The sequence below is a fragment of the Sciurus vulgaris genome, assembly GCF_902686455.1.
Source record: "Sciurus vulgaris genome assembly, chromosome: X".
Taxonomy (NCBI): Eukaryota; Metazoa; Chordata; class Mammalia; order Rodentia; family Sciuridae; genus Sciurus; species Sciurus vulgaris.
In genome coordinates, this window is record NC_136471.1 from 83,286,543 (window position 1) to 83,358,631 (window position 72,089).

General features: G+C 36.6%; 1 protein-coding gene across 6 annotated transcripts; it reads left to right on the plus strand.

Moving 5' to 3' along the window:
- The first annotated feature begins 2,291 nt into the window (after positions 1–2,291).
- On the plus strand, positions 2,292–33,924 carry EDA2R (ectodysplasin A2 receptor). Of its 6 annotated transcripts, none has more exons than XM_079123716.1 (7): positions 2,292–2,388; positions 16,932–17,028; positions 26,522–26,700; positions 27,211–27,296; positions 28,003–28,167; positions 30,950–31,342; positions 33,467–33,924. In XM_079123716.1, exons 2-6 carry the CDS (start codon positions 16,942–16,944, stop codon positions 31,330–31,332), a joined length of 900 nt encoding a protein of 299 aa, XP_078979842.1. In that variant the 5' UTR covers positions 2,292–2,388; positions 16,932–16,941; the 3' UTR covers positions 31,333–31,342; positions 33,467–33,924. The 6 variants fall into 6 exon arrangements, with proteins under 6 accessions (XP_078979842.1, XP_078979843.1, XP_078979841.1 ...); XM_079123717.1 differs by having other exon boundaries at positions 2,295–2,397; XM_079123715.1 differs by having other exon boundaries at positions 2,343–2,455.
- The last annotated feature ends 38,165 nt before the right edge of the window (positions 33,925–72,089 follow it).

The following is a 72,089-nucleotide window of genomic DNA, read 5'->3' on the forward strand; positions in this document are numbered from 1 at the left end:
CTCACTTTGAAGTGTGGTCTGTGTCCTAGCACCATCTGAATCACCTAGGGACTCTGTTAGAAAGCCAAAATGTTGGCCCCACAGCAGAGCTACTAAATCAGAATTTGTGTTAATAAAATTCCTAGGTGATTCTGTGTGCACATTAACATTTGAAAAGCACTGCTCTATTGTTTCAAGGTCATCTAGTCCAAGAACCTCTTCAGGTTACAAAGGCAGAGAAAGAAAGAGACACTTATATGATTTTTACACATGCCAAGACTCCTAAATCCCAAGCCACGTTTCTTTCTGCTACAGTATAGTCTCAAGACTGTAACCCAGATCTGGGTAGCACAAGTTGGAGAAAAATCAAAGGGCCCCTCTTTTGGGAGTGTCCCATCCCCTGGGAGAAAAAGCAGAGGTTTCCTCCTCTGGCCCTTCCTTTGCCTCCTCTGGGAAGTAATACACAGCACAGCTATTTTCATTTTCATCTCACAGATCTAAAGGCCCTAAAATGCTTATGTATATGTGTATATGTGTGTGCTATTTATTTATACCTAATAAACATGTGCATGTTATATTTAATGTCCCACTAATTGTTCTTATTTCCTTATATATATTAACCCTATTTTTTATATAAATTCATGCAATCCTCAAAATAATCCCAAGGAAGAGCTTATTATTGTCTCCATTTTATAAATGAATATGCTATGATACAGAGTTACTTAACTTGCCCAAGGTCACACAGCTATTAAGGACCAAACCGGAAATTACAACTCAGGCAATTCTCTTTCTAAGCCTGAGCCCACAACAGCAGTCTAAGTGATGACCACATCCTGGTATCAATATATTTTTTATTTTTGATATAGGGGTTGAACTTAGAGTACTTAACCACTGAGTATCATCCCCAGCCCTTTTTAATTTTTATTTTGAAATAGGGTCTCAATAAGTGGCTTACAGCCTTGCTAAGTTGCTGAGGCTGACCTGGAACTTGTGATCCCCCTGCCTCAGTCTCTTGAGTCGCTGGAATCATAGGCATGTGCCGCAATGCCTAGCTAGTCTCAATTCTTATTGGAAGACAGATAAGGATTTAATTTAGTACCCTTTCAAAGTCCCTTCTTTGCTTGTTCAACCCTTTTCCACCAAGGCTTTTCAACCCCTGTACAGAAAACTCCCTCTAAACTCCTGGTATATAACCTCTGCTCAAGTCAGGTGGAGCCCCTTGGAGTCTGATCATGGCACATTGTTTGGTACCCTACCCCATATCTTGGTTCAAGCTTTCCTTTTTCTCTTTCCATAATGCTGTTTGCCACTCCACCTCTTGTGACCACTCAATCCACTGAAGAGTATTTATCTTTCCTAGTCATATACTCTTTCTCATTTTTACTCCTTCCTGCATCCCAGTGCCCTTTTAGCCTGTATCCCATAGTTTAGTCCTCTTCTGGTTTTGTTTGAAGACTTTGTTTTTCTTGAGCAATTTTTGGTTCACACAAAATTGAGAGGAAGGTACAGAAATTTTTCACCTATCCATTATCCCCACACATGCATAGTTTCATGCATTTTATACAGCATGTTGTTCTCTATGTCTAGTCTGTCCTATCTCCCTAAGAGGGGTTCTTCAAGTTTTCAAGGTCAAGGACATCATTCCAGGACTTCCCCACTGCTGCCAGTGAGATCATAAACTCATAAACTCCTGAAGTGTCATTACTGGAAGGGCCCTTAGAGACTACCTAGTCCACCCTCTTTCCTGTACAGAGACCTAGGGCTCCACAGAAGGTGAAAGGTGTACATAAAGTCAAAACCAAGTCCAGAAGTCAGTGTTTCTTAACTTTTAGTGTTCCCCCCCCCCTCAAGTTTCATGTTTCCTCTCCTCATCCTGTCAAAATTCTTCTGAAGACATTTTTTTTTTAAAGGCAGGGCCAGAACTGGAAAGTAGCTTTTCCATATGTTTAAAAATCCTTACTTTTTGCAATGCTGATTTTGCCTGTTGAACTCCAGCCCTGTTAATTCATGCATAGAACTTTGAATTGCTGAGCTCCATTTAGCTGCTTCCAACCACTTGACCCTCCCTCGGTTCCCACAGACTGGGCTGGACCAAACTCCCTGGCCCTCTGCCCTCTCGCCCCCGCTTCAGTCTCAGGAGCTTTGCAACTTCAGCCTTACCAGTGGCTCTGTCACTGTTCACACCCCTCCCCTCCCCCGACTCACAGTGTCCTATTCAGGGGCGGGATTTCTTTGCATAGCCACGCCTAGATACATTAGGTAATCCAATAGCTGTCCCGGAAGCCTATTAGGGGTGGGAGAAATAGGCTTAGCTTGAAAGGAAAAGAGGGTGGATTTGATCTGTTGTTGCTACACGTGGATATGAAATGAGTGGAGCGGAGCTTTGACTGCAACCGGATTTCATCTACTGTGAGTGCGGTATGCTTGCTGGGGACTGAGGGGCTGGAGCTGATTGGGATGTTCCCTCCGTGCTGAGGTGCATTTTCTGTTTGTCTGGGAATGCCATTGTTGTTTTGGTAAGATCCATCCTTCCATCCGTTACTGGGTAAGTGTGGGAGCACACCCGGCGTGGCAAGCAGGCTGGAACCTATGGCACCCAGGTAGGACCAGGTCAGGATTTCCCTTCTTGGGTGCTGCAAAGGCAGAACGGCTGGAAAGGCATCCCTGGCTCTTTATCAGTTAATCCGGTGTATTCAGAGAACACTATCTGAAGTGTCTGGAACCTAGGCTGATATTCTTACAGCCTTGGCGAAACAATACCCCCATGTGTAGGCTTTTACTGGACCCGGATGGTCACTGGGAACATGCCCGGACTTGTCCAACCACCTTGAGCATCTGGGGTTGGGAGATAAGGAAGAGGAGGAGGCTGGGATTTAGCAGAGGGGAGGAGGCAGTGGATCAGATATGTGCAGCATCCCTGAGGGAAGCTAAACTGCTGGCCCACCCACGTGATCTCTGGGCAAGTCAGGGCTTGTGTACAGAGCTTGCTGGCTCTGTATGGGGGCTTTCAGTCCACCCCCTCACCCGCTGGGCTGGGTTTCACTTGATCCCTCAGTCCTGGAAGCTGAGCCTAGGGCAGTGATATTTTGATCCTGCCTCACCCCAAACACTGGCCAAAGCCCAGGCAGCTGTGAAAACTGGGGGGACAAGAAGAGACCCGCCAGAGACCAGGCTGGGAAAACAGAATGAAGGGTCTGATTTGGACAGGTGTTGGTAGCACTGGCCAATGTCACACTGGGTATTTGGGGTAGGGAAGCGTGGAACATCTCCCCTAGATAATTCTCCTGACCTTTCCTTCGCTCCAATATTCTTTTAATTCAACTTAATGAATTTACTGAGCACCTATTCTGTGTCATCAAGTGTGAGACAGTGAGAAGCCCAAGAGCTAGGCTGTGGCCACTGGGACCTGTAGGCTCATCTTGAGTATAAGGACACAAGTAAATATAACACAAGATACATCTTTAAGAAGCAAAGTGCACTGAGGTTGTCAAGAAAGGATCATATCAACTTGAGTCAGAGAAAATCTGAGAATCTTTTTGATTGTTTTTTGAAATAGTAACACCTTTCTGCACTCCAGAGCCAAACTGTTTGGGTTCAGATTCCATCCCCCCATTTATTAACTGGTGTGCCCTTGAACAAATAGAATTACTTCCCCCTCTCTGAGCTTCAGTAAACTCCAGGCTAAAGTGGAGATAATAATAGCACCTACCTCATTGGGTTGTTGTGAGGATTAAATGAGAGAATCCATGTAAAATACTTGCACATGCTTAGCACAGTGGCTGGCCCAAAATAAGCACTCAATAAATGTTAACTATTATTTTTTAAGCTAGACCATAGAGTACAGATAGAATTTCAACAGGTGGAGATAGAAGAGAAGGCAGCTTAAGCAAAGAAAACAACAGGAACAACTGCTTGAAGACAGGGAAGCTCAGAACCTCGAAGTGTGAAAAGAACACCAGCTGAGATGGATTTTAGAGTACAATTAGGAGAAAAGTGGAAGTCAAAGTTGCCATGTTAGATTGGTGGTAAACCACAAAAGACTTTGGATACTTCAGTTTCAATTTGGTTGGGCAGGCAGTGGATAGCTATTAAGAGTTTCTGAGCTAAAGAGAAAAGATCTGTACTATAAGAAGAATAATTTTATGAATGTAAGTCAGCCATATTGGAATGGGAGAATGAAAGAGGTGGTAAACTATATACAGAGAGGGGACAAGGCCTTGGAGCTGAAGTGATGCCTGTCAGACTGTAAAGGAGGCAGTGCATTTAAAGGCATCACATAAGTTGAATCTTCAGAAATTTGAAGTTGATAAATTATATGGGCTTAAAAAAGGAGTGTGAGATTCAGAATCTCTTGGATTCTGCTCTCTTCACTGTTCTTTGAAAGAGGCCATTCCATTCAAGGAAAATCTTGACTATTAAAAGTTCTCTCTTTTGGTAAACTGGACTTGGTTTACCTATGACTTGCCTCTAGATGTCCTAGTTATTCTCCCTGGGACCACCCAGAGAAGTCTTCTCTTTTTTCTTCCATGATATTTCTTCAAAGATCTGAAGACCAGAGGCCAGATTACCTACATCTTCTGTCTCTAGGTCAAACAACTCAGTTGCTTCCATTTCCCACGTGACATGGCATCAAATCAAATATGTGTCTTAGGTTTTGAACTATTTAAATTGGGGTGGTAACACCTTCATAACAATGGGGAACACTGCAAAAGGAACATGATAGGTGAATGTGAGAAAAAATTTTGTAATGTATTGTTTATTAAACCATAATCCTAATGACACCTCACCAGAACTAGGGAAGGTAAATGTGTGAGATATAATTTAGTTAGTATGTGTCTGAGCTAAAACTGGAGTCACTTTTTTTAACTTCATTTTTTTTTTCATTTTCCATAGCTATTTGGGTTTAAGGTGACACACAATTAGATCAGCTCTGGCACTAGAGAAGGAGGCAAGAGGAGGGTAGATCTTCCAATCACCTTATGCCAGACATTCCCTTGAAAGTTCTTATTAAGAGGAGACAGTTCCTAGACCTATGGGAAAGGCCTAGAACCTGGGACTGGCCATACAACTCTCCTTCCATGTTTTTTTGATCTGCTCTACTTGAATACCTTCTGCAGATGATCAGATATCTTTTGGAGCTATTTCTTAGAGCTGAAACTTAAATTTTAAAGCAGAACCTGTTTTTCTCTGCTCTCTTTCTGAATACTGGCTCCATCCATGTATCTTCCCTTTGTGAGCTTAACAGGAAGGATACAGATCAGCTTTGCCATCAACTCATAAAATGTAAGGACCATTACTATTCTGTGCTCGTAGGAGATATAATGATGGACATAGTCTGTCCTGGATTAGAGTTAACTGTATACATTCTCCTTTTGCCCACCAGACATGATTTCCTACAGGTGAAAACCTCTTGTTTTTCCTCTTGTTACTAAGTTCTAATAGAATTCCTAGCATAGAAGGCATGTATCAAGTGAGTTTTAAGTGACTTGAAATCCATCCTTGAGCAATAAAAGGTATTATGTCCCCCAAGTATCCTCAACAATCATCATATCATTCTCAGAAATAAAAAAAATTGACATGCAATATATGGTGGAATTAAACAGTAAGATGTCATTACTTCCAGGAGGATATTAGTCACCATTGTGGGTGAGCCAAAAAGAGTGGGCAGTACTGCTTCCCTTTCATGAGCCACCTTTCCCTGACCCAGTCCACCCTTTGGATTTGTTCTGTTTAGGGTAAAATGAGCCAATGTTGGGTTGTGGGTGTGAAGACAAGAAGCTGGAGCCTTGGTAACATAGTCACTGAGTAATCAGTCCTGAAGCTAGGCCAGTTTCTCTCTTTATATATGGGAAATAAATAAGACACTGGGCCCAAACATGCAGACTTGGATTTTAGTCCCTACTCTGCCATTGACCAACTATGTGACTTTGGGAAAATCATATTCCTTATCTAAGTCTCAGTTTCTACATCTGGACCATAAGGGAATTGACTTAGTTTAAATTGATGAATCCTTTTAGAATTCCATGACTATATATTTCCAATTGCTTAATAGTTTGAAAAGTTTAATCAGTTTTCAAAGAAAAGGAAAAAATACATATTAGAATGTGCTGTCTTTTGAGTACTGAGCTACCTGTTACTAAAGGACTTCAGGCAGAAATAGTTGGGATTCTTTTACTGTGTGACAAGCAGCTGGGGCTAAGATGAGTTTTAAACTCCCTTTTCACTCTTGATTGTCAGAGACTGAAAATTATTTCATAGATTGTGTGTTTACATATGAGACGACAAGCTGCTTCTTATCAGTTTCACCTTATGCTCTCAAACCCACTGTGTTGTATCTTTATTTTCTTAGACTTTTTTTTTAAAGAAAGGGCAGAATTATCACATCCTGTACAAATAGGCCTTATGTCTTACCATAAGGATGTTGGCCTGGGTTTTACACAAATACCCAGTGGTTTGTCTCCCTCCTTCTTTAGGATATTTCATTCCCTGGTCTATGAGGAAGGTATAGAATAAATGAATTTGGATTGTTAGGGGAAAAATGGATTCTTCTTATTGATATGTTCAGAGAGATACAGCTATTCTAGATTGCTTGGTAAATTGGACAGGGTGGAGACAATGTGGGGCAAAACCAAAAACATAATAGGAATCAGAAATTAGAACACTTGATTGAATTTTGTCCAGTTCACAGCTCTGCAAAGAAATCATGACATGAATTCAATTCCAAGCTGGGACAACACAGCCAAAAACTTCCTTGGGAAATTAATGAATCTCCACTCTCAGTACGGCTGTTGGAGTAACTAATTTTTGATGATACAATAATTTCATGGTGTCTTATGGTGGTTAGTACACAAATAAGTGACTCACTTTGGCTAGGGTAATAGTAGAGCAAAGCAGAGGCTTTAGGTATTGGCTAAATGTTGGCCTGGCCTGAGGCTTGTCTCCAGTGTCCTTTGCTCCCCAGTTCTGGGTGGGATAATAACAACAATCATAGCAACTCCTCACATGTGTAGCACAATCTGGAGTTTCCAGAGCACTCTTACATACATTATCTCATTATTTCCCTGGAACATCATCCAGGGTAATTTTAGTGCCTTTGCTCCCACATGGAAAGATTGTTTCAGCAATTACTAAAAGGATATTTCTCCTTGTAATCAGCCCAAAGTTCATTAGTCCTAATTTCATCCCATTTGTTTTATTAATTATGTCTATATTTTTGGATACACAATTCTTTTTTCTCCTTTTAAAAATTCTTTTTCGGAAGTTGCCAGACTCTCACCAAATATTTATATATTTTAGCTTTTACTTCTACTCAATTTACAGTCTTCTAAGCTACATTTGTCTTTTGAGGTTTGTGCTTTTTTTTCAGTGTGTGTATGTGTGTGTGTGTGTGTGTGTGTGTGTGTCCGTGCACACATATGCACATGAGTATTTTGAAAAAAAATTCATTTGACTCATGTAGTTAGTATTTGTCTTTGGTTAAGTGAAAATGGATGGGTCAGTTGTTTATTAATTTATTTCTGTACTGTGACAACTGCTTTAAATAAGATTTTTTGTCTTCTGTTCTACCCCAGCTGGGGCATTCATTACCTCTCACAGAGCAAACAGGTGAGGTTTCTTTAATTTTGCACAGCTCCCTTCATTCTCCTTTGTTATGCTAATCCTGATGTAGCTAGACCAGATGTTACTAACAGTTGAAATTCTTCAGCCATTTTGGAAATGGAAAATGAAACCTGTTAAAAACTGTAGTAACCACCTGTGGCCTCTGAGTTATTTCTAATCCAGGCACACATTTTAACATACTTGAACATAAAAATGCAATTTACTTTTATCACACACACATGAAATAACTTAAAATAACACATCCCCAGTCCAGAACACTCCTCTACCTCCTTATATCATAACAGCTGACACTATTTCTTACCCTCACTTCTTCAAATTTTGTCATTTGCTATCTTTACTATCCTGTTCAATTTTTGTTCTTTCTTCCCTGGCTTCTACTACTTGCTTGCCGATGACTATTATTCTTCTTCTAGAATCAAATATCAGTGGCACTTAATGTTTTGTTCTTGGTATTCTTCTTTACCCACATAAAACTCTCCAATGGCTTACCAAGGCCAGTGTTCCTTAAATCTCAGAGGTTTTTGACAGTAAGTCTTGAGCATTGATAGTTTTAAAAAGTCTCACTGATGATTCTGATATGAAGCCATGAGCAAGAGTGACTATTCTTGTCTTATGCACATGAGTCATTCCTAACTCCATCCTATGTTCTATACACTTAAGTTGCCTGCTGGACATGACCATTGCAATGTTCCTCTGTCGCCTCCAACTCTTCATACTTAATAAGATTTAAAAATAGTGTATTGCTTTTTTTTCCTACCAAGCAAGTCCCCCACAATCTTCATGACCTGGGATTCTCCTGTTTTCTTGCACAGGAACTCTCAGAAAGTTCTCTAACTAGTATCTTTCTCTTGGTACTCACATTGTAAGGATCATATCTCCTAATGTCACTTCCTCTCTATTCCTATTACTACACCCTTATCCTGGCCCTCTTCTTTAAGGCTTGGGTAGTAAACCTGTCAAACCATTATTTAAAGCACAATCAAGTTAATGTTCAAAAATACTTTTTGGCACACTCAAAATATCACTGAAGAATAAATTTCAGTGAAGGCTGGGACGATCTCTATTCCCGATTTTAGTGCAATACTACCTTGGAAAGCATGCCTCACTCATGGGCCCTAAATTATCTTTGAGTACTTCTTACTAACTAAGTAAACTTACAGTAAAACTTTTTCTCTGAGTCTCATTTTTCTCTCTTTGCGAGTATGTTAATTGTGGATAATAATCCCTAGCTTCCTCCTAGGGTCATTGTGAAGGTCTGTTAATCAATATGAAACCCCTCATGAACTGTGAAATCTTTCACTCAGTCAGAAGATTGTGACCTTTATTCTGTAGACTTTCATCATTTGCTCATCGACCAGTATTTATTTAGTGCCTACTATATACCATTGACTGTTCTAATCACCAAATATGAAGTAGTGAACATGTTAGGCACTCCTGTCTCGTGGTGCTTACATTCTAGTTGAGGAAAGCACAGGCAATAAAAAAGTAAATAACCAAAATATTGGATGGGTCAGAATGTCATAAATGCTATAGGGAATAATAAAATATTAAAGGGGGATAAGAAGTATGGTAGGAAGTTGCAATTTTAAAATAGTGATCAGAAAGGCTCTGACAAGAAAATGGTAGAAGGGCAAAGAACTGAAGAGGATGAGGGAGGTTGTCATGAGCAAGAATCACCCTGCCTTGAGCAGGTGTGAAGGACCTAAAGTGAGAGAATTCCTAGCAAATTTGAAGAATAGCAAGTTGGCCAACATGCCTGGAGTGAAGAAAGTAAGGGGAAAATTAGAGAGCATGGATCCAAAGAAGTACTTGGGGAATTTGAGGTAGGCATATTATCTAAGACCTCATCATTGGGAGGATTTGACTTTTATGAGTGAAAGGGGGAGTTACCAATGGATTTACAAGTTGGAGACGACATGGGCTAGCATGTTTTGAAATAGCCATACCACCTTCATCCCCTTTACTTTTCCCATTTTTCTTAGACCAAAACAAAATGGGTAGGACGAACATTACTTTTTCATGAAATTCCTTCTATTATATGGGGGGGTGGAAAAACATCTTTCTACTGCACCTTATATTCAGGCAAAACAGACATGTTTAGAACCAAAAGAGGCTCCTTATCAATGTAATATTTTCAACTTTGACTGCACATGAGAATCACCTGGGGAGCTGTATAAATTCCAGATGCTCAGATCACACTCCAAATTAATTACATTAGATTATCAAGGTTGAATCTCAAGTATCAGCATATTCTTGAGCTCCCAAGGTGCAGCGAACAGCAAGAACCACTGGTTTAAGAAATTGGCTAAACAAGTTCCCTCATGGTACATTCAGGAACCTCAGTCCTGGCATTAGTTAGGTATATGCTCTTTGTTGGCAGAGTTAGGCCTGGGACCATTCACCACACTGAGTTGAAACAGGAAATATAAAATTCACAAATAGTGGGACTGGAAGAAGATAAGAAGTTTGATAGTTTGGAAATAGCTTATGGGCAACAGAAGGCTGGAATAAGAGTGACTGTTGGCCAACCCAGAAAAGGGAAGGCTGAGAGCCAGCACCAAATGGTAAAGCAACATCTGTCTTATAGACCAAACATCTGGAAATGATGAAGGCACTGTACTGATTTGAAACTTGATTTTCAAGGAATGGAGTATTCTCAAGAGTGGCAGAGCAACTGTCTTGATTTTGCCAATCCTGTGCATGTGGGTGGTTGAGTGGGCTCAGAGGAGAGGAATGGGCAGGGCATGGACCAGCTGCTGTCTTCCTCACCCTTTCTAATCCCAGACCTCCTGCACTGTCCAGGCAAAGCAAATATCCTGAAGTCCTGAGTTCTTAATTTAGACTTGTCATCCTGTTCTGCCTACCCATCCTAGATAGAGAGGGCATGTTTCACTTCATAGGCATGTGGGCAAGTTGAGAAGAGCAGCAGCCGCAAGCTGTAGCCAGAGGCAGCTGCACCCCCAGTGCCTGAACACCTCACATCCAGCAGAAACTTGGCCAACAGCAATTATTCAGGGCACAATGAGCTAATGTGGGGATTATCATTAATGTCAACCTCATTGCTTCTCCTCTTTCCTGTCTGATATATTCTTATTCTTCTAGGTTATTTTTTGAGGAACCAGGACAGAGGGAATGGACGAGACAGCATCCACATGACAAAGACAGGCCAAATAAAGAGACACTAGTCATGTTGCCACTTGTCAGCACTCATTTATATATATATATATATATATATATATGTATATATGTATATATATGTATGTATAATTTTTATTATATATATTATTTATATTATATATATTTATATTATATATAATTTACTATATAGATAATTATATATTATATATAATTTACTATATAGATAATTATATATTATATATAATTTACTATATAGATAATTATATATATATATATATATATATATATATATATAAAATTTACCAGATAAGTTTGGATTAAGCAAACATCGGGTAATCAATTTACACTTAGAGGCACGTATAAGAATATCTATAGCAGCTTTAAATTTTTCTTTTTCTTTTCCTTTTTTATTCTGGTGCTATCTTAGACAATGTCTATTGGAATAATATGGGATAATTCACGGTATTAATGAAAAAACTGAAGAGCCATCATTTCTAAAAAGTTAGGATATAATTCACATATCACAAAATTCACCATTTTAAAATGCACAGAGTTTACTCAGCTCTGAGCTTTGGTACATTTATACAACCATCATACAACCATTACCTCTCTCTAATTCCAGGTCATTTCATCACCACATAAGAAACTCAGGCATATTAATCAGTCACTCCTTCCTTCCCCCAGTCTCTGGCAAACACTAAATCTTTCTCTCTATGGATTGCCTGTTCTGGACATTTTATATAAATAGAATCATATAATATTTGCTCTTTTGTGTGTGACTTCTGTCACTTAGCATATATGTTTTCAAGGTTCATTCATGTTACAGCATGTATTAAGGACTTCATGTTTTTTTTTTGTTTTTGTATTTTTGGGTTTTTTATTTTTTTGGTTCCAGGCATTGAACCCAGGGGTGCTTAACCACTGAGTCACATCCCAAGCTCTTTATTATATTTGATTTAGAGACAGGGTCTTGCTTAGTTGCTTAGGGTCTCACTAAGTTGCTAAGGCTAGCTTTGAACTTGCTATCCTCCTGCCTCAGCCTCCCAAGCCCCTGGGATTATAGGCACGTACCACATACCCAGCTTTGTGCTTTTATTTTTTTTTTTTGTTTTGTTTTTGCTGATTAATTCTTTAATGCACAGACAGATCAAGTTTTGTCTGTCTGATTGTCATTTCAATGGACATTTAGGTTTTCCTCTACATTTGTCTATTATGAATAATGCTTCCAGGAACATTCGTATGTAAGTTTAACATGTGTTTTCAATTCTTTGGGGTATATACCTAGGAATGGAATTGATAAGTCATGTCGTAACTCTATGTTTAACATTTTGAGGACAAAAAAAATTTCTAAAGGGGTAGCACCATTTTACATCCCATGTGCAATATACTAGGGTGCCAATTTCTCTGCATCCTTGAAAACACCACTTCTTTGTCCAATCTTTTATTATGGTCAACCTAGTGGGCATAAAGTGATATTTTCTTCCAGTTTTATTTTTTATTCCCCTTATTATTAATGATACTGAGCACATTTTCATGGGCTTATTGACCATTTTTAAGTTTTCTTGGATTAATATCTATTTTGATACTTTACCCATTTTATATTGTTGTTGACTATTTTTTAGTTGTAAATGTTCTTGGTATATTCTAGGTGCAGATCTCTTATCAGATACATGATTTGCAAATTTTTGTTTCCAATTGTGTGGATTGTCTTCTAGTTTCTTTCTTTTCAGTTTATAATTTTTTAAATATTTTATAGTATTTTAATTAACATGTTAATTGTACATATTAATGATATTTGGTGTGATATTTCAACACATGTATACAGTGTAAACCAGTCAAATATAGTCACCCATTATGTCTCCTTCTCTCCTCTTTCCCAATCTCTTATACTGTCCTTTGAAGCAGAAAAGTGTTGAATTTTTAAGTTCTAACTTTAAGCATGAATTTATTATTTTACTTCTTTTTCTTGTGCTTATGGTGTTATATCTAAGAAACTATTGCCTAATACAAGGTCATGAAGATTTACACTTATATTTTCTTATAAGGAAACAATTTAAGATCATAGAATTATTTTTGTTTCTTACAAGAAAAGTCTTATAATCCAGAAATAAGGGTGTGTCTTGTATGATTTTAATTTATATGGAGTTCAAGGTTAGGTAAAAGTAATCATAGTGACAGAAACCAGAGTAGTAATTACTTGGAGAAAGGGGTGGTATTGACTGGAAAATGGGCAAGGGGGAGGGTGCTGAGCTAATAAAAAGGTTCTGTATCTTTATCTGTGTAGTGTTTACATTAGTGTATGCACATGTAAAAATTTATCAGTTTGCTTCATATTTGTTCTCTTTATGGGTATGTGTGGTACTGTAATAAAAATAGTCCCGGTATGTGATCTATATGAGGTTTCTAGAGCATTTCCACATTAAAACTTCCACATTCCACATTGTGATGTCCAAAATAATCTTAAGAGTTAAACAGAAAAGGTAGAAACATCCTCATTTTGTGGATGAATAAACTGAGTGAGCTGCCCAAATTGTAGTGGGGAGTTTCTGTTGGGGACAGAGTTGAAATTCCTGTCACAAACCATAGACTTTTATCCACTGTAACTATTTGGTCTTTGTTCATCGTCCATGCATTTCCCTGGTCTGTGCTTTTCTTGAGTTGTTGGCAAGTTGGAGGCAGTTTTTCAAGATGAAACCTGCAAGCATTAAGCTGAATTTGTGGAGGGCTTTGGCAGAAGAACTCTAGAATGCATCATATGCAAGAGGAGGAGAGAAGTGGCACCTGACACCTTATTTCCCTGCCCCGCAGTAATGTAGTGAATGAAATAATAGAAAGAGAACACAATCCTATGTCAGATTTGGGGTGAAAATTTTTTTTGAGTCTTAGTTTGTAGAAGTGGGAGGGAATGTTCTGCTGAAAATGATCTGCTGTTCAACAAAGTCTCTAATGGCATTCTCACTTATCTGTATATCAAATTTTATTTCTTTTACACTTTTATTTCAAAGGCAATTGTCTCAGAAATGTTTTTCAAACCTTTTTCAGCCAAGTTCATCCTGTACAAAAGTATCTTGATCAAAAATATCCAGCAAATACTGAGATCAAAGTTCGTTTTAGTCCACATGACTTAGATACTGAAGGTATTATGGGGAAGCTTGTCCTTAAGCTTTAGGTCACCAGTGGCAGCAGATAGTGAAGAGGGAGATGCTGTAATGACAATTGTGTCTTAGGCCTAGTCTCCATGCTCCAGCTGGGGTGGGTCAATGTAAAAGATTAGGTCCCTTTCCTTTTTCTTCCCCATAAATCCCAAGGGAGATGAGTGTGCATTGCTCATAGTGTAACCTCACCCTTCTGAAGGGGATGGGGGAAAAGGGCCTTTCTAAATCAGGAAGGACTGGGAAGAGAACCTACTAATTACCAAGTGTCTCATATACACCAAGCCTTATGCTAGGTCCTTTAACATGCATTATTTTATTTAATCCTCTAATTTACTCCATAAGGAAGGTATCATTTTTTTAACTTTTAAAATGCATTTTTTATTTAAATGCTCTTTTTTTACACATGAAAAATCTGATGCCATGAAAGATCAAACAATTTGGGGGGGAATACATGACTACTAAATTTTACAGATGAATTAAAACACAAGTCCACATGTCCCTAATTAAGATCTTTGCTTTTTCTTTTAGACAGAATTATTAACCATTGTTTAGAAAGTTGTTATCTGAGAGAAAAATAATCTAGGTGACTAAACACATACATAGTTTACCATAGTCCTAGAAACAAAGCATGTTGATAAGCTAATAAAGAGTAAGGACTGTTGAACTACAACTCTTCCAGGTGCAGGCCTAGGTACTGGGCATGAAATGGTCTGTACTCCTGGGAATTTTATAGGTCTGTCTATATTACCAACTTAGTCAGAAGTTTGGGGGATTCAGCCTCATCTTTGGTAACACTTTAGAGGAGTGCCTAACTGCAGTTACATGAGCAACTGATTTTCTCAAAATCTATTTATTCTTTGTTACTCTCTCTGAAAATGAAAAGGCAGTTACATTTGCTGCAAGATACTGCAGACCACGAGGGAAAATCTCACATTGCCTCAGGATAGTGACGTTTAACCCTTAACAAGCAGTTTTACCCATATGCTGCCTTCTTCAGAATAGTTCAAAGTCCATATGATTTTATTCTCCTTAATAAAGGCAATTTCTTAAACTTCTAATTAACAAAAGACAAGTTAATTTATATGCCTATAATAAACTGTTTGACAAAAAGGAGAGAAAAATAAGACCTTTATTTATTCCCTAGTTCCTGATATGGGGATTTGGCAATAGACCTACTTTGCCTAGAGTGAAGTTCTAAAACCAGGGTTTTAAGGCTGTGTTAAGGTTCGTGTTTATTAGGTAGGTGAGTCTCTTGGAACCAAACCAGTAGGTTATGCCAGACACTCCAAGACCAACAGCAGCTGCCATGAAGATTTCAGATGCCTGTTTTGAGAGCTTATCTCAAAAAAGTGGGTTTTTTTTGGTTCCTGCCAATGTTTTTCTGTTTTTCTGGCAAGAGAAAGGACACAGGACAGTTTTCCAGACCAGTATGCTGGCTTTGTACTAATGGTATTAAATCCCTTGTCATGAGACCTATGAAACCAATGATTTTTGTGCTCAGTGAGAAAGGTGGGTAGTAAAGACAGGGAAGCATGCCTCCTGAGGCTAACACCTTGGGTAACTACGCAAAACAGAAACAGGAGAGGATACCTTGTGCAAAAAAGGATTGGATTTTGTAGGCCACTTCCCTCTGAATGAAAGAGTGGAAAAGAACCATCCAGTCAATGTAGAGAAAAGGTTAATTGAAGCAAAAATGTCAGCCAGAATGTCCTACCCTTTCTGCATTGATGACTTTTAAGGTATATATGTGTTCTCTCTTCTGATGAAGTACACATTCAGGACTTTTGGTATTTGACAAACTACCTGAAATTCATCATGGTATGCAATGAGTGAGCAAAAGGACCTCAGAACACCTGTATCTTTAAGAAGGAAAAGCCTCATAATTTTAGCCATATTCATTAAAATGCCTCTTTGTAGAAGATTACCTGTCTGCATATTTAACTGTGTCTTATTTTGTATAGTACTTTAAGACCTTCAGGATGTTTTGATGATCATCAGCTCTCCTTTTTTCCTCTCAAGAGATATCTAATCAAGGTGAGGAATATACTGTCCCTTTTTCTCAGATTGAGTAACGGAGATCAGAAAAGATAAAATAATTCACCCAGATCATAGTTCAAAATGAAAGAGTCAGATATGTTGATTGACCATCTCAACTTGCTTGAGAATCTCCATTTTAGAGCTAAAAAGCCCATGACCTCAGAAACCTCTTATTCCTGAGAAAACCAGGATGATTGGTTATCCTTATCTATATAGACAGGATTAGAATTCATACATATCAAATATCAGTACAATTCAAGTGTTATTGCCCTATAATACCTCTCCTTCATGAACTGTTACAAGAATAATGTTTCCCCTCTCTAAACCTTAGTGCACAAAGGTATTTCTGCAAGATTCGTCATCCTCCCTTCCCATTCTACACAGGACAGACGCAATGGCAGTTTATGGTCCTTAGAGGTACTGAAGACACTGTTGGCAAAGGAGAACCACATTTCAGGATTTCCATCCACAAAATAAAGATGGCAATCCCTATACTGTTTAACTCACAGGGATTAGTATACAGATTACATAATAATAGTGTAATAATAACAGATGTGAACACTTTCCATACTATTAAAAGAGATGGTCACACATCAGAGAATGTGGTGTTTATACTGCACCTGGACAGAAGTCAACTACTTGTGTTATTCTCTTTGCCAGTTCAGTTCTTGGTATAACCACATACTGTGAAAATTTCAGAAACTTCTTTGGCCTCTGTGCTTCAATTTCCTCATCTGAGAAATAGAGCAAATAATTATCTCTGATATAGTTGTTTGAGAATTAAATGACTATTACATGTAAAGCATTTAGAATATCTGGAACTATATAAGCACACAGTCTGGCTATATAAACATTAGATGTTTTGTGTTGGCCTCCTTAGCCCCTGTAAATAAGAGCATGAATTAGATTAAGATAACCCAGAAGTCAAGCATCATGGAAGTCACAACTTACCTTGCAATTCCTTCCCATTATCTCCCTAGTTTTTGTGTTCTGTACCTACAGCCTTCTTACCATGGATTGCCAAGAAAATGAGTACTGGGACCAGTGGGGACGCTGTGTCACATGCCAACAGTGTGGTCCTGGACAAGAGCTCTCCAAGGTAAGTCTCCCAAATTAGTACACTTGTGTTTTGATATCTTGGGAATCAGTCTCTCAATTTAGAGGGACCAAGATTCGGAGAGCCAGTCCGAACTATGACTGATTCAGTTCAGTAGGCAAGACATGGGATTCAGAGAGTATGCAATAGTAGTCACTGTTCCAGCAAGAATAAGCCTAGATGGATCAGGGTCAAGTTACATGAGAGAACAAGGTACGTCAATGTGAGATGTGGAATGCAAAGGCTCAGAAGGACTGTTTAGCATTAGAGTAATCTGTCAACGAAATAAAGAACCACCTACTTGGTATTTAGGAGCCAGGTATTAGTCTTGGAGATGGGGGTAGAGAGAAGAACCAAGAAGGTAAGTGTGGCCTCTTTCTAGAGGGTACAGGTTACCGAGAAGGCTATACAAAGGAGGATTCAGGATTGGGGAACCAGGGGGACTCTAGAATCCCAATTAGAGGTAAGGTCAGAACAAAATGACTAGAAATAAGAGCAGAAATAAGAGCAAGGATAGTGTTGCTTAATTTTTCCTTCTTTAAGTCTCTTGTTGTTCCCTGAACTTGAAATGATATTAAATTTGGGTTCAGCTTATGCTATGGAGACTGGGAGAAAATACCCAGCAAGTTCTCTATACTCACGTGTTATTTTATGCAAACATGGTTGTTGGATCCATGGATATGCGAAACAGACAGAAGTGTTTGCTTTTGTGAACCATAGCTTTTTATTAATGATACAAATACAAATGAGATATATACATATATAAATAAGGAATATAGATCTGAATCTATGGAAAGAATTAAATTAGGATGATTTGATACTGAGTGACAGGGGAAGGACTCCCTAAGGCTATACCTTCTGGGGAGAGGATATGGCTAATGTAGTCCCAAGATGAAAATGAACTAGGTATGTTCAAGGAAGAAGGATTATGGTGAGTGAGAGGGACAGTTGTATACAGTGAGAGGGAGGGAGATATATTGGCTAGAGTATGTGGGGACCTGAAGTCTATGATGAGAAATCGTTTTTTCTAAGTGTACTAAGAACCCTTTGGAGGGTTCTGAGTGACATCATCCTATGTCTGGAAGAAAATAAAGTGATTATATAGTCCACATTCTTCCTACCTCTGAACTTAAAAAAAAATGAAGAGAATAAGGCCCAGGTATATCAAGGTGTATAAGCATTCATATAAATTTATTTATTGTTTATAATTAGTGATCTACAGTTATACATAGTAGTTGGGTTAATTTTGACAAAATCATATATGCAAGATATTTGATTTTAATCCCTATTCCCCACTGTATTTCCTTCCCCTTCTCCATACCCCTAATGTCCTTCCTTTACTCTAACATAATCTTCCTTTCACTCATTTATTTATTTTTATTGGTAATTTCTACATATACGTAAAAGTGAAATTCTCTTTGGTACATTTATATATTTATATAATGTGATTTTGTTAAAATCATTCCATATCTTCACCACTTTCCTTCCTTTCTCCTTCTCTCTCTTTACATATAATATTGTGTATGTTCCATAGTGGACCCTATAGTCATTAAGGGATTCAAGGACCAAGGAAAGTCCACCAGAAGTTAGGTCATGTTGGATATTAGAATGGATTCAAAGGAATAAACTGCTTGCCTTGACAAATCTATTTCAAATACCTTCAATATTCATGATAAAGAGTCTTACAAATGTTGGTGTCATATATACGACCATTAGTTTAAAAGCCATTCGTATTTACAAAGCTGAACTTCTTTAAAGGGAAAAATGTATCTATCAAACTGCTCTTACTAAGCTCTTAAAAAGAAGCCCACCATAAAATGTACATTTGACTCAGCACCTCTATGACATTTACTTCAGCACAAGAAAGCTCATAGAAACAGAATGAATTGCAATTTAAATGCTCCTCTAAAAGCTTTATATATAGATAGCTTATACCTGTCTAGTAGTCTATACTTTCTAAGGAACTCTCATGTGCATTCCCTTCTTTGTTTTTACAACAATCCCATCAAGAAGGTATTATGAGCCCCATTTTATAGATGAGACAACCAAGGTTCAAAGAGGTTGTGTGACTTACCCCAAATCTCAATTGTACAGCAAAAATATAATGTAAACCTTGGAACCAGATATACCTGATGGATTCCCATCTTTGCTGTGGACAAATTATTTTGCCTATGAACAAAAATAGTATGTTCTAAGTTCAAAGTTACATGTTTCTCAAAAGAAGACATACAAATGGGCAATAAATACATAAAAATGCTCAACATCACTAATCATCAGGGGAATACAAATCAAAACTACAGTGAGATACCCTATCTCAGTAAGAATGGCTATTATCAAAAAGACTCAAGCTAGCAAGTGCTGGCAATAATGTGAAGAAAAGAGAACCTTGCACAATGTTGGTGGGAATGTATATTAGTACAGTGTGTAAGTTCCTTGAAAATGGAAAAACACAGCTAGCATATGATCCAACAATCCAACTACTGTGTATATGTCCAAAAGAAATAAAATAGGTATGATGAAAAGACATTTGCACGTCAGTGTATACTGTAGCACTGTCTATTGGGATTGACAAGAAATTGGAAACAATGTGTCTATCATCTGATGACCAGATAAAGAAAAGGTACTACATATAAAAAATGGAATACTATTAGACAATGAAAAGGAATGAAATATAAAATAATGGAATCCTTTAATTTGTATTAACATGGATGGACCTGGAGGTAATTGTGTTATGTGAAATAAGTCAGGCACAGAAACACACTCCCACATGATCTCACTCATATGTGCAATGTAAAATAATTGATCTTATAGAAACTGATAGTAGAATGGTGGTTACCAGAGACTGGGGAAAATTGGAAAAGGAAGGGAAGGGGAAAGGTTGAACAATGGTTGGTTACTAAGTTTCAGTTATGTAAGAAGAGCAAGAAGTTCTGCTGTGCTATTGTATAGTAGGATGACTATAGAAAATAATATATCAATAATAGTATAGTTAATAATATTATACATAATATTTCAAAACCTAGAAGAAAGGATTTTGAATGTTTTCATCATAAAAATTTGATAAATGTTTGAGGAGGTACATAAGTTTAATAGATTTAAATAGTATACAATGAATCAAATCATGTGGCACTACCCCTTTAATATGTACAATGTTTATGTTTTATTTGCTATTCAAAAATAAACTTAGAAAAATTAGAAAGAACTTCTTTATCAATATATTATCTATGTTCAGAGTGAAAAAAATATGATATAAAACTTCACACTGGCTTGAAATAAGCATATGATCCAGATGAAGTCCGGAGACAGGAATCCTTTTGATTTGTTGGGCAGATCAACCATGTCATCAAGAATTCAGGCTCTTTCCATCCATTTTGGACACTGCTGTTTTGTTCTTATGCTTGTGACTTCACGGTTGGCACAACTCAAAGCATAACATCTTCACACCATAATCAAAGTCAGGAAACAGGGGCAAGGTCAAAATAGCTTGCCTTTTTTTCTAATTTCCCATTTTATCTTATAGTCCAGACCTTGGTAATACAGCTATCTCTAGCTGGAAGGGAGACTGGGAAATGAGTATCTGGCCAACAAGAATGGGATGACCATGATTGACCAAGATAATTAGTAATTCCTTTTTGAGACTGTTCATCCTGCTACTTAGCATGAAATCATTGTTCTGATAGTAAGGAAGAAGGTGACCAGTGATGTTTGGATAAACAGCTAGCAGCATCTGAGATGAACTTTTTTTTCAGTTACCTTTATTTATTTTAATATTTTACTTATGAATTATGAATATCACAGTAAATAAATCATTTCAGAAAATTAACAGTTTCCTCAGGACATTTTCTAGAAGTGTAATTGCCAAGCTAAATACAATTTAAAGATTTTTGAAATGTATTAGCAGATAACACTTCGGATTTTTTTACTAATTTCCATTACAATTGCATTTATTTTCAACAGTGCATAGAATTCCCATGTCCCAGAAGCCTAACTACAAATGAATAATGCATGTTCCATTGTCTATTAATTTTATGCCTTCCCCTGTAATATTAAATTACTAATTTATGAGGACTTTATGAGAATTTTGTTTTTACTTTTTATATTTTATAGGGAAATATACCAACATTTTTTCTTTATTTGTCCATTTGCATTTCCAATTTTGTGAACTGTTTCTGATTGCTTCTTTTTCTATTCTGAATATTCATTGCTTATTGTTCATTCCCTACTCTTGTAAGGTGCCTGAGTAGACAGACATATTGCAGAGTATTTTTTAAAGTCCTTTATGTAATATAAATATGAATATATTTAAAATCAGAAATGTTTTTGAATTTTGTTTCATTCTATCATTATCTATGGATTTTTTTCATATAATTTTCACTTTCTTATATTAATTTGATAACATAAAATCAATACCTAAAATTAATATGCTGTGCATTCCTATTTGTTTTTAGTTATAAATGACATAACATCTTTATTTATTTATTTATTTTTATGTGGTCCTCAGGATCGAACCCAGTGCCTCACACCTGCTAGGCAAGTGCTCTACCACTGAGCCACAACCCCAGTCCCCCCAAGAAAAACCATTCTTGATTATAGTTAAGTATTATTTTATGTTGTATAAGTTAATATTTTTGAATAATAAATATTGTTTTAACACTGTCAGCAACATTTTCTGTCAATGTAATGCTAGCATTGCAAAATTAAGAAAATAAATAATTTCTGCTTGCAAAAACTGATTAGTAGCAAATGCATTTGGGGGTCTTGATCATTTGGAAAAAGTTACTTTGCCTTCTAATTAGGACAGGAGATTCTCAATAATATTTTCATAATTTGTCAATCACTGTCTTTTAACTAGTTTACTTAGATGATTGCTATGTAAGATAATTAGTGATATTTTGGACCTTCAGTCTACCATATTCTTGTTTGTTTATTCTCTATGTTTCTGGGTCCCTTCTTTTTTTTTCAGGTTACACAGACATTTCTTTTAGAATCCCATCTTTATTTATTTATAGTTTTTTGGTGTATTTTTGTATTATATTCTTAAATATATATATTATAATATATACATTTGACTTTTCAGGATTTACTAGTATCAGCATTTTATTGTTTTGGGTGAAGTATGGCTATATCACTTCTATCTAGGTTCCTTTACTTTCCCAGCTTTTAAATATTGTCAAGATTATAAGAATTAATATTTTGTTATATTTGTTTTAATCATCAAATACGATTTGTAAAATTCATGGAAAGGACAGTTCATTTTATATACCCATATTTTTGCACTTCCCTTTTCCTTTCTTCTTTCCTGATTCACCAAGATTCCATCTTAGGTTTAACATGCAGGTCCTGGCCTTCTTTTCTTGGTGGTAATCCTAAAGACAATTTGGGTTTTAGAAACTTTGTGATACAATTTTTGGTTTGGGTGAGTTATCCGGTGTTGCTGGGACTCCCACTGTTCTCTTCTGATGGTTTCCTGAGGGTTATAAGTTTACCTTGGCCAAGTCTCTGGGTTCATTTAGATTTAACTAAGAAGTCTCTGAGTTTTAGGGAGGAAGAATCCTTCCCAGACCGCTGGTTGTAGTAGGATACAACTTGCCAGTATAACCCAGTCACCATACAATGCAGTAGTCTCAGACCCATAGGACAAAGAGGTTTCTTGGGCTGGGTACTTAACTGTGGCAAAATCCCCCTTATTGATGCTCTATGAAGCCTTGGATCTGTGGTTGTGAATGTGCAGTCTCAGGTCCACAGGGAAAGGGTTTCACAGGCTTGCCAATTGTTCTGACAAAACCACTTGCACCTCAAATTTTCTGAATTGTGAAATAGGGATGGTAATATAACCTTAGAAGGTTTATGGAGTACATAAGTCCATGAGGGTAGGGATTTTTGTATGTTTGATTCAATCATTTAGTCGCATTATCCAGAATAGCATCTTAGCATATAATAGGCACTTATTGAGTGTTTCATAAATTAGTATAACAAAGGGGAGTGGCAATTAATCAATCAATTTATTAGCTAATTCTCAATAAATGATACATAGCCTGCACCATTCCCTTTTCTAGCAAGTGAATAAATCAGGTTCAGGTCTTCTGTTTCCAGTGGTTTAGATATTGTAAAACTTTGCTTTCCAACAGAAGAATACCTAAAGTTCATTTATTCATGAAGGACTTTATTATGTGCTTGGTCAACATGCCAAGCACAACATATACACATATTAAAGATATATATGTATATATGTATACATATGTATATATGTAAAAATATACATGTATACACAATATACAGATACTCATGGGCATGCTCATTTTAGGTTAATTTATTGCATTCAGTTTTTGAAATTTAGGGTTTGCTTTATTTTCATTTTAATTTTGGTTTATAATTAAGGTATAATATTTGCAATCTCTCCAATTCAAATCTTCAGAATGAGGTGCATATTCACGAAGGTGTCTCTGATATTATCCCATTCAACATATTTATTTTTTCCTTGCAGTTAATTCTCCTCCTCCCTGCTTTGCTTTTTTTGGTTTAGATTGGTGCTTTATCCTTCTTTGTGTGTGTGTGTGTGTGTGTGTGTGTGTGTGCACATGCAGGCACACGCACACATCAGTGTGTATGAAATTAGAGCAACCCATTCCTTTTTCGGATAAAAGCACACTTGATTTCATTTGATGTGTCTAGTAGATCTTTCCATTATAGGTAGTCTTCATTCCCTTTTATGGCTATAAAATACTTCGTTATATGTCTTCCACAGTTTATTTAATTAAATTCTTTTTTTAAATGGTGGTGGGGATAGAACCCAGGAATATTCTTCTCTTTGAGCTGCATCTGCAGTCCATTTTTATTTTATTTTGAGACAAGGTCTTGATAAGTTGCTGAGACAACATAGAGATTCTAGACCAGAGTTATAGTTAGGATATATTTCTCCATTCACATATTAAAGAGAAGATCACTCATATGATACTATCATAGCTGTGGTTTTTCATATTTTATTTTACCATAGTGGGGATTTAATCAAAGGGCATGCTATCAGTGTGTTATATTCCCAGTTCTTTTTATCTTTTATTCTGAGACAGAGTCTCTCTGCTTTGCCTAGGCTGGCCTTGAACTTTCAGTCCCACTACCAAGTTTCCATAAACCCAAGGAACAAGTTGCTGGGTTTCCATGTGTGAGCCACCACACATTGCCATTTCTTATATTTAAATAACTGATGCATTTGGGCCTGCATAGTGGTGCACACCTGTAATCCCAGTGGCTCAGGAGGTTAAGGCAGGAGGATTTTGAGTTCAAATCCAGCCTCAGCAAAATATGAGGCACTAACCAACTCAGTGAAACCCTGTCTGTAAATAAAAATACAAAATAGGGCTGGGAATGTGGCTTGGTGGTTGAACACCCCTGAGTTCAATCCCCAGTACCAAAAATAAATAAATAAGCAAATAAATGATGAGTTTGGGACTTATTTATAGTGTGAAGAATAGGTTAAAATTTATTGTTTTCCACTTGGCCATCCAGGTATTCAACAGAACTATTAAAAAGTTCAGCTTTTTTCTATTGATTTGATATACTCCTTTTGTTCATTTGTTCAGTTTGTGTAATCTTAACAAGTTTATCAGTTACATAGCACTATTTCCTATTTGATTTACAAGAAAATTTAGGCCCCATGTGTTGACTGAATGTCATATAGCTGGTCAGTAGTAGAAGCGGGAGTCAAAGGTAAATGTCTCTGACCCTGGATCAGGGCTTTTCATCCCTAAGCTGTATTTCCTGTTACTGTGATCCTCAGCAAACTCTGTAGAGGAGATAGGCAGCTATCAGGATTCCAATATTGCAAGTAAGATATCAGCAGTTCCAAGAAACTATCTTTTCAAGAAATCTAGACTATGAGCAAAATGATGAGAACCCATGATGTATACCCATCTGGTATACATCAAAGTTGGGTTATGGTAGATGGAATCATTATGAATGGGATTGTGAGGCATTGAGTAAGGCCAGAGTGGGCACATAGAAGCACAGGATTGCAGGAATGTTTTTCCCACTCTTGGGAAGGTAAAACGTATCTATCACATTAGTTCAGGCAATGCTAGCTGCTATAACAACATAACAGAGTCAGGGTTTATTATTGATTTTAACTGCAATCATTGTTGAGAGTAACAGAATTTGTCTAAGTCATTCAGGGACCCAAGCTTATGGAGGCTTTCATTTTTCTAACAGTTTTATTGAAATACAGATTACATACCATAAAATTCACCCATTCATTTGGTATATTATATTATTAATTTTTTATTTTGGTAAAATAATGTAACATAAAATATGCTATTTAACCTTTTAAATGTACGATTCAGTGACATTAATCATATGCAAAATGTTGTGCAACTATCATCACTACCTATTTCCAATACCTTTTTATCACTCCAAACAAATTCAGCATCCATGAAGCAATAACTTGAGAATGAGCTATGACTGTAATCAGACTGGAGCCTTGTTGCTTTTAAAGTTAGGGTGTCAGAGCTGGAATATTCTTTAGAGACCGACTATCCCAATCATTTCAGGCGTTGGAGCCTCTGATGCCCAGAATGTATGTGTGTTTTAGGGTTGGGGGATGCTGGACAGAGTCAGAGTTGATTCCAGAGCTGAAACAAGAGCCATCATACCATTGGTGTTCAAATATCTTTTTACTATGACCTAGAGTAAAATAATAATTTTTATTACAACTCAACATAAACATATATATACTTGATCTGTAAAAGTTTTATAAATCAAAGATGGGTAGTAATTACAGCTATTTGTCAGATATTTCTAGTTCCCCACCTTCTGGCACACTGTAGAATTACACTTTTTTTATAACCTTTGTAACTACTAATGAGAAATTGGTATGTGTGGCCTTGGACAGATGAGCAAAGGGAGATAGGTCATTTTGGTGGTGCAGGGGGGTAATTTTAAAAGCCAGTTCACAGTTCACAATGTTCTCTTTTACCTGGTGTTCCAATCATGGCAGCATAAAGATGAAGCCTCAGTTACCCTGGATACTCCATGGAGTAAAGCAGAGCCCTTGGGAAATTCCTGGTGGCAAATAGTGTGAATGGGAAATAAATGTTTGTTCTTTTTTAAAATGCTTTTATTAGTACATTTTAGTTATACATAATATTGGGTTTCATTTTGACATTATCATGCATACATGAAATACAGTTTGTTCTATTTGGGTTCCTCTGATATACTGATATTTGGGGTTTGCTTTTTACCAAAGAATATAGTAGCCTATTCCAACTGATGTAAATACATAGTTTTACTACATGCTATGTACTCTAATATTTGATATCATTATTCTATTTTGTTCTATTTCAATTTTTAATGATGGATGCAACTTAGTAAATTTTTTATGACCTGATAATGGGGTTGCAACAAGCAGTTTGAAAAACATTACTCTATACCATGTTCACTTGTCCCAGAGCTGATCCTTTTTCCATGATCCTGTATAGCAATGTTGATGACTCCCATCTGTCTGCAGGATTGTGGTTATGGAGAAGGTGGAGATGCATACTGTACAGCTTGCCCTCCTAGAAGGTACAAAAGCAGTTGGGGCCACCACAGATGTCAGACTTGCATCACCTGTGCTGTTATCAATCGTGTCCAGAAGGCCAACTGCACAGCTACCTCTAATGCAGTCTGTGGGGACTGTCTGCCTAGGTAAATCCATTGTATTGGACCAAGCTCTTTGGAGCCCTCCCTCCTTTTTTTAGCACTTCTGTTTCTATCATCCTTTTCTCTGAGAACCTAGTTGAAGTATTCTAACTATCACATCATATTCCACTTAAGTTCCCAACAAAGAGAAAGAGTGTCTTCCTAGGATCCCTATTTAAAGTGCCCAGCACATTTTTAGTCTTGGATGAGTAAACAGTTTTTCATCATGTTTGCACTCTTGGCACACGCCAAGGTTTAAAGTTAATTTCATTGTGGACTTAAATTATGAAGCAATTGGTAACAAAGCAGTGCTCCCCCTTCTGGTGACATTAGCTCTCCTTTTAACTGAAGAGTCTGATTGATGGTTGAAAAGTGAGGGTTTCTGGGCCTCTCAATCAGAAACAAACATGGAGGGAAAGAACTCATGAAGTGCTCTGTGCACTGGATTCCAGGAAGGACTATTCTAAGTGAATTGCTTATTTCAATTCTCTGCTATTCCTTATGATCTGACTACAGGTTCTACCGAAAGACACGCATTGGAGGCCTACAGGACCAAGAGTGCATCCCATGCACAAAGCAGACCCCCACCTCTGAGGTTCAGTGTGTGTATCTACTTCTCTCTCCTTTTACCCAACCCATTATGTGACAACAAAACTAGGGTAATAAAGACTTCTCCTTTATTCTTGGAGGGAATGAGTACTGCCTCATCCTTCTTCCTGAGGAGTGTCATGGCAAGTCAATCAGATAGGTTGAATGCTGGTTTTGCAACATAATGTCTATGTAAACTTCCACAAATCATTCAAACTCAGTAAAGGTCATTTCCATCATATGAAAAAAAAATATGACTCATAATAAATCATTTTTCTACATACCTTTTGAGATGGTTTTCTAGGTTTAATGAAATAATAGATGTTAAAAAGCACTAAATTATAATATTTAATTGTGAATTATTATTATTATTATTCAAGGTATATAGGAATCCCTAGATCTTAGGACTCATTAAAAGCTAAATAAAGGAAGTCTATGCCTGTATCACTATCAATTTTTATCTGTTTGTCTGGCATGTAAAAACCATAGGATATTTATATCTTCAGTTAATTGTATTAATTTATACCATGTCTGCAGTATATGTGAGTTGTTCTTCTTTGTTCTTTAAAATTTGCCTGCTCTACAAAGAAGTAAAACCAGAATCCCTAATTGTGGAAAGCCTTAGTGATAGGGTAATGGCCCAAAGAAGTCCAGGCCCAGTGTTAGGGTGAATACTGACTGCCCACACTGATTAACATGCCCCACTTCTTTGTCTCACAGGTGCCTTCCAGTTGAGCTTAGTGAAGGCAGATGCACCCACAGTGCCCCCTCAGGAGGCAACACTTGTTGCACTGGTGAGCAGTCTGCTAGTGGTATTTACCCTGGCCTTCCTGGGGCTCTTCTTCCTCTACTGCAAGCAGTTCTTCAGCAGACATTGCCAGCGTGGTAAGGGTGGCTGCTTCACATTTGACATGAATCAGAAATAAGATTCTCATTGGTAGAAAAGAGGAATTTTCTGGGGTTGAGAGTTAATGGGATTTCCCTTCCATGCTGGAAATACCCAGGGGTGGCCTTTGAAACTGTGTTAGATGGTATGTTATTTCGAAGATGACTGAAGAGGACCCTAAGAGTTTAGGAAGCCTTGTTTATTAAGTTCCAGGCACTCAAAACAGAGCAGGGCATAATGGGAACTGAACCCCTTGCAAAAACAATGTGGAGGACTAGATTCAAAATCTAATCACTGTTGTAACATTAGATAAGTCATTTAGATTTTTTGGGTCTCTTTCTCCCTGATCTTGAAAATGTGAGATACGGTTGGATTAGTTCATTTTTGAGTTCTCCAATTCTGCTTATCTATACTATTAAATATGGGCAAGGTCTATGATAACTGTAATCAGCATAATAATTTCCCAAAATGGAGTAACAAAACCCAGTGCCTAGTTGTCAGACTTAAACTTTTTTTTCTCCAGACAATGCTGATGTCGAAAGAGCACTATCCCAGCCTATAAGAGTTGGCCATGTAAAATTCCCAAATAGAATGTCATATTTAAATTCTAATAACACTGTGATCTGTTTTCGGCACAAATTTCCCCTTAAACCAATAATGTGGAACTTACTTATTGGGCAAATATGGAGCAGGTGGGATGGTGACTGGTCGGGACCAAGCAAGATATTAGAAATTCAGCCAAGAGCTGGGCAGTGGGCACATGCTTGTAATCCCAGCAATTTGGGAGCCTGAGGCAAAATGATTACAAGTTCAAGGCCAGTGTCAACAACTTAGCAGGGCTCTAAATAATGTAGTCTCAAAAAAAAGAGACTGGAGAAGTAGTTTAGTGGTAGAATTCCCCTGGGTTCAATCCCTATTACCAAAAAATAAAGAAAGAAAGAGAAAGAAATTCACCTGAGAATACCACAGTTTAGTATGGCTTCAGTGCCATTAAGGGAACTGAAAGCTAAGCAGAGATACCAAAAGAGGAACTCAGAACTAGTGAATAGTTTTAAGTTAGTAAGGAGGAAGATAAAGTTTTCTGGATACTAGGATGCTCAGGACTCCTTGGCCTACGGATACTGGACCCAAAGCAATACTATATTTTTTTTTCCTCACTCTATGTATATTGGAATCTCCTTTAGATAGAGCTTCCTTGGTCAATTTTGCTGTGAGACCTGCCATATTAATTTGAGAAAACCAGCACTTATGCTTGGTTGTGCCCCTGGCTTAAGCAGAGATGAATCGAGCATTTAACAGGCTGTTGTTTCTTCAATACCATTTTCAAGCTCAACTTCAATTTCCTCTTCTCTCTGGTAGCTCTTAAGCATTGTGGCTCAGGGTGAACAGTCCTCTCTCTGACTTCAGAAGCCAGTGTCTCAAGTAAGAGTGGTTTCCCAATCCCTGAGCATGAGCATGAAACAGTGGCAATAAAGCATTTGGGCCCCGGGGCTCAGCAATATGGAATATGACAGAACATTTGAGAATTACCTGTCTCCCTCCTTCTCCTTCAGGACAGACATAATGAGTAACTCTCTTCTGTTCCCCTTCTATCCTCAAGATAGTAATGTAGAACTCTTTTGGGAATATGAAAGCAGACTGCTTCCCTCATGGTTCCCATGAAGGGAAGGAGGGCTAGACGTTTCCTCATTCAGGGAAGGTGTTTATCAGGAGTCACTAACGCACATATGTAGGTGAGATCAATGTGTGAATTAGATCAATATAAGGTACAAGACAAATGAGTAGGGACTGTAGAAATATCCCCTAACTAAAGGGCAATCCACTACTCAGTTCCAGCTTTTTATTGCCATGTGGGTATATTCAGTAATGTAAAAACCTTTCAAATTGTCAAGAGAATACAGAAATCTGGAGTTTTATACGTGAAAACCATGTTAAAGAAGCTCCTAATGTTGAATCAGAGTCATACATGAAAGGTGTACTACTTTTCTGTCATTGCCATAACAAATTACTGCACATTTATTAGATTATTATCTCACAGTTTACATAGTTCAACAGATTTGACTGGGTCTCACAATAAAGAAAGATATTGGAAGGGCTGTGTTCCTTTCTGGAGGTTCTAGGGGAGAATCAGTTTCTTTAATCATTTAGGCAAATGACTGAATTTGCATTTATAGAACTGAGGTTCCATTTTTTTGCTGGCTATAAGCTGAAGACCATTCCTAACTTCTAGAGGCATAATCACTTTGGCACATGGACTTCTTCTATTTTCAAAACTAGGAATGGTGGATTGAGTTTTTCTCATTCCACATCTCTCTTATACTCTTCGTCACTTCTGCCTTCTTCCCTGCTTTTAAGGCATGTAATTATACTTGGACTTTTCTGGTTAATCCAGTATAATTTCCCTATTTTGAAGCCCATCATCATAATTCTGTCTTCAGAGTCTCTATTGCCCTCTAATATAACATACACGGACATAACACCCAGGGATAAATATCATGATGGGGCAAGGTTTCTCAAAAATTGTTTTCCACAAAGTATTTCTTATTCTCTAAACAATTGATTCATTTATCTAATCCAGCACCAGGTAGTCTCTATCTGATATTCCAATGTAAGTATGTTTCTCAAACGTGTTACCTCAGTCTGGTGCAAGGTACTCTGGTCCCCAGGGAGGGGAAGGGGAACACTGGCTCCCAGATCCCCTCCCACTCTTGTGCTCAGGACCACGTGCCGGGCTGAGAAGAGACCCTGCCTTTGGGTGACCCAGTGGCTTTCTGCTTCGAGTTGCAGGAGGTTCGTTGCAGTTTGAGACTGACGAGGCAGTGGAGGAGGAATCTCTCTTCCCTGTACCACCTGGCCAGGAGACCAGTCCTGAGTCCCCAGTGAGTGAGAGCATCTTTGAGACCCAGCCACTTAACCCCATCCTGGATGACGACTGCAGCTCGACTCGTGGCTTCCCCACACAGGAGTCCTTTACCATGGCCTCCTGCGCTTCGGAGAGCCACTCCCACTGGGTCCACACCCCCATCGAATGCACAGAGCTGGACCTGCAAAAGTTTTCCAGCTCTGCCTCCTATTCTGGAGCCGAGACCTTGGGTGGGAATACAACTGACAGCTCTGGAGACAGGCTGGAGCTCAATGTGCCCTTTGAAGTTCCTAGCCCTTAACTCTACTGAGGTGAGCTGGAAAGGTGGGGCAGACAGACCAGAAATTAGGGGCTACCCTCAAGGAATTTTCTTCTATACTACTATCATAATTATCATTTAATAGTGCTAGGAGTAGAGAAACAGCAAGCTGGGGACATTGGTGGGTGGAGATGCATCAGTAGTTATACTATGTTTTGAGCCAGTCAGATGTCACACTTGTGAGCTTAAAATTGTGAGGAAAGTGGCCAGGTTGTCATGACACCAGTCTCCAACCTGGCATTATGCAAGCTCTCTCAGTTCCCCACTGTCTACTAGTCATAGGTATCTTCCCTCATGTGCCCAAGAAACATGGCACAATAGAAAAAAATATACAAGCCTTTTCAGCTGGAAGTCCTATATTTCAAACCAACCTCCATTCCCTAGTAGCTATATGAACTTTGTGTAAATTCTTTTACCTCTCTGAGTCTTAGATTTTTCATCTATAAAAAGTGGAAAGTACTATCTACCTTGTAAGTTATTGTGAGGGTTGGATTAAAATCATATGTGTGCAGGGCATGGTGGTACATGCCTGTAATCCCAGCAACTCGGGAGGCTGAAGCAGGAGGATTGCAAGTCCAAAGCCAACCTCAGCAAAAGTGAGGAACTAAGCAACTCAGTAAGACCCTGTCTCTAATTAAAATATAAAATAGGGCTTGGTATATGGCTCAGTGGTTGAGTGCCCCTGAGTTTAGTCCCCAGTACTGCCCCCATCAAAAAAGGAAAATAAAATCATATTCAAGTACCCTTTACAGTGTCTAATGCATTAGAGGTGTTTCAGCCATGTTAGTTTTTATTTCTGTCACTGCCCCCAGTCACAATTTATATCCCTTCCATATCCACTGAATTTATCTGGTAATCATAACACCAAGCCTTTGTGGTAAGCAGGTGAGGCTATAGTAGCCTTATTTTAGAGAGGCAAGAACAGAGACAAAGAGAGGAGAAGAAATTTTCTCAAAGTCATAAGAGGAATCCAGTGGCAGAACTAATTAAACTTGAGACCAGGTTGGGGGCTCCATTCTAGAGCTTATCCTACTCCACTATTGCAATTAATCTTGAGCCAATGTTACTTTCTCATGGGCAGGAGGGTGGGCAGATTTCTAATTTTCAACTAATCAACTACTTTTCTCCACTAATTTCCATATTTCTTCAGTTAATATATTGCCAAGTTTGTCATGACTTCCTTTTCCCTATATCCTACCTAAAAACGTGAATAATGAATATTTAAAAGCCTTGACTGGTATCAAAACTGCCAGCCTTGATACCTTTAATATCATCCAGTTTAGTTTTACCTCTGAGGCATTCAATCAATGCTTAAGTATTTTTTTTATATAATACAGGTTGTGTATCTTTTGTCCAGAATACCTTGCACTGGAAGTGTTTCAGAATTTGGATTTTTTTTAAATTTAGAATATTCATACATATATAATGAGTTATCTTGGGAATGGGAATTAAGTCTAAACCAAAATTTATTTATGTTTCATATATGCCTTATATGCATAGCCTGGAGGTTATTTTGTATAATATTTTTTAGTGTTCCTGCATTTTGACTATGATCTGTCATTTGAAATCAGGAGTGAAATTTTCCACTTGTGGTGTCATGTAGATGCTCAAAAAGTATTGAATTTTGAAGTATTAAAGATTTTGGATTTTTGGATTTGAGATATTCAACCTATTCCCCTGCCAAATGTATGTGTAATTTCCTTACCTTCAGTGTCAGAAAGCTCACTACCACCAAATGTGTAGTACAACTACAATATAATTGAATCAAATATAAAGAAAAAAAACTTTCTGTTTCACTGCAATACTCCCATATGGGTCCTGGCTTTGTTCCATGGGCCACACAGACCTCATCTCCTTCCTCTGCATTGTTATCCCTGCAGAAGCCCTGGAAAGTACCACTTTATTTTCCTCTTATGTATGTGGGGATTAGAACTAAACTCAGTTTCATGAAGAATGGTCTTACCAGTTTAGAAAGGATAGAATTAGATTAGTGATATATTTGTGTGATTGTATCTTAGTTCACTGGTATAACCCATGATTTGGGTGAGGGGGGTTAGGAGAGGAGGGAGCTAGTGAGTGCTCCACAGGTTTCTAACTTGCTTTGCTATTTTCCTAGGTCGCTCATGCTCCTGACAGCCTTGCCCAGTCATTCTTGGATTCTCCTGCTTTGTTCCTATACCACAACAGCAGCAGAGGCCTGGGATGTGGTATCCACAACAGCCAGCACTTTACAAATGGAGTGTATCCTATCCCATACTACCAGAGAATTGATTGTCTACCATTTTCCCAGAACTGACCTGCAGCATTTCTTGACTCTGTGTTCGAGCCTGAAGAGTCAGAATCCCCAGCCATGGAACTACTGGACATGTTCCTAGCTCAATGGGATTGTAGAGAAGAGGGGAGGGATCATGACAATGTATGTGGTAGGGTTTTCCTGCCTGAGTTTTTTTGGTCACATGGGCATGAAGGAAGGACCTTTGAGAACTTTATTGTCATCTACCTAGCACTTTAGGGAGAAAATGAAACCCTTTCCCTTTTAGATCCTCAGCACTGCCTCCCTCCCCAACACACACACACACACACACACACACACACACACACACACACACACACACACACACATATATATATATCTTGTGGGAGGCCTGGTGCCATGATTCCCAAACTCATGTCCTAAACTTCTGTACCCGTGATGTCTCTGGAGCCAGCATGTTTGTCACCGTCTTCCTCCACAAAAGTAGGTCTCTACACTTCTTCAGTGGAGATTCAAGTCAGTGCATTTTGATTTCTAAAATGGTCTTTCTTAAAATTACTTTCATTTTAATTTCTCTTCTTCTCTTGCCTTTTTTGTCCCTTTATGGGGCATGGTTTCTAGATTCTCAGGGCTAAGTCAGAGCTCAGAGCTTTGGTCTTGGAGTTGAGAGTGAAATTCCTGAGGTCTGGGATGGAGCAGTGAGGAGCTAGGTTTCTTAATGGGGCTTGACCCTAGGGCAGCTCAAGGACCATTTGGTGCTTTCTTGGTTTAGAGAAAATCCAGTCAATTTCTTCAACACCGGTTTCACATGCTTCTCAGCATGAAATACAACTGCTTTCTCCATGCTTTCTAATGGAACAATGCAGATAAAACCCTCAGGACTCAGGTGTGACTATCATGGGTTATGTCCATAATGGGTCACCTGGACTGATGCCCATTCCTTCATAGTGGGTCAGGTTTGGAAGGAACAAGTGCTCAAATCAGTGGAGAAATTGTCTCTTTTGTTCAGGAGCAATGTTTACAGTCCAGGATGTTTGAGGTAACTTAATTAGAAAAGTCAAGACTAAAGATAAAGCACAGTTATCCTGGGTTAAGAATGTTGAAATCCACTACATTAATGACTGCTGCACTTAACATTTTTCAATGTGCTTTTACAGTAATCATCTCATTAGATCTTTACACAGATTCTGAGGTGGGTAAGGCAGTGTTTTTTATCCCCAATTTGCTAATGAGGAAACAGGCTCAGAGATGGAAAGTGACTTGCCTTAAGTTACTCAGTGACATAGGTATGACTATAAAGACTAGAATGCTTTCAGACCCTCTTCAATATCTTGAAATATTTATTTTCTAGAAGACAGTGTTTTTTGATAGAAAGATTTTTTTTCACATCTCTTCCAGAAAACAACTCTTTTTGGAAGGAAAATAGGTAGAGAGGAAAATTAGTTCCTTATACTAGTATGAGAATGAAGTAATGTTATCACCCACCATACTAAGACTGACTGCCCCACTTCCTGTCAGTTCCCCCTATCTGCTACAACCAGCCTAGTACATTTTCTGCTTGGTCTGATCCCAGTAAGAAGCTAAGACTTTCCATTGAGCACCATCTTCCAAAAGGTCAGAAAGTGAGAAAGGTTATAAGGCTAGACAGGACTCTTCCTGTCTGTCTTCTCTTGCCCCTGAGGTATGGAAGGGGATAAAAGCTGGAGTCAGATTAGCCTTCCACAAATAGATTGTATATATTTGACCAAACCTATCAATAATAACACTTAAGTGCTTTACTGTTTAAAAAGGTTCATTAATACATCATGAATATTTTAAAGATGAGAAAACTGAGGCCCAATAGTGCCTTACCCAGAATAATTTATTTTTGAGGAAGATTTTGCCCTTACAAATCTACCCCAAGACCCAAGTGTGGATCCTATGACTGAGAGTGGAGGTCTGGGAAGGGCAGTTAGAGCAGAAACTACTCTTGGCTATGGCAAAGGGACAGACAGTGTTATTGAATGACATCATGTTATTTTGGTTCACTAAATGCTGCCTAAAGAATTTAAAAGATTGGAGTAAGCTTCAGGAGATTGATTAAGGCAGCCCAACTCCACTACCTAAGTAAAGCATTTGGGCCCATAATCTGTTAAGTGTTACTAAGGCAGTAATAGAATCTTCTACTGAAAAATAGCACATGATTTCACTTGTATCTTAATCCAACTGGGACAGGATGGAGGAGCTTTTAACTTTTCTCTCCCTATAACTTTCACCCCCTGATGACCTACAAGGGTTTTCTGCCTTTATCTATGTCCCCTTAGATTCCTGGCATTTTCTCGGTCTGCTACATGTTTGAAGAGCAATGGTCCTGAGTTTGTAGCATAGGGAAGCACACACAATTTACCTCTTATTTTTTAATCTCCTGGGCCTCAGCCTATATTTGAGGTGCTATATCTCTCTACCCCCAGCCGGGAGCAGGGCTGGAGTTTGCCTGCTTAGAACCTTACATAACATTTCTGAGCCAAGGTGGCTTTCTCTCTGGTGCCTGTGTTCCCCAAACTACCTCCCAGCCATTCCCCAAAGACACTGTCCTATTCATATAGGCTGAGTGAGGAGGGGAAAGTGACCCACCTCCCTCTTTGTATTGACATGTCATATCCCAGCTCTTCCAGCACTCTTTCCCCTTTGATACTTTTTTTTAAATATCTTTTTTCTTTAACTCCCACCTACATATGACCAGACAGAAGCACGCTCCTTAGAGGCTGCATTATTATTCATTATCTGAGAATCTTTCAGAAACTCATACAGCTAGTTCCTATTCCACAAGTACTTGGTAGTTAATTAAGTACCTTTAGGCAGAATGTGCACTTCATCACCAGGTCCTAGCCCTGACAAGGAGTGTTCTCTACAGCAGTACTTCTATTCCTGTGATTTTATTAAATGCATCTTTGAGAACAGTTCATCCACAAACATTGATTAAGGGCCCCTTGGCAGTCCATTGATCAGGGTGCTAAAAGCACCTGGGTAAAAGCAAAGAGGTCCCATTGTACTGGATGGAGGATTAGAAGCAATTGAATTTCAAGTCTGCACCAAGCAGCCTGGCCTCACCCAGGTATTAACAAATATGTGTGAACCAAGGTTTAGACCTTGGCCTTTAGGTTCTCTGTTCTCTTTTTCTGGGACAGTTTATTCTTATCTCACTGGCTTTAATTAGTCATATCTACACCTTCTGGTAGGGGAAGAACTAGTACCCAAACAGAGGGTGATTCAGCCTAAACAGGTCCCAGGTATGACTGGTGGTTCAAGCCCAACACTGCCACTCTGTGGGAAAGATAGAAATTATAACACAATATTAACAATAATATAAAATGACACAGTCACCCTACTTCACTGTTCTTGCTCATAGTCTGAACATTGTTTGACTATACCTAGAATCACCTTGGTTCCAATATTCTGAAATTTAACAATTGGAGTAAGCAACTGGAATGGGGCAATAAAGTTTTGTTTTGCTCTGTTTTTTAAGGTATATTGTATAGACATGAAATAAAGGATGATTTTTTTTATCCTTTATAATTGCTATTTGACCACAGCCAATATTACATGTGAGTGTTTGGTCCAAGAAAGTCCGTTTAAAGTTTTCCTCTTCATTGCTTTTAAAGTGGAAGCATCTTTGAGCACTATGCTTGTATGTGTATTTTCCACTTGAGGGTTATTGGTCAGTGGAAGCCAAAATTGCATGAGATAGAAAAATTTTCAATATATCCCTGATCCTAGACAATAGTTGTGTTGTCCATATTTAAACTATCAAAGAACATTATTCTTTATTTGTAAGGGAGAGGGAAATGTTTGCTGGTGAAGAGTTGGGGGTTTTGGTTGACTTGGATTTTGACCAGAAGTAGTCTGTGAGAGGTACATTTTCCTCCAGGATTCTCAAATCCAGATGTGGTAAGGGTGCCAAATACTACAGCACTACTCTCTCCAACATGCAACCATGCCACACTGAGATCATCAAATCTTCTGTTCCCCTCATACCCCTCCACCTCACTACCAAGTTCTTTGGTGTTATATATTGAATGTAGTTTCATTTAATTACCTTTTCCCTCATAAATGAGTTATTTATAGAGATTTTGTTAGATCTTGAGCCATATGCATGTGTGGATACTAGCAGGGTTGTGTTTGGTTTATGATACTCTGCAATCATTTCATATTAGCCAATAAAAATAAATACATCCAAATATCTTGTTTATTCCTCTGCTTTTAGCAAACCAGGCTTACTCATTTGGCTGATATGTCTGCACAATGACTACAGAGAAGAAATGCCTTTCTGATCACTGGATATAGCACCAAGAGTGGTGGGATTCACTGATTTGTCACCTAAGAGATTTGGATTACAGTCCAACTCTCTTTTATTTTTCTGATTGTTTATGACATTTAGATTCGTGTCTAGGCTGCAAATCTACTAGAAACACTTGTAGTTTAAACCAACAGTTCTCAAGCAGTTTTTCATAGCCCTAAGAGGACTGCGTACCTATCGTCTGAGGTCTTCAAAAACTCTAAGAGATTTTGCATATTTGTGTATGCTTTTATTTTGATCATACTATTAAAAAAATCACAAGCTTATTCTATATAGACCACCCGAAGGATTACTTCTTAAGAACATCACTTTGCCATTTCAGGGTGTGTATTTGTGTTTACAATCTCATTGGATAAAAGGGACCAGTAAAGGAACATAATTTAATTTTGAATGCTGTGCTCTATTATAATTTTATCTAAGAATAAGAAAAACCAAGTTTCCTCTCATGTTTAATATTCTCTGATCCTGACAACAAAGCATGTTGATAAGGATGTGGGGAAATGAGAATCCTCATACATTGTTGGTAGAATTATACAATGGTACAGACACTTTTGAAAATAGTCTGGCAATTTCTCTAAAAGCTAGAGTTACCATATGATTCAATAATTCCACTCCTAGGTATATAAGAAAAATAATTAAAATTATGCACATGCAATATCTGTACATGAATATTCACAGAAACATCATTTATGATATTTAAAAAATAGAAAAAATCCAAATGTCCATCAATAGATTAATAGATAAATTTCAGTATAAACATATAAAGAATGTTATTCAGCAATTGAACTCCTGGCACATGGTATACTGTAGTTTGAACCACAAAGCATGCTAAATAAAATAATCTATATATAAGAGATCACATATGGTATGGTTCCACTTATATAAAATATTAAAATGCAAGCTGATAGCAACAGAAGATAAATTACTGGTTGCCTGGGACTGGGTGGGTGTGAGAAAAGGGATTAAATGTTAATGGGCACGAGGGATCTTATTTAGCAGATGAAAATGTTCTAAAATTGAGTTATGGTGATGACTGCATTACTCAGTAAAGTTAATAAAAATTGTTGACTTCTATGCTTGAAATGGACAAATTTTATAATATATAAAATATACCTCAATAAAACCGTGCTCAAAAATGTTATATGATAACTGATTTTAGGGTAGACTTGTTGGTTTTTAGGGTAGACTTGTTGGTTTACCACTTTAATTACTTAACATACATCTTTATTGGCAGGGTTCTGATTCCATAAATATCTTCTTCTCCCTCTTCCTTTCTCTGCCTCCTCCTCTTCCTCCTCCTCCTCCTCTTCCTCTAAAAGCTGAGCAAATCAAATACTAACAGAAATACTAAAGGAAGTTCAGCAGTCTGAAAGTGAGTGACTGCAGACTCCAAAAAAGCACCAATAAAGGTAACATATATAAGTATAAAAGATGATATAATTGTGTATTTCTTCCTATAATTGATTTAAAGTGCAGTTTTACAAAACTATACACACACATATATATTTGACTTATTGAACTTAAATAGATACGTAATGTATTTCACAATAACAGAAGAAAAAAATCAAAGGTGAATTGACATGAAGAAATGATACCGAATTAGAACTTATACCTTAATTAGTACAGTCAAATCTGTAAATGCATACATGCATGATACCATAGCCTCTTGTATAACCAAGAGGTTTCAATTACCTAAAGTTATTTTCTTCTTGCTGAGGAAGGGAAGGGAAAGACAATGTATTCTGACTCACATATCCTAGCCTTTCACAGTTTTTACCAATATTTAGTAATTTTCTTGAATAGATGCTTCCCCATTTGTGGTGTGCCCTTCTTTACACAATTTCCAGAGAATTTAATGTGTGTGAATTTATTTTTTTAAATTTTGATTAACAACTATTAATTTTTTATGGAGTTTAGATTGATTATTCAATACATGCATACTGAGGTCACTAATCAAATCCAGCCTCCCTTTATCTATCCCTCCTTCTTAACCTTTAGTAATCACTATTCTAGATTCAGATGGACTTTTTAAATTTCCATATATGAGAGAGAATAGATGGTACTAGGGTTGTTTCTGGCTTATTCCACTGTTCCACTTCACATAATAACCTCCAATTCCATACATTTTTTTTACAAGTGATAGAATTTTATTGTTCTTTATGACTGAATAATATTCCATTGTGTATATATACCACATATCTTTGTCCACTCACCCTTTGATGGACAGATAGTTTGATTCCATAGTTCAGCTATTGTGGAAAGTGCTACAATAAACATGGTTGTACAGTTATCTCTTTGGTATGCTGATTTCATTTTCTTTGTATGAATACCCAGAATTAGGATAGCAGGATCATATGGTAGATCTACTTTTAGTTTTTGAAGAATCTCCACACCATTCTCCATAACAGTACTAATTCACATTCCCACCAGCAGTGTATAAAAGTTTCTTTGTCTCCACATCCTCACCAGCATTTTTTTTGTTTTATTTTATAACCATTCTAACAAGAATGAGATGATACTCATTGTAGTTTTGATATGTACTTCTCTAAGGACTAATGTTATGAAAAATTTTTTTCATATATTTCTTGGCTATTTGTATTTCTTCTTTTTAAATGTGTCTGTTCAGATCATTTGTCCATGTTTTTCAAAAAAATGAATTACTTGTTTTTTGTTATGTTTCCTAAATTCCTTTGAATTCCTTATATATTAGCCCTTTTCCAGATGAGAAGTTGGCAAATATTTTCTCCCGTTCTGTAGGTTGTGTTTTCCCTTTATTGATTGTTTTATTTGCTGTGCAGAATCTTTTTTAGTTTCATGTAATCCCCTTTGTTCAGTTTTGCTTGTTTTCCTGTGCATTTGAGGTTATATCCAATAACCATTGCCAGAACAAGGAAAAACAATCCTAAAATGCTCAGGGAAGTACAAAGGACCCAAAACATCTAAAGTAATCTTGAACAAAATGAATAAAATGGAAGCCTCACAATACCTGATTTCAGGACGTATTGCAGAGCCACAGTAACCCAGTATGGTGATGGCATAGAAATAGACATACAGACCAATGCAACAATAAAGATCTCAGTTATAAATCTACACATCTACAGTCAACAGATTCTCCACAAAGGTGCCAAAAACATACATTGGAGCAAGGACAGCCTCTGCAAAATGGTGTTGGGGAAACTGGATATTGATGTGTAGACCTCTGTCTCTCATGCAGCAGAAAAATCAACTCAAAATGGATCAAAGATAAAAATGTAGGAACTGAAAATATAAAATTACAAATAAAACATACAAGAAATACTGCAAGTGTAGGTTTTGTTTAAAAGTAATTTTATCAGTTATTTTTTTTTCTTTGGGAAGAGTTTCCACACTGCTCTTCATAATACCAATTCAGAAATTTCCACTTCACTTTATTGGTTCCATCTTATATAACATTTCATTCCAATGTCTTATTTCTTTCCATTTTTCAATTAATTTCCATTCATAGTTTAATTTACTTAATTCATATTCAATTATATTTCATATTCAATACCATTTCTTCTATTATATATTACTTTCCACTCTAAGTAGTAGTTCATTTCCATCCCAAACTTTGTCTTATTTTATCTTTCCTGCATTTTCCATTCCATTATACATTCCTTTTCCTCATTCCACTGTATTTCCTATCCTATCATTTATTCACTTCCACATTTCATATCTAATTTAAATAGTACTCATTCCATTTATCTTTTCTATGTTAAATTTCAATTAATTGCAATTTAATTTTTTAAAAAATGTTTTTAGTTGTAGATGGACACAATATCTTTACTTATTTATTTTTATGTGCTACTGAGGATCAAACCAAGGGCTTCACAGATGATAGGCAAGTACTCTACCAATGAGCCACAACCCCATACCCCTGCAATTTAATTTTTATAGTTTGTTCATTTTTATTTTGCATGCAAAATCCATCAATTCCATGCTCCATTTCATTCCATCTTTAATTCATTATTTATTATATTTCTTTTCATTCTATATTCCCTAGATATTCCATTATATTGCATTGTCCATTTCACTCAATTTAATGTTTCATTCTATTCCATTTCCAGATCATATGCCATTTAGTACCATATTGCATTTTGTTCAATTTCCTTTTGATATTCCAATTCATTTCACTACATTTTATTTTCTATAATGTACATTCTAGTTTTTTCCATAGTCCTTTCTATTCTGTATTATATAACATAATAAATAATATTTTCAATTCAGTCATATCCTAATCTAAATTCATATTCTTAACACATTGAATTATATTTTGAATTTTATTACAATTCACATTTCATTTTATTTTTCCATTCCATGTCCCAGTCTTTTTTGTTTCCATAACATATACTGCTTGATTCTATATTCTATTTAATCCCACTTTCTCCTTCATATTCCCATAAATTTCAAATCACTCATGCTTTTTTTTCAACATTTAGTTATATATTTAATGTCATAATAAAATTAAATTTCTTCTCCAATGCCTATACCATTCCATGTTGCACTGCACATTTTAAAAATATTAATTAATTCTATTTTCAATTTATATTTCATTCTACTCCATAGTTCATGTTTCATTCCATTTGTACACCACCTTTTTCCATTTAATTATATTCAATATTATTTATTTATTTCCATAGCTGATTCCATTTGGATCCATATTTTGCTCTCTTCCATTTTTTAATCCACATTCAATTTTATATCATTCCATCATTTTCTTATTTTCTATTCTGTTTAATATTCTTGGTTTTTTGGGGTTTTTGTTTGTGTGTGTGGTTTTTTTTTTTTTTTTTTTTTGGTACTGGCAATTGAACCCAGGGATGATTAACCACTGAGCCACATGCCCAACCCCGTTTATTTTTTTATTTTAGACAGTGTCTCACTAAATTGCTTAGGGTCTCAAAGTTACTGACGCTAGCCTTCAACTCAAGATCCTCCGGCTTCAGCCTCCCAAGTTGATGGGATAACAGGCATGTGTCACTGCTCCTGGCTCTGTATCCTTTTTGAAATGAGAATGTTTTAAATATGTTCCAGATTCCATTTCAATTCATAACCTATTGTATATTCTATTAAATTATGTTGATATATCTATTTCATTTAAAATCCATACTCTTATCCACTTAATCCCATATTTTACTTATTCCACTCTCTTCCAATATAATTTTATTGCCTATTCTATCACATTTTACCTCCAAATAAGTTATCAATTAGATTATAATCTTTCTTATATTTTACTCCAGTTCATTTGGTTCCATTTGCCATTTTGTGGCATTGTTCCATTTCACAGTTCATTCCTAGTACATTATATTATTTCTAATCCTAATCCATTTCAATTTGTGTTACATATTTTATTCCATTCTTTTTACTGAACCAGAGTAAATTCTATCTTCTTTTCCAATGCATAACATGTTTAATCTTCCATTTCCTATTCAGTTCTATTTTATATTTAACTCAATTTCATCCTATATTTTATTTAATTTGACTTTTCAGTCTACATTCCCTTTACTTCATCTCAGTTCATTTCATATTTCATTAATTCCAAACTGTATTTGAAATTTTATTTTGTATCTTTCTATACCTATTACACTTTTAGTATAATTCAAATCAATGAAGCATCAAATTTTGTTTCCCTATTCCTTACATTTCCATTTAATGTTCTAATAGATTTCATTCTAATTTCTTCTTAATTTCATCCCAATTTACTTACTCCATTTTATTTCATAGTGATTCCATTTCCTGTATGATTCTTTCCCTCATTCTAGTTCTTATTTCACCTCCTGATCAATTGTCCATTAAGATTCTGTTCTGTATTCCATTGGATTTTTAGAGATTATTTTAGTTTTATATTTAATTCTGTTCCTATTTCACATTCCATTTTGTTACATTACTTTTTCCGATCTATGTTCCATTTTTTCCATATTATCTTATATTGTCCATTTCATAACAAATTTCATTTTATATTTAAGACCATAGTCTGTTAAATATTGCATTTCATTTTTCATGTTTTATTTCATTCCTTCTTCTCATAATCAGTTCAAATATACAACACATTCCATTTTTATCTATTGGCTTTCAAAATATCTTTCATTGTATTCTTCATTGCAGTTTACATTTACTTTCACTTCAAATTCTATTCCTTTATGTTTCTATGGTGCATTTCATTGGATCCCTTATTCCACCTTTTCCATTTGCCCTTTGATGTCTCTATTACATTATTTTCCATTCCATATTCTAAATTATGTCTGGTTTTATACTTCATTTAGTCTTGTATTTCACACTTCAATAAATCCTAAGTTTCAATACAATTTGCTTCTATTGGAACTTCATTTGATAATCCATAGAACTTTATCCAAACTTATAATACTCATATTGAACTGTATTGAATTTCTATATTCCATTCCATTTTTTACTGCATTTCATAATTAATTTCATTTTATTTTAATCCATAATCCATCTTTTATTACATTTCAGGTTTTATTGTTCTTCATTCGAATGTCTATTTCTTTCTATTTGAAGAAGCATACTCTACTTCATCTTTCACATCATTCCCTCTTTTCTCCAAACCATATTCCAATTCATTTGATTGCATGTTTCATTTTGTTCTATTTTATTTCAGTTTGCCATTCCATCTACAGTATAAGTTTTGTTTTCATTCAATGTCCAAACAATATTTTAGTATATATTTAGTCATTATATAATATTCTATTTTCCATGGTAATCCATACCCTATTACACTACATTTAATTATTATTATTATTATTATTATTATTATTTTGGTAGGGGGGATTGAGTTCAGGGAAACTTGAGCACAGAACCACATCCTTAGCTATTTTTAATTTTTATATTGACACAGGGTCTTGATAATTTGCTTAGGGCTTTGCTAAATTGCTGAGACTGGTTAAGAACTTTAGATCCTCTTGATTTAGCCACCCAGCTCCCTGGGATTACAGGCATGAGATACCTTGAGTGGTCATTTAATTCTTATTTTCTTTTCCTTTAATTTTTTTTCTTATGGGTTTTCCATTCTACTCTACAAAATGTGTATTCTCTACTTTATTCCATTTCATTTGAATTTTGAATTTATGCAATTTTGGTAATCCATATTTAATTTTTTCCATATTTTCATTCACATTTAATTCATTTTTTAAAATTTTTATAACTTTTCTTTCCAGATCACATTCTATAATATATTCCATCCCATTATTTATTTATTTATTTATCATTTTGCAATGGTTGATATCAAACCTAGTACCTGGTGCATGCTAAATAGGCACATTTTATTGTAATTAAATTTAATATTTTCCCTTCCTTTTCATTTCCATGACATTTTCCATTAAATTTCATGTACCATTCTGTTGCACTTTTCCACTTCATTGAAATTTATGCCTCATTCCATTTTCCAATTCAACTTATTCAATGTCCAATCGACATAGCTTTCCACTTCATATTTAGTTCATTTGATATTTCATGACATTTCACATTGCATTTTAATCCATATCTTATTTTGTATTACATTTCTATTCCTTTTTTTCTATTCAAATGCCCATTTCATTCTACTTGACAACCCATACTCTACTTCATCTTTTCCTTCATTCCTTGTCTCATTCCATTGAATCTGTATTCACTTCATTTTGATATATACATTTCCCCATTCTATTTTCCCATTTATTTCATATTCCAATGAATTACATTCCCCAGACATATTCCATTTTACTTTTAAACCTTTTTATTTTAAAATAAACTCATACTCTCATAAAAGTTTAAAACTAGTACACAGTTTGCATGTACTATTCACCCATATCTCACCGATTTTTATATGCACTGCTCTGCATTATATATGTTAGTGTGTGTGTGCCTCTGTGTGCATGTGCATTTCCATCAACCTTTATCATATATATAGATAAACTCATGTAGCCACCTTCACAATCAGGGGACAGAATTATTCTCAGAAACTTCCTTAGAGTACCCTTCATAGTCACGTATGATTCCCATAATTTTATATTTAGATAAAAAATATATATTAACTTTTATGTAAGATTTACATCACAGTTCATGTTTATGTGTGAGTTTGTGTATGTATCTTAGGTGCATGGGTGTATAATCACTTTTGGTTGAAAGAGCTATCCTTTCTCCATTGAATTGTTTTTGCATTTTTGTAAAACTTAAGTTGGCTATACTTGTGAAGCTACTTTGGAACTCCATATTCTGTTCCATTGATCTATGTGTATCCTAACCCCCACCAATAATGCTGTCTTGATTAATATGTTTATACAATAAGAAATGAAAATGGATAGATTTCTCCCCTTTATTCATCCTTTTCAATATTTGCACAGTTCTTTTAGTTCAATTTACCATATAATTTTATATTAAATATGTCAATATATAAAATAGAATCCTGTTAGAATTTTTGTGAGAAGATATTGTGTAAAATTTATAATTCAATTTGGAGGGAACTGACACATTTCTTGAGTTTTTAAATCTACAAAATGTATTCTTCTCTATTAGTTTAAAGAATGTCTTTGACAAGGATTTTATAGTTTTCAGCATTTAGATCTTGTACATATTTTGTTAGATTTGTTCTTAAGCATTTTATATTTTATTTGCAGATATTGTAAATGATATCACATTATTAAATTTTTTCCAGTTATATCACTGGATAGGACATGCAGGATAATCTATAATGGCAGTAGTGGCAGTGAACAATTTTGTGTTGTTTCCAATCTTAAGGAGAAGGCATTAAGTTTTCACCATTTAGAATATCAAAAGGAGATCATTAGAGGAATTTTATACCGTCCTAAAAGTTTTGAAGTCATACATAGTTTGCAAGCGGTGAGAGACTGGGGGGCGGCGGGCGGGGGAAGTGCTAGGGAGTGATACTAACCGAATTATATTGTTATATTGTGTGAATGTACGAATATGTAACAACAAATTCCATCATTATGTACAACTATCATGCACAGATAAAACTGTGGGAATAAAGAATGATGTTAGCTGTATGTATTTTATGGGCAGTCTGTATCAGATTGAGGAAATTCCTTTTGATTCCAAGTTACTGACAGTTCCTATCCTGAAGGACTGAAATTTTTAAACAATTGTTTTGTATGATTTCATTTTTTCCTATTTATAATGATAATATGATATATAGATGTTTGAATGCTCAACTAGCCTTATATTTCTGAAACAAACTATGATTTGTCATTGCTTACTTCTTTTTATATATTGTTGGATTTGTTTTGGAAATAATTTTTTTAGCATTTTTTTCAGATGAAGTCTTTCTATGTTGCTCAGGCTGGTCTAGAATTTCTGAGCTCCAATTATCCTCCCTTTTTAGTCTCCCAAATCACTAGGACTGTAGGCATGTGCTACTATGCACAGCTTGTTGAAATTTTTTTTTTGTTTTTACATTTAAGAAATATGTCACTCGTCTACTTTTTCTTAAAACTGTCTTCATTTTGTTTTGATATCAGGAAATTACTAGTCTCAAAAATTGAAGTATCACATATTTCTTCTTGTGCTATTGTTTGGGAGAGATTATGTAGGATTAGTACTATTTCTTGCAATTTCCTATGCAATATGATATTGATCACCTTTTCACATGTTTATTTGTCATCTGTATATTTCTTTGGTAACATCTATTCTGACTTTTAGCCCATTTTTAACTTTGCTTTTTGTTTACATATTGCTAGTTATTGCCATATTTTGGATACAAGTACTTCTTCAGATATGAGCTTTGGAATTATTTTCTTCCAGTCTGTGTCTTGTCTTTTTATTCCCTTCAGTTGTGTTTATTTTTAAATTTCCGTTGAGACTTCTTCTTTGAGTCATTAATTAGTTTGTAGGGTGTGCTTTCTAAGTCTTGGCTATTTTCCTAATATCCTTATGATACTGACTTTTAGTTTGATTGTATTATGACCAAAGAACATATTTTATATGGCTTCAATTATTTTAAATTTGTTGAGGTTTGTGTTATAACTCAGAATTTTATGTATTTGGTAAATATCCCATGGGCACTTGAAAAAATTGTGTATTCTGCTGTTTGGGGGTGAAGTATTTAATATATGGTGAATTAGATCCTGTTGATTGAATTTGATGTTCTGCTAATTTTTCATCTATTAATTCTGTCTTGCTGAGAGGGGATGTTAAAATCTTCTGTTATAAATATGGATTTGTCCATTTCTTGCTTTAGCTCTATCATTTTTTGCCCCATCTATTTTAAGGTTTTATTTTATTTTACTTTATTTTTGGTGTACACACTTAAGATCATTGTGTTTTCCTGGTGTTTTAATCCTTTAATCATTATGTAATGTCCTTCTTTGTTGGGAATGATTTCCTTTGCTCTGAAGTGTACTGTATTTAATATAGCGACATTTTTATTGTTTGCATGGTTCTTCTTTATACAAACAAAATACTTGAAGCTGTGTAACTTTATAAAAAGAAACATTTTGCTTTGGCTGACGCCTCTGGAGATCCAAAATTGAGGGGCTACATCTGATGATGACATTTATACAGGCAGAGTCCTAAGGCAGCACCGGACTTCACATGGCAAGACACAGGGAGTGAACACATGTGTCTTTGGTCACTCTGTCTCTCTTCTTATAAAACCAACAGTACTAAATCATGGAAAATATGCCTTTTTGACCTTATCTGATCTTAATCACTTTCCAAAGTTTCTACCTATAAACACTATAGCTGGATTAAATTTTCATCTGTTAATACTTCACAATAAAGATTAAGTTCCAACACATGAACCCTTAAACAACACGTGCAAGCCATCCAAACCTTAATACTTATATATAATTTTCGTCATTTTGTTCAAACTATACCATTGTATTTGAAATGAGTTTCTTATTAAAAGAAAATTGTTTGATCAAGTTTCTCAATCTACTAAATCAATCCGTCTTTTTTTTTCCCAGTTGCTGGGGATGGAACCCAAGGCCTTGCACATATTAAGCAAGTGTTCCACCACTTAGCTATATCCCCAACCCTTTATCTTTTTTTTTTATGGTGCTGGGATTTGAACCCAGGACCTTGTGCTTGGGAGGCAAGTACTCTACCAACTGAGCTATATCCCCAACCCACCCTTTATCTTTTAATTGAAGTTTTTAGACTATTAATATTTAAGGTAATTATTGATATATTAAGGTTTAAGTCTGATTGTATTGTTTTCTGTTCATTTCCTGTGTTTATAGTTTCTGTTTCTTTTTTTGTATCTTCCCACTGTCTAAATGAACATTTTGTAGGATTCCATTTTTACTTGCCCATAGTTTTTTTGAGAGTATCAATTTACATAATTTTCTTAGTGGTTTCTGTACATATTAAACTATACATATATAAACTATTTGTACACAACTTCATACAGTCAACTGGTAGCATCTTCTGCATTGGGTGAAGTATGAAATCCTTACTTCACCTTACTTTCCTTTTGTTTGTTGGAGGAGCTGTACTTAAAGAATTAGGTGACTGCCCTGATATACCCCACACTCCCTGGTGTGAATGAAATTCTCCCAGACGTTTCTCCCTCTCCACTCAACAGACACTCTAGTAGGTCAGTATGAGTAGTGGCAAGAACACCAAATTTAGTTCAGAAAGACCTGAGTTTGGTCCCTCGTTGTGCCAATTACTATTTGTATTAATTTGTGGAATTAATACCACCACTCTGAACCTTATTTTTCTTTTTTTAAAATATTTTTTATTTGTTGATGGACCTTCATTTTATTTACTTATTTTTATGTGGTACTGAGGATTGAACCCACTGCCTCCCACACGCCAAGCAAGTGCTATACCACTGAACCACAATCCCAGCCCTGAACCTCATTTTTCAACTACATATTTTTGCAAGCACTACATGAGTTTACATTGTTTTAATGTGTGTGCAATTATCTGGCTCAGTGCCTTGACAACTGCCCTCTTCCACCTGTCTTACATCCTACAACTGCAGGCATAGGGCTCAGGCAGAAATACTGTGTTCTCCCATTCAACCCCACTGGACCTGTGCTAAACTTTAAGTCTGTCTGCTTCCTCAGCCATGTCCTAGTCTTCCAAAGGACACTTCCTTATAAAAGGCCATTGCTTACACAATAGACATCTGGAACTGTTGTGTACCAACAAAATTGCTATAATTTAATCCTTTCAAATATATTAGAAAAGGAACCATTTAAAACAGCTCCCTCTGAGCTTATTGAAATGAAAATATATTCCCCTTATTTGTCTGGTTTAAAAGTTAATAATCATCCTCCACACTGAGGTAGCATTTTATCTGTTATCAAAACCTGAACTACACATAATCTCATTGCAAACTGTCAGCAACCCTGTAAGAGTGGTATGAGTGGCTCCAATGTCAAGATGATGAAAGTACAAAATTTGGATTAATGCCCTACATTTCTCATTACTTCTAGTGATGTTTTCTCTGTGTTGGCTGGCTCGCTCTTTGTGGGTTTGGCGACCTGAGTACCCATGTGTCTTTTCTTCACTTCTCTGGGGTGCAAATGATGCATTGTATGTCATACTTCTGTCTCACAACTCCTTCATAAATACTCTCAATTTTCCTGCCTTCACATTTTCTGGGACCTGCCAGGTATTCTTTCTGCATGCTGGAACTTCCTTCTCCACCTTTCATTCCTCCCAAACCTCTATTTTCCTGAAATATTAGAGAGGGGAAGCACAGTTCATGGCATTTTACAAGATGCTAAAGTCTTTTATATCATCCAGTTTCCTCAGGGTAGAAGTTCATCTTCCATCCAAGAGTGAAGCTAAGACCTGGGCTGGGCCCTCAGCAAAATCTCTGAGCAGATTTTTTTTTGAAAGATGCGCTGACCATCATTCTTTCTTTTTGTTCTTCCTATTGTACATTCAGATCTGTCTCTGTCATGCCACAGGGCAGCTGAGTATTAACCTGAAAGCCTGCTGTAGGGAAGCATATAGGTATTTATTCTTTTGGGTTTTCTGGTAGACCCTCTACTTCCTTAGAGCTTATGTACACTAGTAGAGTATGAATTGACTGTAAAGTTGACCAAGTGTTTTGTTTTTTATCAGCATCAGTTTTCTTAGAAGTAAAAATGAATAAGCTTTTCTCCATCCAAGATCATTTTACCCATTGATTGAGATGCTTGTGTATGTGAAGATTCACAGCACAGTGACCAGTACAAAATAGGTACCCAAAGAACTGGAGCTGGTTACGAACCAGTTTGACAGTCATTTTCTTTGAATTCTACAAAGAGAATGCCTTTCTATATTGGTCCCAATTCCAAAATATTTTAGTTATTTTCAGTATCCACAAAATGATCAATAGACACATGTATCCATGCAAATATTTATTCTAAGAAATTTTTCATTTATACTTAGTGTTCAATAGAAGTTTTTCAAATAAGATTGAATAGGGAGGAAGAACACTGAATTTGGAATTAGATGCCTTTAGTTTAATTTCATCTTTGCCAAATATTAGTAGTGTGACCTTGAGCAAGGTACTCTCTAGGTACTAATTTTTACATCCTTTAAAGAGGAATTTTCTGTTGAGGAAGATTGACTTGAGCTTTATGAGTTCTTTTGCAGAGTAGTTTAAGGGCTGCAGCTGAGAAAATGGTCACTATCAGCTTAAAATGTGCTGAATTGGCAACAAAAAGGTCCTTTGGCAATCAATGTTTAAGCATCACAGTAGCTAAAAATGTAACATCACTTTCTGAAAATCTTCATATGCTTATTTCTGACTGAAAGCAGGAGCGTACCTTACAACACCTCAGAAGAAGTGAAAAGGAACCATCCTAAACCAGCTCTATTCCTTGGAAATAACTTTGAACAAACCTTGTTTTTTGGCTTCCTTCATTCAGATAGGAGAGAGGAAATGGAGATTTTGAGCCTGAAAATTTCTGTTATCTTTCCTAGCCCTGATAATCTACAAATCTATCCCCAGATTCTTTCTAATCTGAAAATGTAATGACAAAAAACTTATCAAAAACCCAATTCTGGGGGGTGTGGTTGTAATTCAGTGGTAGAGTGCTTGCCTAGCATGTATGAGGCACTGGGTTTGATCTTTAGAACTGCATAATAATAAATAAATAAGAGGTATAAACATATAATAGCATTATTTAAAAATTAAAAACAAAACAATCCTGACTGGTGACTGTCCCCCAAAGTTCCCTTGCAACCTTCCTCTTTCCTCCACATCCATCAGACAAACTGGCAATGAGACCCAGCAAGATTGCAATGTTTCCTGGGGCTATCCACATACCATTAAATTAGTTTAGTTGTTTCCTGAATTAGAAGATCTTATCGTTAAGGCGATGAAACCGAAGCTTATAATTCTGAAGAACTGCAGGGGGGCTCCCAGGCTGGTGCCATTTATTTTCTACAACTTTTCACCGTCATATTGCTTGCACTAATGCATATAGTTATGGGGTTTCTATCAGAATAGGTGTGGCCATTTCTGTACAATGAATCAAAATGTGTCTGTAAAAATAAAAAAAATATTTTAATAAAAAAAAGAATAGGGGGCGGGAATTTGAGATGAGTTTTATAAAATGTCTTCAGAAATGTTGATCTGTCATCTAGTGAAACCTAATGTGTCTTTATGTGTCTGTGTGTGTGTGTGTATATATATATATATATATATATATATATATATATATATATGAACAGCCCACTCTTTCAACTAGGCATTGCATTGGGAGTTGGAAGGAGGATGGGTAACAGTAGAGAGAAAGACAAAAGGGGAAGGAAAATACTACCATTTAGTGAGGAACTATCATGATCTATGCAGTGTGCTCTATGCCTTACATTCACTAGAGATTTGCAATGTTGAGATTATTATTACTCTCATTTTACATATGAAGAAACTAAGATTTAGAGAGGAGAAGTGGCATAATACAGTTTTGATTCCAGGTTTGAGCAATTCCGAGGCCATTGTGTTTTGCACTAAGACTTCAATGTTTCTCAAAAGAAACAGCTGGCCTCTTGCTCCCTCTATTTACTAGGCAATTATTTTTCCTTTCAGGCTTCTATTAAGTGTCAAAGACTTTTCTTTCTTCTTTTTCAAATATTATCTTTCTACCTTGCGGAAACCTTCCTATCTAACTAAATGCCCTGGGATCTTATCCATTTTAATTGCATATAACATTAGATGTCATATCTTATCTTGGAAAAATTAGTTCTACACTATTCGGTAGGGGTTTTTTGTTTGTTTCTTTGTTTTCACAAGAAGATAAGCACATTTTAGTTGAAAACATCAAAGATTGTTAGAATTAATAAATCATTTATGCTAGGCCTCTTATCACATGGGAAGAATGAAACTCAGAGTCAGAAGAAATGACTATGTTAAAAATCTCACAGTGGTCGTACAACAGAACCTAAATAAGACCTCAAGTTTTCTGATCCCTCAACTCAACTCATAGAGTAGGTGGGCACACCAGAGAACAAGCGATTTTATAATGGTATGGCAGTAATAGATCTCCCCCATAGCACGAACCTGAAGAACATAGACTTCAGGAGAATAGTACATTCATCTCCTAGCTCATATTGGTCAATTTTAACTTGGAAAACTTAAACATCTAAAATGTTCCCTTTTATTTGACTTCTTCTGAGGCTGGACATTTTAGCGACATCATTTATAGAGAATGAAAATCCTAATGTCTCTCTTATATACTAAATTTAATCCATCAGCAAATTTAGTCAAACCCTGTTAAATTTCAGCAAATCATGTCAGCTATTTCACCAAAACATACCCTGAACCATAGCATTTCATTCTACTTACACTGCTATCACCCTAGACTAAATGATTATTACTCTCACCTCGACCATAGCAATAGTACTATAACTAGTCTCTTTTATTTCACCCTTGCTACCTGAAATCTGTTCTCCACATGGCCAGTAGAGTGGTCCTTAAATACATAGATTATGCCATTCCAGTGTCAAAAAGCTCAAATGGCTCCCATCTCCCTTAGAATTAAATCTGAACACGTTCTTATGTGCTACAAATCTTGCATGGTCTGGATCCCCATCACTTTTCTCACCTCACTTTCTACCTTTATCCTGTTCTTACTCACTCTACATCAACCACCCTAGTCTCTTTTGCCTATTATTTGGGCATGCTATGTATGCTACCACTTTGGGACATTTATAATTACTATTTTAGTTGACCTTTTTGTCACTGTGACCAAAAGACCTGACAACAACAGCATAGAAGAGGGAAAGTTTATTTAGGGCTTATGGTTTCAGAGGTGTTAGTCCATAGATGGCTGACTTCATAGCTCTGGGACTGAGGTGAGGAAGAACATCAAGACAAACTGGTGTGGTGGAAGTAAGCAGCTCAGGACATGGCCACTAGGAAGCAGAGAGAACTCCACTTACCAGGACAAAATATAAACCCCCAAAGCATGCTCCGAGGGCCTCACCTCCTGCAGCCACTTCCCACCTGCCTATAGTTACCACCCAGTTAGTCCATATCAGTGAATTAATGTGCCAGTTAGATCATACCTCATAATCTAATAATTTCACCTCTGAAATTTTTTGCATTGTGGCAAACATGAGTTTTGGGGAATACCTCATATATAAACCTTAACATTCCACCCCTACTCCCTGAAACTCATGCCCATCTCACAGTGTAAAATTCACTTAGTTCATTTCCAAGAGTCCTGATCATCTTACCAGTTCCAGGATTGCCCATAAGTCCAATTCCAAAGTCTTCTCTGACACTCAAGACAATTCTGAATGTGAGCCCCTGTAAAAATCAAAAGCAAGTTATGTATATCCAATATATAATGGCACAGAGTAATAATTTCCACTCCACATGGGAGAAATAAGGACATAGAAACAAGGGATGAAACCAAAGCAAGACCAAATCCCAGCTGGGCAAACGTGTTCTGTAGCTTCACATCCTCCATCTGGGACACTTGGCAGGGTGATGTTCTCTCCAAAGGGCTATGTACCTCTGCCCCTATATCCTTACTGGTTGAAGCCCACATGACCTCTCTCTTGGCTTGATTCTTGATACCTGCACCTTTTCTCAGCAGGTGTCCCACAGAACTGGCAGCTCTGAATATTCGGGATCTCCACTGCAGCTTTGGCTTCCTTCTCATTTCTTCATGCATCACCTTCTCAGGGACAGCCTGCAGCAACTTTGCCTGGCTTCCCAGACCTTCCTTTTAAATTTCAGTGGAAGCATCCATGATCCCCTAATTCTAGCACCTTGAATTTCAGCAGAATCAGCACGAACAGGTTAATCCAAAGGTCTGCCACCATCTTAAGCAGTAGTACAGCTTCCTGGGCAACTGAGCATGGTGAAAAAACTTCCTTGTCCCCCTGTAACAGTGACCCACTTCATGCTTTGAATATAGTCTTTGCAGCTGTGCCACTAATACTTATTTTTAAAATGGATATGTTTCTTTCTCTTTCCCTCTCCCTAATCTCTCCCCATCTCTAAACTAATTCTTTCCTAATGTTCTCCTCCCTCATCTAGGGGGAACCGGATTACCCTTCCTCCCCCTCCTATGCCCAGTGATCTGTACTTGAGCACACACTCACCATGGGAATGAAGTAATTCAGACTTCAGAGGTGGTCAGAAGATCTAAGAAATTGCCCAAATTAAAAAGCGAATTACCGAATTACTACCCTCTCCTCAGGACACACCTGGAATGTAGTCTTTTTTTGTCATATATATATATATATATATATATATATGTATATATATATACTTTATATATATATACTTTATATATATATATTTTATATATATACTTTTTATTATTATTATTTTTGATTAATTATACACAAATGGGGTATTACTTTCATTTCCCTGGTTGTACATGAAGTAGAATCACACAGTTTGTGTAATCATACATGTACATAGGATAATGATATTTGTCTCACCCCTTTAGAAACTGTCTGTTGCCAGTGGGGTGGCATACACCTGCAATCCCAGTGGTTGGGGAGGCCCCTGAAGATCTCCAGTTCAAAGCCAGCCTCAGCAATTTAGCAAGGCCCTAAGGAACTCAGAAGATCCTGTCTCTATAAATAAATTTACAAAAAGGGGCTGGGGATGTTGCTCAGTGGTTAAGCACCCCTGGGTTCAATCCCCAGTACTAAAAAATATATATATATTATATATTACATATCATTATATATATTATATTATGTATATTATATATATTATAATATATATTATATTATATATTATTATATTAATGTATTATATTATATATACTATATATATTATGTATTGTTTTATATATATATATAACAAAAAAATTCTTTATCCTTTTACCTAAAACCTTGTCCTCATGTTAGATTGGCATCGGGAACTAAGAATGAGCCTTCAGTAACAAGGTGAGGCAGAACGTCACAGCAGAATGGTGTGGTGGGAGAAAGCAGCTCAGTACATGACCACCAGGAAGCAGAGACAACTCTGCTCTCCAGGGACATAATATAAACCCCAAAGGCATGACCCCAGTGACTTATCTCCTTCAGTCACACTACCTGCCTACACTTACAACCCAATTAATCCATATCAGTAAATTAGTACACTAATTAGTTCACACCTCATAATCTAATCATTTCGCCTCTGGAAATTCTTAGCACCACACTGTCTCACACATGAAATTTTGTGGAACATCCCACATCGAAATCACAATTACCATTCACTCTGTATAGCATAATTTTTTTCTCTATATCTTTATGTCTCAATGGCATACCTCCACGTTTCTTTCAATATTCTGTTTAAATGTCACCTTCTCACAGAGACCTCTCCTCACCTTCTTAGTACTGTACTCCATCATTGTACAATATTTTACCTCACAATATTTATTGCTACCTGCAATGTTATATGTCTGTTTCTTTTCTGTATTCCTCTCCTCCTCCCCCACCAGTAAACTATAAGCATTATAATGGCAGAAGCTTTCTCTTATTATTTATTACTATTATAGACCCAGCAGCCAGAATAGTGCCTGACCCAAAGTAGTTCCTCAATAAATATTTGTTGAATTACTGAATCAGTAGCATGTTTTCTAATGATAACCGCAATAAATGCATAGGAATTCAGATGGCAACAAGGGGAAGTATTCATTAAGTCCACTTAATGGACAAATAAAATGGGGATAATAATAGAGTTTCAGCTTGCTTCAGGGCACCCAATTTGATGTTAATAGGCCCAGCATAGAATTCCTAACTCCTGAAATATAGATCAACGTTTTCCACAGAAGCAACTTCACGACAAGCTAATCATCACAATGTGTTTTTGAGGGGCATCTTTACTCAGAAACTAAGGCTGATATTCAGAAGTTGAAATGAATTTGATGAGAAGTTATGAGTTTTGCATTGCTTTCCACCAAAGCTGACAAAATAGTGAAAGTTCAGAAAATGTCTTAGTTTGTCCACAACCAAATTTTGGCAACTAAGAGTGGAAAGAATACAAATTGACCCTGCATTTGTTCACCAACATCCTTTAGAAGTGAGAAAAATGACGATTTCCATTTTTCTAGACATGAAAGCATCTGTTACTGAAATGGAAACAATTTCAGTAGGAAAACTTGCTTCTGAATGTAAACAAGTTTAGCAAAGACCTTTCTGTATACAAGTAAATTGCATGACAAAACCAAAATACTGCAAGGTTAACATTGTCTTGAATTATTTATCTAGTGACTTTCTTTTCAATATTATTTTATCCTCTAAAATACTCTCCTCTTTTCTACTGGTAACTGTAGTCCAAGGAGGACAGAAGAAATTGTCTTCATTTTATAATTGGGTAACCCTAAACCAGAAGAGATAAACAATCGGTTTTGAGTCACATAGCGTGTCAGCAGTAGAAGCAGAATGACCATATTATGTTTATAATCCATTATTACAAAGCTTTGTATGCAATGTCACTCTGTTGTGGGAAACAGACTGGTCTAGAAGCAACAAGCATCAGTGAGAGAGGAGGAGAACTCCAAACTTTATTTTACACCAGTGGGCCCAGTGGAAAACAAAAACTCCAAATTCTGAGTCCTGATCTACAGTTTCTCACAATATTTATGTTATTTGATGTCATCTTAGACCCTTACTGTCATTGGGGCTTTTTCCTCTTTTTGTAAAAAAAGCCTAATCTATGTGTGTGAAGGCCTTGTGCAGGATCTCCAACATAAAGCATGTTCACAGAAACAGATAGGAAGAAATGGCTCTTTTCACAGGCATCTGTTACATTTCAAAATGGAGTAGTCAGACTCCTAAGACCTGTTATTGACAATGCAAAAAAGTAGGGACCATTGGTAAATTAGGCTTCCTAGAGAAAGGCTGAGAGAGGGGATTGGAACTGACCCCTTTCACAGACATTGGTCAGAGACTCCTGAGGCTAAAATTTCAATTGACCCTCTTAAAATTATTTTTACTCTGCCTTATGTAAGGCTTACTTTTCCTGGACATTTTCTCGGTGAAGAAAAATTTTTCTAAATGAGAATTCTCTAGGGGCTGCTTAGCTAGGTTACTGGAAGACAGGGCAATGATATCTGAAGCTTCCTCATTTGGGAAAAAAAATCTTGTGCTTTCTAATAGATGAGGATAACAGCATACGCAAAATTAAAGTTCTTAGGTTAAAAATATAAGTTTTAGAGCCTGATGGACTGGGTTCTAACCTTTTGTTTGTCTCTTGTGATATTTAATAAGCTTATTTAACTTCTTTTTTTTAGCATTTTTTTATTGTAAACAAATGGGATACATGTTGTTTCTCTGTTTCTACATGGCGTAAAGGCATACCATTTGTAGAATCATAAATTTACATAGGGTAATGTTGTTTGATTCATTCTGTTATTTTTTCCCTTCCCCCCACCCCTCCCACCCCTCTTTTCCCTCTATACAGTGCTTCCTTCCTCCATACTTGCCTCCCTCCCTAACCCTAACTCTAACCCTAACACTAACCCCTCCCTCCCCCCATTATGTGTCCTCGTCCACTTATTAGCGATATCATTCGACCTTTGGTTTTTTGAGATTGGCTTATCTCACTTAGCATGATATTTTCCAATTTCATCCCTTTGCCTGCAAATGCCATAATTTTATCATTCTTTATGGCTGAGTAATATTCCATTGTATATATATACCACAGTATCTTTATCCATTCATCAATTGAAGGAACTCTAGGTTGGTTCCACAGTCTGGTTATTGTGAATTGAGCAGCTATGAACATTGATGTGGCTGTATCTCTGTAGTATGCTGATTTTAAGTCCTTTGGGTATAGGCCAAGGAGTGGGATAGCTGGGTCAAATGGTGGTTCCATTCCAAGTTTTCTAAGGAATCTCCACACTGCTTTCCAGAGTGGCTGCACTAATTTGCAGCCCCACCAGCAATGTATGAGTGTACCTTTCTCCCCACATCCTCGCCAAAACCTGTTGTTGCTTGTATTCTTGATAATTACCATTCTAATTGGGGTGAGATGGAATCTTAGGGTGGTTTTGATTTGCATTTCTCTTATTACTAGAGATGTTGACCATTTTTCCATATGTTTGTTGATTGATTGTACATCTTCTTCTGTGAAGTGTCTATTCATTTCCTTAGCCCATTTGTCGATTGGATTATTTTCATTCTTGGTATAGAGTTTTTTGAGTTCTTTATAGATTCTGGAGATTAGTGCTCTATCTGAAGTATGATTGGCAAACATTTTCTCCCACTCTGTAGGCTCTTTCTTCGCATTGCTGATAGTTTCCTTTGCCGAGAGAAAGCTTTTTAGTTTGAATCTATCCCAGTTATTGATTCTTGCTTTTATTTCTTGTGCTATGGGAGTCCTGTTGAGGAAGTCTGGTCCTAAGCAAACAAGGTGAAGATGTGGACCTACTTTTTCTTCTATAAGATGCAGGGTCTCTGGTCTGATACTGAGGTCCATAATCCATTTTGAGTTCAGTTTTGGGCATGGTGAGAGATATGGGTTTAGTTTCATTCTGTTGCATATGGATTTCCAATTCTCCCAGCACCATTTGTTGAAGAGGCTATCTTTTCTCCATTGCATATTTTTGGCACCTTTGTCTAGTATAAGAAAATTGTATTTATTTGGGTTTGTGTCCTCTGTTCTGTACCATTGATCTACCTTTCTATTTTGGTACCAATACCATGCTGTTTTTGTTACTATTGCTTTGTAGTAGAGTTGAAGATCTGGTATTGTGATACCCCCTGCTTCACTCTTCCTGCTAAGGATTGCTTTAGCTATTCTTGATTTCTTATTCTTCCAGATGAATTTCATAATTGCTTGCTCTATTTCTGTAAGGTATGTCATTGGGATTTTAATTGGAATTGCATTGAATCTGTATAGCACTTTAGGTAGTATGGCCATTTTGACAATATTAATTCTTCCTCTCCAAGAACATGGAAGATCTTTCCATCTTCTAAGGTGTTCTTTAATTTCTTTCTTTAGTGTTGTATAGTTCTCATTGTAGAGGTCTTTCACCTCTTTTGTGATATTGATTCCCAAGTATTTTATTTTTTTCGAGGCTATTGTGAATGGGGTAGTTTTCCTAATTTCTCTTTCTGAAGATTCATCACTTATGTATAAAAATGCATTGGATTTATGAGCATTGATCTTGTAACCTGCTACTTTACTAAATTCACTTATGAGTTCTAAGAGTTTTCTGGTGGAATTTCCAGGTTCCTCTAAATATATAATCATGTCATCAGCGAACAGGGATAGTTTGAGTTCTTCTTTTCCAATTCATATCCCTTTAATTTCTTTGGTTTGTCTAATTGCTCTGGCCAGAGTCTCAAGAACGATGTTGAATAGAAGTGGTGAAAGAGGGCATCCCTGCCTTGTTCCAGTTTTTAGGGGGAAAGCTATCAGTTTTTCACCATTTAGAATGATATTAGCCATGGGCTTAGCATAGATGGCCTTTACAATGTTAAAGAATGTTCCCACTATCCCTATTTTTTCTAGTGCTTTGAGCATGAAGGGGTGCTGTATTTTATCAAATGCTTTTCTCCATCTATTGAAATAATCATGTGATTCTTGACTTTAAGTCTATTGATATGGTGAATTACATTTATTGATTTCCTGATGTTGAACCAACCTTCATCAGTTTCCATATCTATAAAATGGCAATAATATTAATATTAATGCCAAATTTGTGGGTGATGGTTAGGATTAAATGTTTATAGTCTGAGTGGAATTCATAAAATAATCCTTGGCACATATAAAATTCTTGATAAAAGTAAATTATTGTTGGGCACAGTGGTACACACCTGTAAACACAGTGACTTAGGAGACTGAGGCAGAAGAATCACAAGTTCAAAGCCATTCTAGCAACTTATGAGGCCCTAAACAACTTAGTGAGACCCTGTCTCACAATAAAAACTAACAAATGGCTAGAGATGTAGCTCATTGGTTAAGCACTCCTTGATCCCTTGGTCCCTAGTACCAAAGAGACAAGTAAATTATTATGATTATTATTGCTATCACATTGCTATACCTAGTCTTAGAATAGTTTTAACACATAGCAAGCATTCAATAATTGTTAATTATTATCATCATTATTGTCATAGTTCTAGTCTCCTATTGCTACTATAAAAAATTCCCACAGCGGGGTGCAGTGGCACACACCTGTGATCCCAGCAGCTCAGGAGGGTGAGACAGGAGGATGGTGAGTTCAAAGCCAGTCTCAGCAAAAGAAAGACACTAAGCAACTCAGTGAGGCCCTGCGTCTAAATAAAATACAAATCAGGGCTGGGGATGTGGCTCAGTGGTTGAGTGTCCCTGAGTTCAATCCCTGGTACCCCCCCAAAAAATCACACAAACTGAATGACTAAAAACAAGGCACATTTTTAAATGCAGATTTATTATCTTCCATATTTATTGGTCAGAAGTATGACACAGATCTCACCAAGCTAAAATCAAATTTTGGCAAATTGCATTCTTTTCTGGGGATTTTAGGGGAGAACCAGCATCCTTTCCAACTTCTGTAAAATGCCTGCAGTCCTGGATTTATGGACCCCTCTTCCATTTTCAAAGTCAGCAACAGTGTGTTCAGACATTCTCACACTTCATCACTCTGACTTCCTCTTCTGTATACTTCATCCATTATTTTCTTTTTATTGTAGTGAAATATAGACAACATAAATTTACAATTTTAACAATTTTAAGTTTACAATTCAATCATATTAAGTATATTCACATTGTTATACAAACATTATCACTATCCATCAGCACACATTTTCATCTTCCCAACATTAACTCTGTACCAATTAAGCAATAACACTTATTCCTCTTCTCTGTGCTAGTACTCTGTAAATGTATTCAACTTTCTGTCTTTAAGAATTCGACTATTTTAGGTACTTCACATAGATGGAATCACAAATTTGTCTTTTTATGTCTAGCTTATTTTATTTAGCATAATTTATTTGGGTTCATTCATATTATATATAGCACAGGTCAAAGTTTCAATTAAAAATATGCCACATTTTGTTTTTACATTCATCCATGGATGGATATTTGTATTCTTCCTCCTTTTTGGCTATTGTGAACGGTTCCACTATGAGTATGAGGGTACAAATATCACTTAAATGCCTGACTTGAATTATTTTGGTAATATGCCAAGGAGTAGAATTGCCAGATTTTAGGGATATTCTTTCTATGTTTAAATTTTTGTGGTATTGTCATATTGTTTCCCATAGTAGATGCACCATTTTATATCCCTGCAGCAGTGCACAAGCATTCCAATTTCTCCACATCCTGGCCAACACTTAATTTCTTTTTTCTTGTTAATAGCCTAGATTCTGATGTGTGTGCAATGGGATCTCATGGTATTTCTGATTTGTATGTTCCTGATGGCCAGTGATCATTGGCCTTTTGTGTGTCTTTGAAGAAATGTTTATTCAAATTCTTTGCCCTTTTTTAAAATTTGGTTATTTTGTTTTTGTTGCCTCTTCTGTTTCTGTGGAACCTCGTGACTCCATCAGACCTATCAGGATAATCCATTCTGATTTTCCTATTTTCAAGTCAGGTGATTAGCAACCTCAATTCTGTCAGTAGCCACATTTCCCTTTCATCATGGATCATATTCATGGTATGTAGGAATAAGTATGTAGGTATCTTTGGCAGGTTATTATTTCGCCTGTTATGGTCACATTAGTCACATTATTATTCTTCCTTCAAACTGGTCTTTTCTTCCACAGAATCTCTGTAAGTGATGCCTTTCTTCATGCTGCTTTTGTGTCAAAAATTTGAGTTAGCCTTTATTCTTTTATCTAACTATGTCTGCCTCTTAAGCATTTTGTGGGCTGGGGATGTAACTCAGTTGTAGATTGCACACATACACACACCCTCGAACAAAATCTTGAAACATTTTTTTCTGATTACACCTGCTTTGTAGGCAACCATCCCATTAGTAGTAGCCTCCTTCTTTATCTCAGTGCTTGCCCGGTACTAATCCCATTCTGAACCCAGTCCCCAGAATTGGCATTGTAAAGCACAGTTAACCATAGCACTGATGCATAAAATACTAAGGTTTCCCCTCTGCACCAGCACAGAAATTCTTCAACTTCTTCCATGTTTCTACTGTCTCAACTTTTCCCCATTCCTCAGGCATGTCATTTTTCCTTGACTTTGTTCATGTTTGTCTTTTCCTCCTCTCCTTACTAACATTCCTTTCCCCCTGTAACGCTTACTCATCCTTGAAGGTAGCACTCAAATTTCAGTTCAAATTTGAATACTGAGACCATGTCCAAGGGCATGGCACTCAGGACATTTAATCATTAAGGCACCTTCCAGTCCAAAACCTATATTTATGCAGTTGCCCTCAGAACACAATTGCAGAATGTGTTTCCATATTGTAATTGACTTATTTTATAACATCTAAAACTGACACAGAAACACATGCACACATCATCTGTAGCAAGATGGAAATTAACAAGTGTACAGTCATCTTAATCTACTGATGTATCTTCAAGTGTGGAGCAAGAAATAGTCATTTTTGTCACTTAATTACATCTGTGGAAGCTGAAACATAAAGGAAAGAAAGTGTCTTGCCCAAGATCATAGAGTGATATAAAAATAGGTCCTAAACACCTAGGCGGTAGCAGAATGTTGATAGCAAAAAAGGTGCCCCCTTGGGGTAGACCAGTGAGAAAAACCAGTCAAGTGCAGGGTGAATCTTGGTGAACAGCATTTCAGCTGAATTTCAATCCCACCTTGTATCCTTGGCCAGATGTTGTAATGCAGAGAATATCTTGAAAAACTTTATGAGGATACTATAAACAAATACTGATCCTTGGAATTTTTACCCTGTCAGGGGAACATGGGATGGAAAAAGGGCACATATTTTTCTGTAAATCCTCTGAGAACAGGGACTAAAGATCTGAATGCCAAGGTTTCAAGATAAACTTTCCTGAACTGTGTTCTGAGGACCACTAGCCTTGAGACATGCTCAGGAGGTGGTGACAGTTAATTTTTGGGAAAACTATGTGGTACCAATCCACTGTATAAGCCATAATCCTCTTATAGGAACATAATGCATATTAACAGAAACATAAAGGCTCAGAGAAGTTGCTCAGTGAAGAAATCTGTTTACACATTGACTTCCACGAGATATCCTGAATTTATTAATTTTTCTACATTCCAACACTTAATATCCACTGAAACTTAATTCTGAAGAATTTACTTTGAGGAATTCTGATCTAGAGCATGGTGGAACAGCTCCAGAGTGTCAAATACTGGGGTTCAAATCCCACATGATTTTTATTGACTATAGGTCCTGAGAAAGTCACTTTACTTCCATGAGTCTTTGTTTTCTCATCAGTAAAATGGGATCTATCTCCCTGATGGCATTGATAACATGTTCAGCAAGACATCAGTCTGAGGGTTGAAGAACACAGGTTTATTTACTCTGGAAGACCCAGATGAGCTAGTGCTCTAAAGCTGAAGTTACATGGGACTTTTATAAGAAATTTGACATCATTTCTTAAACATTACAACATTGTTGGTTTTGAATTCTTGGCCTATGTGACCAAAGACCATGCACGGGGAATTTACCATAGGTAGTTGACAGGCATAGAGGAAGACATCTGTGTTATTGCAAAGTGACCTTCATCACGGGGAGTAGTAACTCAAAATAACTTGAATTTACCTCCCAAAGAGCTACACTTCTAAGAACTAAGCCTACGAGGTTATAGTTTAGACAGCAGTTAATTGACCTACTAATTAAGTGATGTAGCTACATATCTACAGAGTTCAGAAAGTTACAAACTATAAAAAGTTAACCCTTTCCTAGGCATTGGTTTTTCATCATAAACGTTCTCATGATTTCATTTTATAATCAGATCTGGTATCTCCGTCCCAATATGAAGATTAAATGAGAAATTAAATTCTCAGCATCCCACCATTTTTCTTCTTTCATACATATAGCTAAAATGTTGCCTGTTGAAAATATTTAGCTGTAGAAGAAGAGATATTTAGTTTTACAACAGACATTGGACTCATGGACTGTCTAGAGGTAGAACAGTGTTGGAGCTCATTTAACCCAACCCTTGATTTAAACAGGTAGAGAAATAGATTCAGAGAAGGGAAGGAACCTACTCAAGGTTACCATCAGAGATCTCACCAGGGCACTACATATCACACTGAGATGTTCCTATTGATAGTCCCCTTGTTAACCCTTGAACAAGGGGATGGTGGTGTACTAGGTCCTGCTTGTCCATGCTCTTCATATCACACCACTTACCCTGATTCCTGCCTAGGTTGCCTTGATCACATGTTTCAATTTTTTTGAGCTTGTTTTGCATGACTGACACAGGTTCAGACCACACACCATGGATACCTTCTAACTATCCTGGAAAGCTGTCCCAAATGTCAAGTTGAAAATGTAATTATGCTCTGCTGAAGACTAATGAGCTGGCCTCCTGGATGTGCTCTTTCTTTGCTGGCAGAAATCAATAATAATTCCTTCTTTGATTTCAGTGTAGTGGTAGCACTAGGGGTGAGGGGGAAATCTAGTTAGAATCAAATAAAGATCTGGATCATATGTGGAGGGCTCCTAGGAGGCTGAGATTCTTGGCAGAGGATGAGAAGATGACCCAGAAGGAGGATTGGTGACGGTGGGAAGAAGATGGACATGTTTTGACTATTTTCTTCCTAAAGCTGTTCTTTACACTGATGTTATCCTAGATAATTTACCCTCCCCAGTTGTTTTTAAAAGAGGATATTGAAAATCAGACAAATTTTCCTAACATGATACTGATGCTTTTCCTAATACCGGACATAATAGCTCAACCAAAGACAAAATGTTACAAGACATTATCATGTAACAATGGTCCACCTCTTACTTTGAATATAGCCCTTTCTTTTCTACTGCAGAGACTCATTTTAAAAGGAATGAGGTTTTTAGTTCCTCTCTCTTTCTTTTCCCTCTTCCCTCCATAACCTCAGGGGAAAGAGGATGATCTTTTTTTACTCAATGTAGGCTGAGTTTTCTGTCTTTGAGCGCTCACCATGCATGTGCGTTCATTACACGTGTGCATACACACACACCCACTCACCCCACAGAAACCAAGTAATTCAGTCTTCATGGATGGTGGTAGAAGATCTAAGGAATGGCTATTTCTCAACTTAACAAGTGAATCACAACCTACCCTCACTGGGAACACCTGGAATGAATCATATCTTTAAAAATCCTCCATTCTCCCTTATGGATAGAATTACGTCCTCTAAGACAGGAGTTTCCTCTGTTTCTAATTGTTAACAAAGAAATAAAACTTCTTTTTCCTTTTTCTCAAAACCATGTCTTTATTGGATAAGCATCAGGGACAAGGACTGAGCTTTCAGTAACAAACTGGCAAATCAAATGGGACCTGAGAGCAATCCCTAACACCAGTTTTCTTGGACAGGCCTTGAACTCCAAGCAACCCCACTTCCATGTTGAAGATGCAAGTTGATTTTATTGAGAGACAACTACTATAATGGCAGGAGATGGATAAATTTCCCCCGAATCAAACTAGAGGAGCTATTTCTGTGAGTAAACAGAGGGACTGAGGGACTGTCTCAGCAGCTGCCAAAGCTTCTTTTGCTTCAGGGGAATCTCCTAACTTCTCTCCGTGAAAGGTAGAGATTGTTTCATATTGGTGTACTTTGAGAAAAAGGAAACTGAACACAGTAAAGTCACAACAGCTTGGCCATCTGTTAAACTCCCCCAATGTACACATTGACCCATAATTTTACACATCTGTTTCCCCTTCTTGGGAACATCTGGTCCCTCTTCTTGGAGGCATTTAAGGCATTGCTATTGGAGACATCATGGTTAAGTGGGTGTAGGGAACTTAGTATATTTTCCCTCATCCTGTATGTTGGCCATGATTTGAAGGATTCTTTCCGGTTTTCTGCCTCTGTGTTTTTGTTTGTGTCTGTTACTTCCCCTTTGCAGACATGGGAATATTGTATTAATCCTATAGGTAATTTCTTGGAAAAAAATATCTTGGCTGAATGGGCCATCTATATATATAATCCTGTGTAAGAGAAAGATGATTTACTGTAACACAACCTGGCATTTAAATTGGTTTCTGGATTATTGTACAATTTGCAGTTGAAGTAAGTCTGTCAGAGGTAGAATACGTTTTAAAAATCTATATGTACGGGCATATATGCAGTTGCATGATAGAGTCTAAACAACCAAAAACTAAGTCGAGGGTGCAAAAAGCATTGCCTGTGGAATGCAAGGATAGCAGGACACCAGAGGAAAGGGTTAAAAAAATCCTTTCAACCCAGCACTGGCATTGTTTCTCAGCCTGGCCCCAGGCAGCCACAGATCCTCACACTGTGAGGCAGGGACACCAACCCTGGGTTGAAAAAAATCTCAAGAAAGCTGACTGGACTGTAAAGACATGACCAAAGTGGACTTGGTCTATACCCATCCCCTTTTTTTGCCCATGGAAATAAAACCAGAGTTTGAAAGTGAGGCTCAATTCCTTGCTTCTGCTGGTGGGTGGGGTTTGTTTGGGTTGCAGGCCTTGCTGATTTCTTTCTGGGTTCTGGTCTCAGATGTTCAAAGAATAAAATACATGAATGGTAGCAGAGAGCAAAATTAAAAGGAGTAAGATTTGTTTGAATGAGAGAGAAAAGGATAGAGCTTCTGTGATGGAAGGGAAAAACTGGCAGAGGGCTTTTCGACTTATGTGTACTAGTCTGGGGACTTACATGGCTTGATTGCTTGTACATCTTCTTCTGTGAAGTGTCTGTTCATTTTCTTAGCCCATTTGTTGATTGGATTATTTGTATTCTTGGTGTAGAGTTTTTTGAGTTCTTTATGGATTCTAGAAATTAGCGCTCTATCTGAAGTATGAGTGGCAAAGATATTCTCCCACTCTGTAGGCTCTCTCTTCACATTACTGATAGCTTCCTTTGCTGAGAGAAAGCTTTTTAGTTTGAATCTATCCCAGTTGTTGATTCTTGCTTTTTTTTCTTGTGTTATGGGAGTCCTGTTAAGGAAGTCTGATCCTAAGCCAACAAGTTGAAGATGTGGACCTACTTTTTCTTCTATAAGATGCAGGGTCTCTGGTCTGATTCCGAGGTCCTTGATCCATTGTGAGTTGAGTTTTGTGCAGGGTGAGAGGTAGAGGTTTAATTTCATTCTGTTGCATGTGGTTTTCCAGTATTCCCAGCACCATTTGTTGAAGAGGCTATCTTTTCTCCATTGAATATTTTTGGCCCCTTTGTCTAGTATGAGAAAATTGTATTTATTTGGGTTTGTGTCCATGTCCTCTATTCTGTACCATTGATCGACCTGTCTATTTTGGTACCAATACCATGCCATTTTTGTTACTATTGCTTTGTAATAGAGTTGAAGATCTGGTATTGTGATACCCCCTGCTTCGCTCTTTCTGCTGGGGATTGCTTTAGCTATTCTGGGATTTTTATTCTTCCAGATGAATTTCATAATTGCTTGCTCAATTTCTGTAAGGTACATCATTGGGATTTTAATTGGAATTGCATTGAATCTGTATAGCACTTTACATAGTATGGCCATTTTGACAATATTAATTCCGACTACCCAAGAACATGGGAGATCTTTCCATCTTCTAAGGGTTTCTTTAATTACTTTCTTTAGTGTTCTGCAGTTCTCATTGTAGAGGTCTTTCACTTCTTTTGTGAGATTGATTCCCAAGTATTTTATTTTTTTCGAGGCTATTGTGAATGGGGTAGTTTTCCTAATTTCTCTTTCTGAAGATTCATCACATAAGTAAAAAAAGGCATTGGATTTATGAGCATTGATCTTGTAACCTGCTACTTTACTGAATTTACTTATGACTTCTAAAAGTTTTCTGGTGGAATTTCCAGGTTCCTCTAACTATATAATCATGTCATCAGTGAACAGGGATAGTTTCAGTTCTTCTTTTCCAATTCGTATCCCTTTAATTTCTTTGGTTTGTCTAATTGCTCTGGCAAGAGTTTCAAGGACTACGTTGAATAGAAGTGGTGAAAGAGGGCATCCCTGCCTTGTTCCAGTTTTTAGGGGGAATGCTTTCAGTTTTTCACCATTTAGAATGATATTGGCCATGGGCTTAGCGTACATGGCCTTTACAATGTTAAGGAATGTTCCCACTACCCCAATTTTTTCTAGTGTTTTGAGCATGAAGGGATGCTGTATTTTATTGAATGCTTTTTCTGCATCTATTGAAATAATCATGTGATTCTTAACTTTAAGTCTGTTGATGTGGTGAATGAAATTTATTGATTTGTGGATGTTGACCCAACCTTACATCCCTGGGATAAAACCCACTTGATCATGGTGCACTATCTTTTTAATATATTTTTGTATGCGATTTGCTAAAATTTTGTTGAGAATTTTTGCGTCAATGTTCATTAACGATATTGGTCTGAAATTTTCTTTTCTCGATGTGTCTCTGTCTGGTTTAGGTATCAGGGAGATATTGGATTCATAGAATTATTTTGGGATGGTTCCCTCCTCTACTTTTTCATGGAATACTTTGAGGAATATTGGAATGAGCTCTTCTTTAAAGGTTTTGTAGAAATCGGCTGAGAACCCATCTGGTCCCGGACTTTTCTTTGTTGGTAGGCTTTTGATGACCTCTTCTATTTCATTGATTGAAATTGATTTATTTAAGTTGTGTATGTCCTCCTCGTTCAGTTTAGGTAATTCATATGTCTCTAGAAACTTGTTGATGTCTTCGAGGTTTTCTGTTTTGTTGGAGTATAGATTTTCAAAATAGCTTCTAATTATGTTTTGTATTTCACTCGTGTCTGTCGTGATATTTCCTTGTTCATTCCGAATTTTAGTATTTTGAGTTTTCTCCCTCTTTACCTTTGTTAGTGTGGCTAAGGGTCTATCAATTTTGTTTCTTTTTTTGAAAGAACCAACTATTTATTTTGTTAATTTTTCCAATTGTTTCTTTTGTTTCAATTTCGTTGATTTCGGCTCTGATTTTAACTATTTCCTGTCTTCTACAACTTTTGGTGTTGGTCTGCTCTTCTTTTTCTAGGACGTTGAGCTGTAGTGTTAAGTCATTTATTTGTTGATTTCTACTTCTTTTGTTGAATGTGCCCCATGAAATAAATCTTGCTCTAAGTACTGCTTTCATAGTGTCCCAGAGATTTTGATATGATGTGTCTTTGTTCTCGTTTACTTCTAAAAATTTTTTTATTTCCCTCTTGATGTCTTTTCTTATCCATTCTTCATATAATAGTATATTATTTAATCTCCAGGTATTGGAGAAGTTTCTGTTTTTTATTCTGTCATTTATTTCTAATTTCAATCTATTACGATCTGATAGAGTACAAGGTAGTATTTCTATCTTCTTGTATTTCCTAACAGTAGCTTTGTGGCATAAAACATGCTCTATTTTAGAGAAGGATCCATGTGCTGCTGAGAAGAAAGTGTATTTGTTCTTTGTTGGATGGCATATTGTATATAAGTCTGTTAAGTCTAAAGTGTTGATTGTGTCATTGAGATCTATGATTTCTTTATTCAATTTTTGTTTGGAAGATCTATCCAGCGGTGAGAGAGTTGTGTTAAAATCGCCTAGTATTATTGTGTTGTGGTCTATTTGATTTCTGGAATTGAGAAGGATTTGTTACACGTACGTGGATAAGCCAATGTTCGGGGCATAGATATTTATGATTGTTGTGTCTTGCTGATTTATGCTTCCCTTAAGCAGCATGTAATGTCCTGCTTTATCCCTTCTGACTAGTTTTGGCTTGAAGTCCACATTATCTGAAATGAGGATGGATACTCCAGCTTTTTTGCTGTGTCCATGTGCATGGTATGTTTTTTCCCATCCTTTCACCTTTAGTCTATGGGTATCTCTTTCTATGAGATGAGTGTCTTGCAGGCAGCATATTGTTGTATTTTTCTTTTTAATCCAATCTGCCAGTCTATGTCTTTTGATTGATGAGTTTAGGCCATTAACATTCAGGGTTATTATTGTGATATGATTTGTATTCCTAGTCATTTGACTCATTTTTGTTTTTTTTGACATGATTTGGTTTCTCCTTTATTTGGCTATTCCTTTAAGCTAGTTCCTCCCGTTGCTGATTTGCATCGTTGTTTTTCATCTCTTCCTCATAGAATATTTTGCTGAGAATGTTCTGCAATGCTGGCTTTCTTTTTGTAAATTTCTTTAGCTTTTGTTTATCATGAAGGATCTTATTTCATCGTCAAATCTGAAAGTAAGTTTTGCTGGGATAAGATTCTTGGTTGGCATCCGTTTCCTTTCAGGGCTTGGTAAATGTTGTTCCAGGCCCTTCTAGCTTTTAGGGACTGGATTGAAAAATCTGCTGATATTCTTATTGGTTTCACCCTGAATATAATTTGATTCTTTTCTCTCGCGGCCTTTAAAATTCTGTCTTTATTTTGTATGTTAGGTATTTTCTAATAATGTGCCTTGGTGTGGGCCTGTTGTAATTTTGTATACTTGGAGTCCTATAAGCCTCTTTTAGTTGGTTTTCCATTTCGTTCTTCAGATTTGGGAAATTTTCTGATATTATTTCATTGAATAGATTGTCATTCCTTTGGTTTGTTTCTCTAAGCCTTCCTCAATCCCAATAATTCTTAATTTTGGCCTTTTCATGATATCCCATAATTCTTGTAGATTCTGTTCATGACTTCTTACCATCTTCTCTGTTTGGTCAACTTTGTTTTCAAGATTAATTATTTTGTCTTCAATGTCTGAGGTTCTGTCTTCCAGGTGTTCTATCCT

Coding starts and splice junctions, on each gene's coding strand:
- EDA2R (XM_079123716.1), top strand. CDS start 16,942: ATGGATTGCCAAGAAAATGAGTACTGGGACCAGTGGGGACGCTGTGTC. Junction 17,029..26,521: donor CTGGACAAGAGCTCTCCAAG/GTAAGTCTCCCA, acceptor ATCTGTCTGCAG/GATTGTGGTTATGGAGAAGG. Junction 28,168..30,949: donor CAGCAGACATTGCCAGCGTG/GTAAGGGTGGCT, acceptor TTCTGCTTCGAG/TTGCAGGAGGTTCGTTGCAG.